Source organism: Dipteris shenzhenensis, chromosome 13 (genome assembly GCF_047967505.1).
Source record: "Dipteris shenzhenensis isolate YYH24624 ecotype China chromosome 13, Dip_SZ_1.0, whole genome shotgun sequence".
Lineage (NCBI taxonomy): Eukaryota > Viridiplantae > Streptophyta > Polypodiopsida > Gleicheniales > Dipteridaceae > Dipteris > Dipteris shenzhenensis.
In genome coordinates this window covers 42,618,078-42,690,166 of record NC_141608.1, presented here as the reverse complement: position 1 = coordinate 42,690,166, position 72,089 = coordinate 42,618,078, and the positions used below count along the sequence as shown (strand labels likewise).

At 41.8% G+C, this 72,089-nt stretch overlaps 1 protein-coding gene across 1 annotated transcript; it reads right to left on the bottom strand.

Annotated features, from left to right (window-relative positions):
- Positions 1-34,639: 34,639 nt before the first annotated feature.
- LOC147895430 (U3 small nucleolar RNA-associated protein 14-like) lies at positions 34,640-49,604 on the bottom strand. The gene is made up of 8 exons (XM_087383634.1): positions 49,220-49,604; positions 48,667-48,955; positions 48,079-48,563; positions 46,711-46,941; positions 37,207-37,557; positions 36,273-37,118; positions 35,552-35,683; positions 34,640-35,456 (listed from the first exon to the last, which is right to left on the bottom strand). The coding sequence occupies exons 1-8, from the start codon at positions 49,499-49,501 to the stop codon at positions 35,268-35,270; spliced, it is 2,805 nt and encodes a 934-aa protein (XP_087239760.1). The 5' UTR covers positions 49,502-49,604; the 3' UTR covers positions 34,640-35,267.
- Between the last annotated feature and the right edge of the window lie 22,485 nt (positions 49,605-72,089).

Sequence of the window (72,089 nt, the reverse complement as noted above, 5' to 3'; positions counted from 1 at the left end):
GGAGTGCATGGCTGGGAGGCAGCGCCATCTATTGTATCAGTTCTACAGTAATCAAATCTTTGATTCTCCATACTAGTTGTTTTCTCTCTTGCGTACGAGATGCTGTTATCTGTTGAGCATAGACGTTGTTATTGTTTTCTTACATGGTATCAGAGCCTGGACTCTAGCAAGAAGATTTGGTAGTGTGTTTCTATTTGCGAGCAGATTGTGAGAGATGGCCTAGCCCACAAGACTATGAATCCCACCATTCGGCAAAAGCGGAAAGTTGGATGGCACTAACTATCCACTCTGGAAGTTCAAGATGAAGACCATCCTAAGTGCATATGAGCTTTGGGATACTGCTACTGGGGTGGACTGAAGCTGGTTATGAGACCGGATCCAGCCAATGCAAGACAACAAATAGTACCAACTGCGGATGAGATTCTCACGTGGACAAGAAGAAATGTAAATGCGTTGTGTTCTATTGTTTGTAGTGTAAGTGATTCCATCATGGCGTTAATTCAACATGTCACCACAGCGGAGGAGGCATGGACAGTCTTGAAAAATTAGTATGAGACCATGAATCAGACACGGATTCAGAATCTAGAGACTCAACTCATGAATGAGAAACTGTCTGAGTCTGATGCGGCAAAGAAGTTCATCACAAGGGTGAAGAATCTGCGCGATCAGATGACTGCGATTGGCATCACCATCACCAGTGAGAATCTAGCACGAAGGTGCATATGGATTCTCCCACCAAAGTACGACGGTCTTGTTACGGCACTGAATACATAGAACTAAAATCCGCCCCTCAACTTTGAGGATTTCAGTGCAATGCTTCTAGAGGAGGAGATGCATCAAAAGACGAGGACTGTAGAAGATTCGGCTTTCTATGCTGGATCAAAGAAAGGTAAGGGTAAGGACTCTAGTAACCCATCTTCTTTTGATGATAGAAAGAGAAAGAAGAAGATCAAGTGCTTCTATTGCAACAAAGCAGGGCACAAGCAGAATGAGTGCCGGAAGAAGATTGCAGATGAGAAGAACGGAGTAAAGAAAGAGTCCAGCAATAGGCAGTACCAGTAGAGCTGTTCATAGCAATTGAGGAGATTTGCACGGAGGCAGTTCATGTACCTACAGATGAACCTTGGATTATTGACACTGGTGCATCGTGCCACATGACCAGTCGGAAGGATTGGTATACCTCTCTACAGCCGGTAGGGAATTACATCCTAGTAGCAGTCGGCAATGATGCAAAATGTCCAGCAAAAGAAAAAGGTACGATTGCTCTCAAGTCAAATGGAGTTGTAAAACAGTTGTTCGATGTTCTTTATGTGCCAGATATCAAGAGGAACTTGTTGTCCGTTTCTGCGATCATGGATCGGGACCTCAAAGTTCAATTCAATAAGAATGGTGCACAAATTTTGGATCTTCAAGGGAAGGTCATTGGTAAAGGTACACGGTGCAACAACATCTATGAACTCTCAGCTTTTAGTGCTCGAGCGGATGTGAAGAACACTAAGCTGTGGCATGAGAGGTTTGGTCATCTAAACCTTAGTTCTTTAAAGGAGATGCATAAAAGTGGAATGATTGTAGACCTACCAAAAATTACAAATCTGCCCGATGTATGTGAAGCTTGCATGATGGGCAAGCAGCATCGGCAGCCCTTTCCTAAAGAGGTGAGTAGGGCAAAGGCTCCTCTAGAGCTTGTTCATATGGACCTCTACGGAAAGATGGAGACGGAAGCTTTGGGTGGTTCCTACTACTTCATGATGCTGATCGATGACTACAGTAGAAGGATATGGATATACTTCCTGAAGACTAAAGATGAGGCTTTTAGTAAGTTCAAAGAATGGCATGTAATGGTCGAGAAAGAATTGGGGACGAAGGTGAAGAAGTTAAGATTAGACAGAGGTGGAGAGTTCACATCAAGTGAATTTGCAAGTTACTGCAAAAGTCATGGGATCAAGAGGCAGAAACCCCCGCCACCTACATTACAGCAAAATGGAGTAGCAGAATGCAAGATGCACATCATTTACGAAATGGGGCAGGAAAATGATGAAAGGGAAAGATTTGCCAAAGACTTTCTGGGCTGAAGCATGTAACACGACAGTTTACATTCTGAATCGTAGCTACACGAAGGCTGTGAATGGGTACTCCACTGTAGGCCTTTTCTGGTAAGAAACCTTCAGTTGCACATTTCAAAGTTTTTGGATGTGACTATTTTGTGCATGTCCCTGATGCTAACAGGACCAAATGGAAACCGAAGAGCCGAAAGTGTATTTTCTTGGGCTATAGTGAAGAGGCAAAGGGTTACCGTCTCTATAACCCTATTACCAAGAAGGTAATAGTAAGTCATGATGTGGTCTTCTCAGAATAACGGCATCAATTGGAGGAGGATGCTTCCTTCTCAGACAACCAGGACCAGGATACCCATCCAGTACAACCACCAACAGCAGACCGAACTCCCCCAACGGTGCTTGGGAGGATTCAAGATAAAGAAGATGAAGAAGAGCCTATAGAACCACAATGGCAATGGCCATTCCCGAAGTGGGTAAAGCATCTTTTGGACGGCAGAGAACCTCCAGCCATTGAGGAGGAACCATCTGAACACCGCCGGTGGTCCAAGAGATTAGAGGAGCAAAGAAGGGTGCAAGAATACTTGGTCAACTATGCTTTGATGACAGAGGTGATTTGTGCTGACGAACCCAAGTGTCTTGAAGAGGCATAGGGTGATGATAGGTGGATGGAGGCTATGCAGTCAGAGTATGGCTCCATAATGAAGAACAACACTTGGGACCTTGTGGATCGACCACCAAAACACAAGGTAATCGGCACCAAGTGGGTGTACAAGACCAAGTACAAGTCCGACGGCACGTTGGATAAGTACAAGGCTCGGCTCGTGGCAAAAGGATTCGCATAGGTACATGGTTTTGATTATCAGGATACTTTTGCTCCCATAACTTGAGTAACCACAATTCGCAGTGTTTTGGCTTTAGCTGCCCAGGGAAGTTGGCTCGTGTTTCAGATGGATGTAAAATCCGCCTCTCTGAATGGAGATCTCAAGGAGGAGATATACGTGGAACAACCACCAGGTTTTGAGATCCTTGGTTCAGAAGGTAAAGTCTGTAAACTGAAGAAGGCACTTTACGAGCTGAAATAGGCCCCACGAGTGTGGTATAAGCGGATTGATGCCTACTTTCTACAAAACGGGTTCAGGAGGAGCCCATCTGATGCAAATTTGTATATCTTCAGAGAAGGAGGCAGGTGTATGATCGTGGTCTTTATGTGGACGACCTTGTCATAACAGGGAACCATGAAGAGAAGATCTCACAGACAAAGCATTTGCTAGGAAGAGAGTTTGAAATGACAGACCTCGGATTGATGCATTTCTATTTGAGGTTTGAAGTTTGGCAAGAGCCAAAACAGATCTTCATCTCACAGCTGAAGTATGCTGGAGAGATACTAAAGGCATCTGGCATGGCTGAGTGCAAGACAGTTGGCACCCCTATGGAGGTTAACGTGAAGCTCTCAAACGAGGATTCGTCACCACTGGTGGATGAAGCGAAGTACAAAAGGCTTGTGGGCAGCTTGATTCACTTGTGCAACACGCGGCCGGACATCAACTTTGCGACTGGTGTTCTAAGCAAGTTTTCCAATAAGCCTCGGGAGAACCATTGGAGGGCAGGGATGCGGGTGCTGAAATACATCAAAGGCACACTTGATTATGGCATCACCTATACCAAGGGCAACATCTTGACCAAATTCTGTGACTCGAATTGGGCAGGAGACGTGGACAGCAGGAGATCAGTGACAGGTTACTGTTTCTCACTTGGATCTGGAGCTGTGTAGCAAGAAGCAACCCACAATTGCTCTTTCTTCTACCGAGGTTGAGTACAAATTAGCATGCTTTTCTTCTTGTGAGGCAGTATGGTTGAGGAGGATTTTAGGGGACATGGGTGCAGTGCAAAACAAGCCTACGCAGTTATCATGTGACAATCAGAGTTGCATGGTGATTGCAAAGAACCGTGTGTTCCACGCTCGCACAAAACACATTGAGATTCAATATCACTTTGTACACGAGCTCATCATGGATGGAGAGGTTGACTTGGTGTACTGTCCGACTACAAAGAATGCTGCGGACATCATCACGAAGGCTCTTGGAAGAAACTTGCTGGAGAGGCATCTTCATCGAATTGGCATGGGCCCAAAAAAGTAAGTTCACTTGCGGGTGGACATTGAGGGGGGGTGTTAGATATCAATGCTCCACTCTCGTGTAACTACGCGGGAACCAACTAACTCTACTTGTAAGCCCCCCATATGAGGAGAAGGCATTTGAGTAGCTCGGTTATCCGAGCTCGGTTATCCGATAGGTCCTGGTTTGGACACCAGATGGGGGCCATGTGTGGCTTGATGGCTGGATGGAGTTGGCACATTGCCAACTAGGCTACATGCAAGTGCGGGAAGGCATCCCATGATTGACTGCACTGAGGGTAGATGGAGCATTTCTTGGGGCAGCCCACTCTCAGGTTGGGGGGCCCATTTGGAGCCCCAAATGATCCCGGATGGGCCAAACAGAGTCCGTAGGTTAGTTGCTCTCGTAGGTTAGTTGCTCTATTTTGCACACCGGTTCTATCGTGTGGTCGGTGGCCTATTTCGGGACCGAACCCCACTTGGCCATTTTGGGTGGACTGGGTCGGTCACCCAATTGGGTCTAACCAACTATGACTGGTGGCTATATAAGAGCAAGCCCGTGAAGCCCATTTCATCACTGGCTACAGCAACCCTGATTCCTTAGCATCCAGCCTCCGTCCTCTACTGTTTCTAGCATGCCATCAAAGCTTCTCTCATAGGAGCGCATGGCTGGGAGGCAGCGCCATCTATTGTATCAGTTCTATAGTAATCAAATCTTTGATTCTCCATACTATCTATTTTCTCTCTTGCGTACAAGATCCTGTTATCTGTTGAGCACAGACGTTGTATTGTTTTCTTACAACTACGTCATCACCGATAGCCACATCAACACTGCCATGTCACCTATGCCACATCATCTAGCCATGTCATCTGCCACCTCAACTGCCACATCAATTGCCACATCATCTACCATGTCACCTTTACTGACATCATCATCTACCACTTCACCAATGCCACATGGCACACTGACCCCTGCAGGCACAGCCCCCTTCCAGGCACACTATGCACACACTGCATGTGACCACTCTTGCCACATCATCACAAGGCTCCACAGGCACACCTCTTGCTAGGCACAGTGCCACATCATCACTGCATGTGACCCATAGTGACACATCATGACTGAGCACATTTGCACTCCTTTTGCCCCTCCACGTAGATCAAGGTGTATCTCTTGATCCAGGAAGAATTTTAGGGCACTCCGAAAAGAAAAGTCGCTCAATTTTTTGTGCTCTACGTGCTCATCACATCATGTGCACAATTTGGTGCAAGTATCACTCACTTTTGAGCTTTGCTGCACCATGAGACAAATCCACTTCCTACACACACATTTGCCTCTACATCGATGCATCTGACCCAGCACTTAAAAAGAACAAAAGAAAAGGAATTATTTGCTGTTCTTTCATCGATTGATGGTTGGTATAGATCTAGATCAGAGTAGACTAGATCACCATAGAGGGGACGCTTTGAATCTCCCCAAGTTGCTAATCTAAGCCATGCTCGAAATTCCCGACTAGTACCTACTCGGTCCATATGCTCACATACGGTTTCACATCATCACATTACCTGAAACCTGACGTTCATCAATTTAGTGAGCAGAATTCAAAGAGTTCAGAGGCATTACCGATTGTTCAGTGGGCAAATAGCACAAGATTTGATTTCACACACACATGGCACCATTGTAAATCCTATTCGGCTATTTCACGGCATTGTGCACATCATTTTAGCCTTGTAAAGCCTCTTGGCTGTTCTCGACATCATTTGCCACAAGCCTTGTAATAGATTGGATTATATATATTGCAGTTCTATCTTCACCACCCGACAATTCAGATTACACTTAGCATAGTCAGTGTTTTTTACAGGTGGATTCATACAAAGATTTTCACGACACTTTGAGTACATTTCTTGCAACATGTCTATGACTAGTACCCTCAATTTGGAGGCATCTGCTAAGCTAGACAACTCCAATTATAGTACATGGAAATACCGAATGAAGACCATTATTGTACTTTAGGATAAATGGGAGTATGTTGATGGATCTACACCTAGACCATTGGATGATCTAGCCACCAGTAGCTCTACTCCACCTATTGTCACAATACCAGAAGTGGGATATACAATGGGATCTACAGCTACACAAACAGTTTCTGCACCTGTAGTAGATCCTGCCATTGCCCAAGCTTAGGCAAAATGGGATAAGAAAGACAAGTATGCCTATCATTTGATCAAGCAGAATGTGCAAGATGTCATGCTAGGACAACTCAACATAGTCAAGACATCGAAAGAAGCATAGGATATGTTTGCAGCTCTCTATGAGTCAAAGAACACTTTCAGGATTCTCACACTGAGAAACCAAATCAACCAGAGTTTTCGCAATAGCAGCAGCGAAACTGATCATGCTTATGTACTCCGGATTAAAGACTACAACAATCAACTCACAGTAGCAGGAGAGACTATGGACCCTGTAGAAATGGTTCAAGTCATCCTGAATGGGCTAGGAGAGGGATACAAGAATCTAGTCTAGAGTATTGCCATCCAATGGCAAATTCTAACATTGGAAGAGTCCTACTTGGTGAAGGACTCAGGATGCAAGCCATTCAAGCACAAAAAGCTCATTCTAATGATCAGGCATTCACAGCTTCAGACATAAGCAACGCAAAGGCAGAGGTAGATCATTCCAACGAAGTGGTAATCATCAGCAACAACAAGGTCATCATTAGCAGAATCAGCATCAGCAACATCAGAATCAGCAAAGAGGAAATCGTTCCAATCGCGGAAGATTTCAAGGATGAGGGAATGCATCCACCAACGTGTCAAACATCCAGTGCAACTACTGTCACAAGTTTGAACACTATGAAAGAGATTGCCACAAGAAGCAATACGACCAAGGTGGTCATTCCAATAGTAATCGAGGGAATTTCTATGGTAGAGGAAATCATCGTGGTGGACATTCTAGTCACAGTCATTCTGCAAATGAACACGGGAATATGTTTCTTGCAAGTGAGGAAATACAACAAACTAATACACTGTACCTAGACACTGATTTCAATCCAAAAGAGGATTTCAGCTATCAAGTCAACCAAGCAAAACTGGATCCTTGGTACATCGATAGCGGGGCATCATCTCACATGACAAAATCATCATGAATGGTTCATAGAGATGAAACCATTAGAAGGTCAGAAAAATTTCATCTACACAACAGATAATACATCGAATCCAGTTCAAGGGACATGTGTTATCCCTATGAACAATTTCACTGGTATGAAAAGATTGACGAAAGATGTACTCTATGTTTCGAAGCTCAGCAAGAACCTTTTGTCAGTAGGTCAAATGACGGAACACAGCTATCGAGTCATCTTCAATGGAGATGAATGCCCTATCAGAGACAAATCCAAAAGATGTTAGCTAGTAGTAAACGGTGTCAAGGAAGGGTGCTTATATAGAATGCTAGCTACAGTACCAGATAAGCATGCCATGTTAGCTCAACCACAACAGATGCCACTATTTGCAAAATGGCACAAGAGATATGGTCATATCAATTTGAAGTACTTGTGTTAGATCTAAGGAATCATAATATGGCAATTGGGATTCCAAAGCTATAGTTTCTTGGAAAAGATTGTGAAGTATGCTGCTTTGGCAAACAAAAGCAAACCAACTTTGTCAAAAGTACCTCTCGTGCATGAGGTATTCTTGATTTGATACATATAGATGTATGGGATTATGCATAGACCCGCAGCATCAATGGTTCATTTTATTATTTGACTTTCATCGATGACTACAACAGATATTGTTGGGTATACTTTCTAAAAGAGAAATCTGAAGTGTTTTCCAGATTTCAAAAATTCAAAGCCATGGTAGAAAACCAAGCAGGCAAAAAGATCAAGGCCATGAGATCAGATAGAGGAGGCGAATACATGTCTTCAGCATTCATGAACTTTTGTAGAAGTCATGGCATTCGAAGACAATTCACATGTAGATACTCCTCAACAGAATGCAAGAGCTGAAAGGAAGAATGGAACTTTAGCAGACAGTGCTAGAGCAATGCTTAGTGAGAAGCATCTTCCTAATCAGCATTGGGCAGAAGCAATGGCCACTGCAAACTACTTGCTTAATCGGCTTATGACCAAACCAATACAGGGCATGACTCCTTATGAAGCATTCACTGGACACAAGCCACACATTGGGCATCTCTGCATATTTGGTTGCATAGCATATGTCCACATACATGATGATCATCACATGAAATTAGATGCGAAGTCACGCAAATGCATCATGGTTGGCCACACTGAAGAAAGCAAAGCATACAAGTTGTATGATCCCACCAACCGAAAGCTCATTATCTCCAGAGATGTAATATTTGATGAGAAATCAAAATGGAAAACCTCAAGCACATAGGAGATGGAAGCATCGACTTCACAGTCATCTACATAACAGGTTGATGAAGAAGAGCAAGAATTGCCACTAGAAACACCCCAAGAAGAGCCATGGCAGCTCAGATGGTCTACCAGGGAAAGTAGACCACTAGCCAGATTGACATATGCTCAGAAAGGCAAAGCAATTTAGGTTGAAACCACCAACTATGCTCTTATGACTACCATAATGGCTACAGAAGGGCCAATGTACTTCGAAGATGCAGTATACAAGCCAGAATGGCAAACTGCTATGAATGAAGAAATGGATGTTTTGTATAAGAATAATACTTGGGATTATGCGACCTTCCACCAGGAAAGAAGGCCATAGCAAACAAATGGGTATACAAAGTGAAGTATAATCCAGATGGAAGTATTCAAAGATACAAAGCTAGACTAGTTGCAAAAGGATTTGCACAGCAATATGGTCAAGATTATGATGAGACTTATGCTCCAGTAGCAAAGATGGATTCCAAACGGTTCTTGATATCAGTAGCGACACTCAACAGATGGAATGTGTATCAACTTGATGTCAAGAATTCATTTCTCAATGATTATCTAGACAAGGAAGTCTACATGCAATAACCAGCAGGTTATGTTGAACTAGGAAAGGAGAATAAGGTTTGCCATCTCAAGAAAAGTCTCTACGGCTTAAAGCAAGCACCCAAAAGTTGGTACAACAAAATCGACAAGTATTTTGCTAATCTAGGATACATGAAATCCAATGCAGATCATACTCTCTACTACAAAGTTCAAGGGGAAGACATTACTATTACATTTTTGTGCGTACATGATCTGATTGTGACAGGAAGCAAGGATAGCTTCATCGAAAAACTAAAACAAGACTTATCTACAGAGTTCGACATGAAAGATCTTGGACTTATGCACTATTGTCTTGGAATTGAGTTCTAGAGAGATTCAGATAGCACATTCATGAGTCAGCTCAAGTATGTTGATAGTCTGTTGAAGAAGTTTCATATGGCAGATTGCAAGATTGCAGCCACTCCCATGAAACAGAGTTTGAAACTTACTAAAGATTCAGAAAAGCCTACAGTCAATGACAGATACTATAGGCAGCTCATCGGATCTCATATATATCTAACTATCACTCAGCCAGATATTTGTTATGCAGTAAGCTCACTAGAACAATTTATGGTAAATCCAAAACAGTATCACTGGGATGCATCTAGAAGAGTCTTGAGATACATCAGAGGTACAAGATAGTTTGGAATAGAATACAAAGGAAGTCATCCATGGCTACATGGATACTGTGATAGTGACTATGCCGAAGATCATGAGACCAAGAGATCGACACAGGGATATGCTTTTTTCCTTGGTCAAGGTGCTATATCATGGTTGTCAAACAAATAACCAACTGTTTCTTTGTCTTCCATTGAAGTAGAATATAGAGCACTCACTACAGATGCATGTGAGGCTATATGGCTCAAAAGACTATTGCTAGAAACATATTACTTTGATGAGTCAAAGCCAACAACAATATACTGTGATAATCAATTAGCTCAAGCATTGGCCAAGAATCCAATATATCACTTTAGGACAAAGCACATTGATGTCAGAGAGCACTTCATAAAAGAAAGAGTGTTACTTGGTGACATCACATTGAGCATTGTGATAGCAAAGACAATGTTGCAGACATGTTTACCAAACCACTCGGTAAAGAGCTTTTCGAGAAACAGCGACATGCTCTTGGTTTGACACAGAGGAAGGAAATTCCCATTAAAGGGGTGTGATGGAATGTAATGCTCAGTCTTTCTTTGATTCCTAGAATCATCATCTTGAGGGAAGGTGTTAAGAGTTCATGCTCAACATAATGGGATCACGTGTGCATAGCACCATCATGTGATCATATGTGCATAGCACTAACCAAATAGAGTGCTATAAAGGAAAGGGTTAGATGCCCTATCTCTAACCCTAAATGGGTTTGTATATATTCTACATTTTCAACTAAATCTAGTGTACAGTTAGTCATTTGTGGTGTGCTCTCTAGCTGTGCCCTCTCTCCTCATCTCCAGTCTTCTCCTCTTCCCTCTTCATATTTTGTCACTCCTTTTGAATGCACATGGTACACTAAAATTTTATGAGGCGAACCCCCTGCAAAAAGATTGTGTGCTAACACCATCTTTTGTTTAGATACTCCATCTTTTATCGGCTACTATATTGGTCCCACCTTGAGATCAATCACCTGCTTGATCCCATGCATATCTTCAAGAATGTGGCATCTACCATTTGGGATCATTTTATTGGGACACACAATTCATTGAGCATAGGGGAGGATCTACGCACCACAGGGAGAATGTGTGAAGATTGGCCACAAGAGAGACCAAATTGGCATGTCTTTTTTCCTCGTGTACCATGGGATGTTATCAAAGAAAGACATGGTGGTGGTGAAGCGTGATATCACTAAAATTTGTACTCCCACTGGATGCATGAGGTATTTGAAGGGGGCCTTCAAAAAGAGCAAGAAAAGAGGTGTTGTGCAATTATACGGCTTGAAATCTCATGATAGGCACAAGATGCTTCAAGTAAGTATGACTTGGCATAATCTCTTTTTCCTTCCAAATTTGTGAGTCTAGAAGCAACTAATCAACCATCGCTCATGTGTTCAGTTCATACTACCTAGTAGCATTTCTCATTGTCCATCGAAGGACGTGAAGGATTGTATTTACAAGATGGGAAAACTTGTGAGATACTTCACACTATACAAAATGTGAAGCGTATCAATACTTGATGCAAGGTTTTCATATTGCTAATATGGTGCACTTTTTTCTTTCTAGGTATGTGAGCTCAAAGGAAATAGATCCCACCACACTTGAGGATGCTTGAGTTATGTCAGTGGAGGTAGTTTTTTTAGTGGAGGAGACCTTTCCATGTTCTATTCTCACAAGCCAACTACATCTCATAGTGCATTTGGTGGATGAGATTGCTATATGTGACACTGTACATGCATGATGGTTATTCTTCCTCGAGCACTTTATGAAGACCTTCAAGGGTTTTGTGAGGCAAAATGCAAGGCCCGAAGGTAGCATGGCCGAGGGTCGGTTGGTACAAGAGTTACTTGTATATATTTCTAAGTTCCTTGTCTATGTGGATAGCTCTCTCCAACGACCATGGAGAAATGAAGAAGACCTAAGGATGACCTCTATTGTGCCTCAAGGGAGAGGACAAAGAAAAGTAATGGACAAGGAGTTGCTTTATAATCTAAACCTCTATTGCATGCTTAATAGTGATGTGATGAAAAGATGGGTGACAAGATATGAGGATGCAAAGGCAAGAAGATAAGGAGAAAGGGCCCTATTTCATACACACCATGTCTTGTGTTCCATACCTTGAGCATCTAAGAACACTTCCAAAGGATATTCATGCCTATTGGCTACTTGAAGAAATGGAGAGTGCTGAGAGAGACGAGGGGATGCATATCATAATGGAAGAATGGGAGTATGCTGGAGGATGCATGCAAAAGGTCAGCATATAGTATGTTTTGCATAAGTTAGGAGCTTTCAACAATTTAGATTGCTTATTCAATTGATTTTGTCTTGGTGTAGTTTACTATGTTTAATGCTATATGGTGTGAGGACAAGCATTTTCAGACTCAATAGATTGATGATAAGAGAAACACACAAGATTGCGGCATCATTGCTAGCTTTGAGGGAGTCAATGGAGACATGGATGATTATTTAGGCATAATCCAAGCTAATATTAAGCTTGTCTTTCGGCACTTCTTTATGAATGTTTGGATGTCAAGTGGTTTAAGGAAGTGGTGGAAAGAGACCTTGATGCAACAATCAAATGCCATGCAAGTGGCTTTGTAACTATTGACTACACAAAGTTTTGGCAAAGTAAGAAGAACACACTACCACAACAATGTGAACAGGTACTCTACACATATATAAAAATGCTCAGTTATATAAATTTGATACCTTCAATGCAAGGAAATCAACATGTTTGTATTTGTGTTTGAATAGGTTGTTTATCAACCAATGGTGGATAATACTAGGTGGAGGCATGTCATACCTATTACACCATGTTTAAAATTTATGTATAGTATATTTACTAATATGGAGCATATGGAGGATGATCATGGCCATGGAGGTGATGATGATCATGATACAGAGAGGAAAATGATCATGAGATAGGAGATATAGATATTCAAGCCATTACCCATGAGGACGAGCCTGCCATTGGTGATGCTTATTTCAATGAGCACATTAGCGTAAGTAGTAGTGGGCTGAATGTATTTGTAGATCTCCACATTAGTTTGGATATTGAATTAGATAGTTTGGCAAGGGTTGATCTCATTGAGGATGAGATTGAACCATAGCCCATCATTGTATCATTCAAATTTCTTACATATTGGCAAACCTATTTTATATATTGTCTCATCTTCCTCACCTCACTTAATTTTTGTATATGTGCGTTTGGCAAAAATCATATTATGGAGTGTGACATGTGCATGGCATTGATATTTTTATTAAATTAGGTGCTTTGGTAATCATGGGTAATGTTTGGCTAGCCATGATGCACAGCTACCAGCCTGCAATAAAATTTTAAACTCAACTATGCATCTATAAATGCGTGTCTATTATACAATAAAGACGTGCTATTAAGCGCATGTATAACCATAATTTTATATGCTTGTGTAATCGTTCTAATAGATGTGCCTGTAATTTAATTAACTCTATCAATGCTTATAGATGCACCCGCTATTTTTCCCTTTTATCGAGTGCGTCTATGGATGCATTGTGTTGTTGTGTGTGTATGATTGATTCTCTCCTTTTGGCAATACTTATCAATAAACAAAAGACCGTAAAAGATGTTTGTCAGTGGTTTCCATCTATAAATTTTGACGACATGCGAGTTGTCTTTATGGCATATCGCCATAAGTAAGTAACATCGCATACTCATTTTTTATGATGTGTTGACAATGCTACCAAATACCAATTATTCTTCATTGATGGTGCAGCTCGCATTGGAGTTTGTTATGTGTGGACTTGGAAGCCAATGAATGTTCCTTTGTTAATTCAATGGTAGGATATCATGGCACAGTGAAATGGTAAGTATACAATGAATGTTAAGTACCCTATGCATTTCCCTTGCTAGCTATGATATACAATATCCAGGTTATGTTGTCTTGTATATTATCATGATTGGTAGGTCTACAAAAAATCTAATATATGCTCTTGAAGTAGTCAGGCAGCGGCAGAGAGATGACTTAGTGGACACAATGGATTACTTGCAATGCCTAGTAGTATGGCAAAAAGATGCCACAGTTGTGGATGGAGAGTGTGCTATAACTGCTTGTTGCTCCTAAACCATCTTTTTGATCTAAACTCATACCCACCATTGTGACCAGCATATACAAAGATAGATCTACAAAAATTTATGATAGTGAGTGTTCAAGACTTGATTGCTACACACCCAGCCATTCGAGAGGATGATATTCTGAATGTACTTTTGAAAATAAGGAGGATGATATTATGACTATACCTAGAATTCAAGTAGTGACCAAGTTTATACCTGTAGTTAAAGTAGCAGAGACCATTAGAGTACCTCTAATGCAAGCAGAGGCGATTTGGTCATGACTTGCACTTGAAGAAGAAAAAAATGATTATACCCCAAGAGAATCACAAGTTAACCCCAGTTATGTACAATACTCAAACACATATATATTTGGATGACATAGAAGATCATGTGAGAGAGACAGCTTTGACATATTGCAATGGATGTACATGTTGTGCTATGAATATTTAGATGAGATTTTGTTGATACATATGCTCATGGAAAATTTTATGCTTTAGGTATTTTAGCACTTATTAGCATTGGGATTGCTATTATTTTGCCATTGCAGTTGGAATTTTCTTTTGGGGCAGATTTTCTCATATAGATGCATAGTATATGCACATGTCAAGTCACATAAATTTTGATGCTTTGAGCATTGAGTTTTTGGTGATATTACCCTCCATTGTGGTAGATATATTTGGGTGCACCTAGTCTTTAGTGTGATTCTTTCTTACATGCACTAGCATTTGGGATTTTGCATTATTTGCATCATGGCATCCTCTTCCATGTATGAAAAGGACTTTTTTAGCATTAAAAGTTTGATGGGATAAATTTTCTCTGTGGAAAGAATAAATAATGGATGTGCTTATTCAAAAGATGCAGAGAAAACCCTTGGCAGGGCTAAGCCTACAAATATGTCTAAGGAGGATTGGAATGAGTTGGATGCATTTGCAAAGTCTACTATTAGACTTCATCTTATAGAGTCAGCTTATTTCACAGTAGTAAATGAGCAGACTGGAAGAAATTATGTGCCACTTATGAGAAGGAAATGCCTCTAATAAAGTTTACCTCTTGAAGAGGTTGTTTGAGCTGTGAATGAAGGAAGGGGTCTCCATTGCTTCTCACTTCAATGAATTCAATATTATTTTCAGCCACAGCCTCAGGCTCAGAAGATGAATTTTGATGCAGAGACTAAGGCCATATTCTTCTTATGTTCATTTCCATTCTCATGGGATACCTTTCGTACAGCTGTTAGTAACAATGCACCTAATGGAGTACTAAAGTTTGATGATGTTGTGGGTAGCTTGTTGACCGAGGAGATTAGACGAAAGTGTATGGATAGCAACAAGCAGGATGTAGCCTTAAATGTGCAAAGGGGCAGATCACAGTTCAGGGGGAAGTACCAAGAAAGAGGGAAGTCTCATAGCAAATCCAGGGCATAGAACATTGAGTGTTACCATTGTGCCAAGAAGGGCCACATGAAAAAGGATTGCTAAAAACTAAAAAGAGAGAAAAAGGATTAGAAAAAGGATTCAAATTGGGGTGCAAATAAGAAGGAAGAGAGTACAAGGGACAACAAAGGAAAAATGAAGATCAAGGATATCAATGCGTCACTGATAATAGTGATCGTGCTTCATTCCATGTTACTCCCCATAGGGAATGGTTCTCCACTTGTGACAGTGGAAAGACAAGTTGTGTGCATCTTGGAAATAACTATGCATGTGACATAGTGGGAGCAACTGACATAAAGTTTTATTTTGAAAATGGGTCTGCATTTGTTTTGAAAAACGTGAGACATGTGCCTAAGTTGACCAAGAGTATTTTTTCAGCGGGTCAGCTAGATGATGCTGGTTTTTAGACCACCGAGTTGGAAAATTCAGAAGGGCTCTATGGTTTTGGCAAGAGGTGCCAAGTGTGGGACATTATATCCCTTAAATGTATCAGGGGTGTCTGATCATGTTGTTGCAATAACTGAGCAACCAAGTACTTTTTTGTGGCATTTCCGGTTTGGGCACATGAGTCAAAATGGAATGAAACTCTTATTCTGTTTGGGTTATGTACTGCATTTGAGTTTTTCTGACTTTGAATTTTGTGAGCATTGTCTCTATCGGAAGCAGACTAAATCAGCCCATAAAAGAAGGAGGAAGAAAGAACTTGAAAAGCTTGATTTTGTGCATTTAGACGTATGTGGTCCCATGCCCACATGGTCATTAGGTTACTATGTGTCATTCATTGATGATGCAACTAGGAAAGTGTGGGCTTGTGTGTTCTAGGTATTTCAAAAATGGATAGCTTTAGCTGAAAATCAATAAGGTAGAACGCTTAAATACCTATGGATTGATAATGGTGGAGAATATATCTCTCATGACTTTCAGCATTTCTCTAATACATGTGGGATCAAGAGGGAGCTCATGCCTCCTCATACTCCAGAGCAGAATCCAATTGTAGAACAGATGAACTGCACCATTCAGGAAACGTTGCAATGTATGCTTTCCAATGCAAGTCTTTGTTGTGGTTTTTGGGCTGAGGCAATGAAGACTGCAGTGCATGTGATCAATAGATCACCTAGTAAGAGTTTGGATGGTGGTATTCCAGAAGAGGCATGGAGTGGCAAGAAGCCCTCTTACTCTCATTTGCATGTATTTGGGTGTGAGGCATATGCACACATGCCAAAAGAGCTTCAAAAGATGCTAGATCCTAAGTCTAGAAAATGCATCTTTTCTAGGTTATGGTGAAAGTGGAGAAATGGGCTATCGTCTCTGGGATCCAAAAGCAAAGAAGATCATACGAAGCCATGATGTGGTCTTCAATGAGAAGAAGATGCATAAGACACCCATGAGGGATGTGGAAATGAGGAGAATCACTTACCAAGATGTGAATCCACCCGCATGTGTTGATAGACAGCAAGATGTCCATGAACCAAATGTGCAAGAAATGGTGCCACAAGGTACTCCCACAGGTACACAATCAAGGGCAGATGATGGATCATCTATTGGTGGAAATGATTATCCAAATGTGGCTGATATGTAGATGGGACAGAAAGCTGAAATGCCCATGAGAAGATCAACTAGATTGTCTAGACCGCCTGAGAGATTTGTTCTAGGGGCAAACTGTGAGATGCTTATTGATTGTGGGAGCCTCCTTGCTATAGAGAGGCTATGATGCACAAGGATCAGCACAAGTGGGAGTACACTATGCAATTAGAGATGAATTCACTCATGAAGAATAAGACTTGGGACTTGAATTCTTTGCCACATGGAAAGAAAGAATTGCCACATGTAAATGGGTCTACAAGATGAAGATGACCACACTTAAATGCCTACTTGCACTTGTGGCAGCAAAAAATATGGAGCTTATGGAGATGGATGTCAAGACAACTTTCTTACATAGGGATCTAAATGAGGAAATTTACATGGTACAGCTAGAAGGTTTTGAAGAAAAGGGCAAATTTGGTTTGCAAGATGAAAAAGAGTCTCTATGGCCTTAAGAAAGCACCTAGAAAATGGTATCAAATTTTTGATGCTTTCATTTGTTCCCAAGGTTTCAAAAGAAGTGAGATTGATCACTGCCTCTACACTAAAAGGGCTAAGGATAATAGCCTGATACTCTTGGCACTTTATGTGGATGATATGCAATTGGCTAGCAAGAACACTTATGAGCTGGATGTATTCAAGGCCACGTTGCATGAGGCCTTTGAGATGAAGGATTTGGGACCTCCAGGTCATATACTTGGTATGCACATCATGCGTGACTGGAGTAGAAAACTCCTTTGGCTTTCACAGAAGGAGTATGTTACAAAAGTGTTGCAAAGTTTCAAATGATGGAGGGGGGAAAGGTAGTAAGTACTCTATTGCCTCCATAAGTGAAATTGAGTCAGGCAAATAGTCCCAAATCAGATGAGGAGAGGGCCATGATGGCCAAGGTTCCTTATGCAATAGCAGTTGGGAGTCCTTTGTATGCTATGATAGCTACTAGATTGGACATTGCATTTGTAGTTGGAGTTGTTAGCCTATATATGGCTAATCTAGGAAAGAGGCATTGGGAGGCAGTTAAGTGCATCATGAGGTACATGAAGGGTACAAAGGAGATGTGTGTATATGCTTTGGCAGAGGAGAGAGCGTGTACTTGGGTACATAGATTCAGACTATGCAGGGCATGTGGATAGCAGGAGATCCACTTCTGGTTATGTGTTCACCATTGCAGGTGGTGCAGTGTTGTGGATGTCTCGCACATAGAAGTGAATTGGTTTTTCTACCATAGAGGCCGATTATGTTGCAGCCACAGAGGGTTGCAAGGAGGCTATATGGCTTGATTGGCTAGTGGGAGATTTGGGGATTCAAACAGGTGTTCTGACATTGTTCCATGAGTGCTATTCAGCTAGCACGAAATCCAGTCTTTCATGCAAAGACCAAACACATTTAGGTCAAGTACCATTTCATTAGGGAGGTACTTGAGGACAAGCGCATAGAGCTTGTCAAGGTTCATATCGATGATAACCGTACCGATATGCTGACGAAGAGCCTCCCTAGTCAATGGTTTGAATATTGTTGTGTATTGATGGGCATTGGATGGTATGCTCATTGGTTGTTCTCCCTTAAAGGCACATTGGCCTTTAAGTGGGAGGTTGTGGGGGTTAAAGGCCACTATACCTTGACCCTGATTATATATAATACACAAATGTGTGTGTGTTGTAGAAGCACACCTAGTGCTATGAGGTGTCTAGTGTGTGACCTAAGTGATGATGTAAGCACAAAGGCCCCCACATGGGGGTTCCTTTGATTTAGGCACGTCCCATTGATGTAGGGGCTGATTACCACTGATGTAGGGAAGGTGCCTATGATCTAGGCCACCCTCTTCCCATTTCTATAAGAGAGAGTCACCTCTCTCACAATCAATAGAACACTCATTTCTATATCTCATGTGTTCTCACTCCTTGCCATGATGCACCTCTTTTATCCCACTCACCTCTTCATTCAGTATCAGAGCAAGGTTGATCCTACCTAGCTCCTAGAGTCACCTAGAGCCCAAGATTTCATCTTCTTCATCACCTTCATTTTGCTTGAGCTCTCTTATGGCCTAACCACTAGAGGTGCCATATCTCAACATCTGACCGTTAACTTTTAGAACGCTTCATGCTCTAGCTTTATCTAGTTAAGGGCATGTCTTCACCATTGGGATCTGTGTAATTAGGCTTATGTTGCCTGTGCCGACACTCAGACTACTTGATGAAATTTTGCACAATTCAGCCTGCTGGAGCTGTATATCGTCAATTCCTCTAAGGGTGTGCTGGGCGACACTCTTGGGAAGGTGTTGATGAATTTTGGTGGACAATGGTCCAAAAAATGCTGAGAATAAGCAAAAAACCAGTCGGAATAGGTGCATCTTTCCACGATGACACAATGTGCAATTTCACCATTCCTCTCTCCTAGAAGTAGTACTCAGTAAGAGCTTCCATTTGCCTTTTAAATCCCTCTCAAAGCTTTTCTATTCAGCTTCAATTGGACCCTCCAATTTCAGACTGCTCAATTTGAGGGTAACAGTGATATCTGCTTCTATGATGAACCATTGAATATGATTAAGTGCTAGAAAGTTTCATTATTATGTTAGTTATCTTTGGTCTTTTGGATGTTTGACCATTGGAAGTGATCTAAGGCATTTTTCAGTCTTATCTTTGGAGCACTGTCCTACAGTTTGACAATTTTGGTAATTGCTCATAATGCATTTATGTTTTGAATATGCTTGACTGCTACTTTTTGAAGCAATAGACATTGTATTTTCTTTATGCTAAGAGTTTGGGGTACCTAACTATCTCTCCAACCAATTATACTTGTGGAGAAGGAGACTTATGTAAGGGGCTAGACACTACCATATTAGTGGTAAGACCTTCCCAATATGCCTTCATCATATTGTTCCTCTAACATTGATTATGTATCTCATAGGAAAGCATTCCAAAAGAAGCCTAGAATGAGAGTAAAGCCCTGTAATGGTGAATATTTTATCAAGGTGAACATCAAGAAAAAGATATGTGCCTTCTGTGGAGTACCCAATCATACTATGGAGTATTGCCATCTAAAAAGGTTTTCTCTACAGCTGCTTTCCAAAAGACAATCCCAAGAAGAGGAGAGGAATGACTCCCAAGAGTGAAGCATTTCATGTGAAGAAGAGCTGCATCAACAACAAAGAAAATCTTGGTGAAGAAAAGACTCCACAAATGAAGAATCAAACTTTGTAGTAGATTTTATTATTGGACTACCTAGGACACAGAGGGAGCATGACTGTGGGGGTTCACCAAGATGGCTCACTTTATTCCAACCAATGAAAGGTAAAAACTCCAAAACTAGCTAGGCTATTTGTGGAACATATTTATAAATTGTATGGGCTACCAACAGGTATTGTTAGTGACTCGCATAGCAAATTTAACAACCATTTTTGGAGGACTGTGTTTATGAGGTTGGAAACTTCTTTGAATATAAGCAACGCGGATCATCCACAGAGTGATGGTCAAACTGAAAGGGTCAATCAGATCGTTGAGGATATGCTTCAAGCATATGTAAGTAAACGGCAAACTAATTGGGAACAATATTTGGCCATATTAGAATTTGCATATAACAGTGCAAACATTCAGCTATAGGTTTAACCAAGGAATTAGGAGAGTCTCTTTCTTTGAGACGATGATGGTGCCAGAGATGAAAATGTGTATCTTCAAATCCAAGAAGCAACTTCAATCGTCCTCACATTATTAACACTCTTCAAAACATCAACCTTATCTGCTTACACCCTTCATCACATGGGATTGACTCTGCAGCCCCGCCTAGCCATTTGGCAGCCAACCACTAGTCCAAGCCCATCTGACCTGTTTCCAGACCCTTTACCTGGTCAAACTACTCAGTATCTAGGCTTATTTCTACTTATCATTTAAATTGTTCACTTAGATTTACCCTACAACAGCCAATGCCTCTTCCTTTATCTACCAGTAACAAATACTCGTCTCGAATCTGAATGTACAAGCCTTATTTACAAGATGGGTAGCCTTGTGAGGTACTTCACACTATACAAAATGTGAAGTGTATCAATGCGTGATGCAAGGTTTTCATATTGCTAATATGGTGCACTTTTTTCTATCTAGGTATGTGAGCTCAAAGGAATAGGTCCCACCACACTTGAGGATGGTCGAGTTATATCTGTGGAGGTGGTTTGTTTAGTGGAGGAGACCTTTCCACATTCTATTCTCACAAGCCAACTACATCTCATAGTGCATTTGGTGGAAGAGATTGCTATATGCAGCACTCTACATGCATGATGGTTGTTCCTCCTAGAGCGCTTCATGAAGACCTTGAAGGGTTTCTTGAGGCAAAATGCAAGGTGGCTCGGCCGAGGGTTGGTTGGTACAAGAGTCACTGGTATACATTTATGAGTTTCTTGTTGATATGGATAGCTCTCTCCCATGACTATGGAGAGATGAAGAAGACCTAAGGATGACCTCTATTGTGCCTCAAGGGAAATGACGGAGCACAATAATGGATAGAGAGTTCTTAATAGTATAAACCTCTATTGCATGCTTAATAATGATGTGATGAAAAGATGGACAAGATACAAGGATGCAAAGGTAAGAAGATAAGGAGAAAGGGCCCTCATTAGGGGAGAATTGGGGTCTCAAAAGGGCCTCCAATTAGTGTTTCCTAATTATAAGGGATTAGAGAGTGATTTGAGGTGTACTAATGAGAGTGCTAGAAGGTGTGGTTGAGCACTTTGTCTTTTGATTTTTTGTTTATCATCACTTGGTCAAATTTTGAGGTTCTCTGCCTAGAGTAGTACTCCAAAAAGAATGTCATATGTTTTGTCTTTTGTAAGTCACCTCTGGTCACCATATGATGTAGGCCATGTGATATGTGTTTGGTCTATCCCACTTTTGTAAACCTTGACCCTTGGGTGCCTTTTTAAGCATGAGATCCTTGACCACCATGAGATGGCCATGTGTGACCACCATGAGATGGCATGAGAAACTATGAGTCTAGATGCATCCTTGACATTGCAAGAGGCAAACCCTTGATCGACCCTTGAGGGGGGGTATGTTGGGATAAGTGTGATCAAGGGCTTGCTCTATGGTGCATGTGTGCATCTAGGGGAGTCACATGTGTGTGTGTGTGTGTGTGTGTGTGTGTGTGTGTGTGTGTGTGTGTGTGTGTGTGTGTGTGTGTGTGTGTGTGCGCGCGCTATAGAAGCACACCTAGTGCTATGAGTTGTCTAGTGTGTGACCTAAGTGATGATGTAAGCACAAAGGCCCCCACATGGGAGGTTCCTTTGATTTAGGCCAAGTCCCACTGATGTAGGGGCTGATTGCCACTGATGTAGGGAAGGTGCCTATGATCTAGGCCACCCTCTTCCCATTTCTATAAGAGAGAGTCACCTCTCTCACAATCAATAGAACACTCATTTCTATATCTCATGTGTTCTCACTCCTTGCCATGATGCACCTCTTTTATCCCACTCACCTCTTCAGGATCATGAGTCTTTGTTCTGTCGGAATCAAACTATTAGAGGTCTAGTTTTTTGCTAAGTGTTTTGTACATCCGTTAGCTATGTTTTTGCTTGTGCATTCTTTTAAATTTATGTCATTGTAGTAGGTTCACCTACATACTTTCCTCCACCTCACTTTGCACATCTTGACAAACCTCGTGAGATTGGAAGTGGCTCTTCTAAATATGTGAATGTGAGGTTCTCGAGTGTTTATTTGCTAATATTAGAGTTTTCAAATATCCTTTTCATTTTATATTGCAATTTTGTTTTCCCACTTCTTTTGGAGAATGGAACTAGTGTCATTCTTTTGCAGAAGAGAGAGTGGGACTCATGCCATTCTTACTCTACTCTCTTAGAAGAATGGCACTAGTACCATTCTCCATAGAGTGTAGAGTAAGTATAACACTTATTTCATTAATTTTGGACTCATATGTCTACATTTGGACTATTCCTAAAACTCCTTCCCAAATGAAAAGTTTACTTTATGAAAATGTTGTTTGAGAATCAAAAGTTTACTTTTTGGCATTGTCATTTCCACATAATAAATTTTAGAATAGCGCTCTTAATGTTGCACTTAATAGAAAGAGGATAAACAAAGCTACAAAGAAATTTGTAAGTTTTGTTAGTCCTTCAAGTTAAAAAAAGTATTTAGTGCTAGTGGTGGGCTCACTTTTGCCGGTCAGAATGCACTCGCACTTAGATACTAATTAGAAAATTAGCATTTACATTATACATACTATTAGGTGAAGAGTAAGTTAGTTGCATGTGACATTGTACTTAGCTTTGAAAAGATAGATTATTTTGATTTTATGCATGAAGTATATAAGTTGTTACTTGTCTAGATTGTAAACTCTTTGGAATGACTTGTCACATAGGACTAGGTAGTTGCATGGCTTGTAATTTTAGTTTAGTTTCATAACTTATGATTTCATTCTAGATGCATGAAATATAGTAGATAGATATTAGAAAAATTCAGGAAAATGGTAGACTAGACATTAGTGCATGAAATGATTTACTTTTGGGATAGTTTATGTTTGTGTGTATGATTTTCTTACTTTTAGCATATGTATTTATTTATAAGCATGTAACTATAGCTTGTAACTATACCTAAAGAAAAAGTCAATGGGCCAGTTGGAGGTTCGCTTAAGCCGACCTGTAATGACTCGTTCGTTGATGAATAATATTATACTACATGCCAGATGGAGGTTCGCTTAGGCCCACTTGGAACATCTTGTATGTGGTTAAAATTCATACTTTATATTACTGAAACTCTACAAAGTAGTATTTAAGAGTGATGAGGAAATATTTGACTTTGAGCCGGGCGGGCTCGCTTATGCTGGCCGTTTGCATTTTCGCTCGAAGTCTAGTCAGTTGTGGAGCCCGCAATTGCTGGCTCATAGCAACTCGCAAAATTATGTTGCGTATGTGTGGAAAGATAGTGGTATACATAGGTTCACTATCCTTCTATTTTATAGATTTTTAGGTGAAACAAATTAGATATGAATATATTACATACGTTTTAATTTGTAGCTTTTATTAGAACTCAAACACCATAGTACATATATACATAGAAAAAAACAATATTGAGGATTGAGGATATTAGGTTATAACAATTTCTCCTAGCTTAGAAAGTAGTAGTAAAACAATTTCTCATAGCTTAGAAAGTAGTAGTAAAATTATTTATAAGTACTTGTGTAAGTGATGCTAAGTCTACTTCACCAGTGTTTGTAAAATACCGACATCTGTCAATAGAGCATGATGTTGCGGATGATCATGGTATAGATAGATGCTTACTTGAGAGAGAGAGGAATGTGGGAAAAGGCAATTTGCCTTCCCATGCGTATTTCAAGAGGTAGATTACCACGTTCACAATCATCCAATTACGTCAGGAGGGGACAAGACAGTTGGATGATTTCTCTCTCTCGAGGTCTAGCAAGCTTGCATGGAGTATTCTAAGTCAGTGTTCCAAATAGCCGCATTGATTTTGGAAGTAGAACTGTAAATGATTCAAGATAATGTGATGTGTCCTAGATCCTAAACGATATGGTAGTATCCAGAACATGATTACCATTAGTGAAGAATTGGGGTCTCAAAAGGGCCTCATAAGGAATGGATTAAGAAATGGATTAGTCCTAATGAAAGGACCAAGGTAGGTCCCAAAAAGTCCTAACCCCCCCTCACCTAGGTGCGTTAAGCCCAAAAGTGACCCCACCTCTTACACCTCTTACACAACTCTTACTCCTAGGTGGGAACCAAAAAATTCAAAATTCGAAGGTCTGCCCCCCTTTCCTCCTCTTCAACTACTGGTCCTCCCTTCCCCATCCCTCCTCCTCCTTGCCCTCCCTCTTCCTGCATGCTGCTCCTCCAAGCCTGCATCTCCACAGCTTCTCCTTCTCTACACTCCTTTACTCATGGCACCATTTGAGGATGTCTCCAACAAGTACTAGGTTCACTTAGAGTTGGAGGATGAATATACAAGCACACGTAGTCTGGGATTGAGGGGAGCTTCCAAAATCCACAGTCTTCATTTGCAAGGAAAGTATCATCTCAACCTTTGGGTAGAAGGATCCTTGTATCCTTTAGATCCTGCCAACCAAAAGAGCCCTCCTTTCCATACAATGCATGAGCTAGTTCAGTTTGTTGGAAATGGACCTGCGAGGGTTGCTTGGTTATTGCAATCGGTTAAACAATGCTCAGACAATGGCTATGCAAGCAAGCAACATGTACAGAGCCATATGCTCTAGCTAGTTTATTGAAGTCAAGCAATGCCATTGGTATACTAAGAGACCCAAGACACAAGCGCCTACGTGTGCAAGTTGTTGAAGAGGTGATGAAGGACTTCAAGGATATTGTGGATGCATAGGAGATGCTTGCAACTTGTGATACTTTGGTAGGAGAAATGTGAGTCCCACTTCCCGAATATTTGTTTGATGGATTTGGGATTGACTTGGAATTCAATGCGTCCCCTTTTGCTTAGTAGATGGTCTTTATTTTTTATCCTTCTTTTCCTTAAGCCACCAAGTCTAGAACTCCTTAACTCGATCTTTGATTTGTTTCTCCAACTTTGGAGAGGCTAAGGAGCTAGGAAGGTTATAGACTTTGCATTTTGGAAAGGGGTCTTGAAAAGTTTAGAAGATGAAATTTTTAGGAGAAAGTGTGGTATAAAGAGGGCTATTGACGTGGCTTTGCTTTCGCTTCTTCCTATGTTTTCACAAACAATTTGGGGTTCTGTGAACAGATCATTGACGGGCTCCAAGTGCGATGCTGATGGCTCCTAATTTTGTCCTCTTCCCTGAAGATGATCAATTGAGCATCACAACTCAGGATGAATAGCTACCCCCAGATTGAAAACTGGGCAATTAATTAATTTGTGTAGCAAAGAGCGGGGGAGTGTAAAAGATTAACGTAAGCCTTATTTCGATTAACGTAAGCGCTAGGGAGTAAAAAATTAACGCCTTATGAAGATTCGAGAGAAGGGTATGAGCTTCCAGAAAGTTCTGCTAGCTCTATAAAGAGCATCTCAGGCTGAAGAGAGGAGAAGGGGGGTTGTGAAAGCCTTCCAAAAGAAGAATAGGAGGGGGGGCAGAGGGAGGGGAGGGATACTAGGGAGGCTAGAGTTAAGAGAGGGTGTGGAGGGAGGAAGAAGATGAGAGGATGCGAGGGAGGGAGAGGTGTAGGAGTGGGGGAGATGCACAGGAGTGGAAGAATAAGTTGAGAGGCACAGGAATAAAGGGAGAGGCACATACATAGGGGTGGGAGAGGCATAGATGAGGACATTAATTTAAGGATTAGGATAGATTAATTGATGGTAGGAGGGAGGCGATAGTAACTGACTAATAGAAAGAGAGGGAGAGTGAATAGGACGACTATTCTATTGAGGGTGAGGATGTGGCATGCATTTACTCTGTTGGAACTCACTTCCAATCTCCATCCCTTAGACTAATTCACAAAAATATGTCAAGGCATCACGGTGCTATTTTACTACCTCCTTGTTATCTGGCCTCGCTTACACACTTGTAAATTAACATGGGAGGATGATGTGTGGCTCCTTCTTCTTCTGTGTGCAGATCTCTTCATCTCAAGGAGATCTCTCTCTAGGTGACACAAATGCTCTTCACAGCTATAAATCTCTTTTTTTTTGTCCCTCACAGGCTTCCTTCATGTTTGCTAATGTCATTGTCCTCTCTTAAACACATGAACGTCACAAAATATATTTTCATTGAGAGTGTGTAAAGCTCAGTGGAGACAAGTATGGAATGTAATATTGTATAAGGTGATGCTACTCTATGGGAATTGCCACAACTACAAGTAACATCAGTGCTCTATTCTTCAATTATGTGTGGCAATAGTAGTAGATACGTAATTGTTCCAAGGAATAAGTCTCTTGGTGTTTTGTCAAACCAACGTTACTCAATGGTCGCTCCTAGTTCGCCAACAAAACGACTCATAAATAAGAGATTTTAGTCACGCAAAGCAAAGGAACATGATAGTTATTCAGTAAAGCTACTCTTCCATGGCACACAACTAAAAGCTCCAAACCTTCTTTAAAATCCTCACCTACTATGATACCGGTATTACATCAAACCGTCAATAAGATCTCTTGCTTCATACCACCCAGCCACAGTTGTCTAGAGGACCCTCTTTGTCTGCCTCTTAATCCTTTCATGAAATCTCTTCCTCTTAAAACCTCCCCCTTAGCCCAAAACTTTCTAAATGGCTTCCTCTCTTGGTGCCAAGTGTCCCATAAAGGACCCCTTGCATCAAAGCCCTCTCCTAGGCTTCCCTATACACTTCTCAATAATGTCTAAGCCTAGATGTAACTAGACTTCCACAATTTTGGTTGACATAACATGTAGCATGATAACCAGGCATCAAACCAGCAATTTCTTCTTCTTGAAATAAATCACGGGGTGTCATCAACAGTAGCCCATGTAATGCCAATTCCTGGGTTTGATGCTTGATGACTAGGCATCAAACCAACAATTTGTTCTTCTAGAAATAAAGCACGGTGTGTCATCATAGTAGCCCATGTAATGCCAATTCCAGAGTTTTTTGCAAGAGTATGACCGTTCGAAGATGATGCATTCCATGTCCTAGGAGGTAGAGGTCTCCTAGATGAGACCATTTATCCCATAGTCTACAAAGATTCAACAGACAGTATTTTTATCCTTAAGCTTGAGCTGAGGTGCAGAAGTTCAACTTGTGCATTTGCCTTGTCCTTGTCGTAGAAGGTAGTTTAATATCTTATTTTTAGCCACCACTGAAGGGCCAAGGGAATCCTTATTTTGCACCAAAGCAGGCATGGCATTCGAGGACATCTTATGCAAAACCAAAGGACACTACAAAGCCATATGCCCAAAATTTTTGCACTCAAAGCATGCTCCTACAAAAACATGACGTTGCAGCCTATAAAAGGCACTTCCCATAGCCCCATTATTAACAATGGATTGAGTAATATTCGGGAGTGGGCATATCTGTGTTCTAGAGAATGTGGAACCTGTTAGAATTACCATTTGATCGAGGTGGACATACTACCTTTCCCAATGATGCTGCAATTTTTGGCAAGAATGAAGCCAAGCATTGAGGAAAATCCACCACTTCTACGCAAACTAGGCAACGATGCCTGATCAATGCTTGGTAATCTCGAGTAACCAACCAAGGCAAGACATGCACCATTTTCTGCCAATAAAAGAGAGGAGAATGATCTAAAAGAGTTTTTTTGTGCTTCTCATCTACCATGATAACTACACAAAATCCCCTTAGCTACATAATGCACCTTGCGAAACAAAACAACCTCCCAAATTTCTTGTTAACCAATTCTGCGTATTAGCTACAATAGGTATATGAACCGGGAAGAAGATAATGATAGCATGCTTGCATATTCCTGTACTAGGTCTACTATTTCATCAACCTCCACCATGATTCCCACAATGGGAGGAGCATCTTTCCAATCTTTTCTTGTGTCTTCAAAACCTTCATGCATAACATCAAAAACCAAATGTGCACCTTGAGAGTTGTAGACAGGGATCCTAACCCAAAGCCTACTTTTGTTTTTTATTTTGAGCCAATCTTTCTTTGCTGAAAAGTCTTTTCAAATTCCTAAGCTGCATAGCATCTGAAGAAAGAAGAACATCTAAGTCTTGAAATCAACTAGAGGAAAATAGCAAAGGGATGAATGTCGATGCAGATGACTTGGAAGCAGGATATACTCAAAAAAGTTAGCATTATAGCACATAGAAAGTGAAGGAAGCCCTTATGCTTAAAGCACAAAAAAAGAGAAGGCTGTGTCAAACTTTTAATAGAGAAATTAAACTTCAACAATAGCACATAGAAATAGCGAATTGCATCTCACAAACCCACACACACAAGCCCACATAGCAGGTAGCAAAAAAGGATCAAAACAAGATGAAGAAGAGTGTGGAACATGGAAAGCTAGCATTAGATAGAGCCCAGCACTCGCACACACCAACCCACGCCCCACACGCACACACAGGGTTGAGACATAAAAAATAGGTAGAAAGAGGTGTGAGCAAAAAAGCATCGTAGAAAGAGGACTGTATGAAGAAGCTGTACGGCGTAGAGGATTGTCTTGGACGACGACATGTACAAAGACTAAACAACAACCTATACGGAAGGAATGTATCTCTCTCTCTCTCTCTCTCTCTCTCTCTCTCTCTCTCTCTCTCTCTCTCTCTCTCTCTCTCTCTCTCTCTCTCTCTCTCTCTCTCTCTCACACACACACACACACTCACTCACTCACTCACTCTTTTGCAAAGAGATTTTGGGCATGGAGTGATGACGACAATGGCCAGAATTTGCAAGTCAACCATAGGTCAATTTGAATACTAATATAATGTGGGTGATGATCACAATTCCTAGAGGTTACAAATTGAACACACACACACACTGCGTGTGCATATATACAGGCACATGCACACATGTTAAGACATTGCAAGTCAACCTTGGTCGATATGGAAACAATGGCAAATCCTCTATTTCTTCTACCTAGAATTCATCAACATAATTATTATAGATTGGAGATTGATATGTTGCATATTCTCCTACACTCATTTGTTAGGTTTTTTACCATGTGTTGAAAGTCGCTTAACAAATAAATTGACTTGTCTCATAGATGTAAGTTATCTTCTTTGGCATGCTTTTGTATAAAGTGTGCTATGCTTGGTACTTTTCCATGTTTTTTCTCTTGTCTACCTTTGCAAGAATGATCTTCAAACATGAGATTTTTCGGTATTGTCCATCTTTGGCTAAAGCTTCCAAATTGATATTGCTTGATGATGTCATGATTATGGTGTATGTAGTACCTTCTAGAAATGACTTGACGATCTTAAAATGCTTGCAAAAATGTTTATATTTACATCTGTAATGTTTGGTTAGGGCTGCACTAAATAGATTCCTCAATGACTTCAGATGGCTCCTAAATGCTTTGTAAAGTGCTAACAGTTGGCCATATTCAGTCTTTGTAATGATAGCCAAAAAAAGTCACTTGTCTTCAAACGAATACGAGTAATTTTCTCCTTTAATTGTTGAAACTTGCTTTCTATTTGGGTCCAATTTGATTTCTAAGTGAAAGCTAAATTTAGTGCAATTTAAGGTCTTTCAAGGGGTTTGTGGACTTCACAATAGTTTTGGCATAAGTCGATCACATTTGTGGCTTTTCACGAAGTATAGACAGTTTCATGTCAACAAAAATTGTCATTCGTGTCTAAATCTAATCATACAAAGGTTCATATGTCTATAGAGGAAGGCATCTAAAAATATATATAAATTTGAAAATACCATTTTTGGTAGTCTATGAAGTATTAACAATATCATAAGGTGTTTAGACATAACTCACAATGTTAGTTTTTTAAAGTTTCTTATAAGAAGTTTTTTTTTAAGTTGCACTTGCAAAACCATGTATATTTTCTTAAGGTAGAAAAAAAAATCCTTTTAAGTTCCACTTATTCGTGATATAGTATTGGCATTGATTACTTGTCTCATGCACTTTAAAAAATTTGTGTGAAAAGGGCCCTCTCCATTAGTTTAAATACTTGTAAGTGTACAGATGAGTAATTTTCGCATGTCATTTGTTTCTTTATATTTTACCAAAACTGGACAATTTACAATGGTCATATTCTACCTTCCTACGTACTCTATCATACAACCGTTCTTCCCATCACATCTTCCATGAAGTTCCTAAAGAAGAACACAAGAAAATTTTAGTCACAAATAGTGTAGCACAAAAGAGTGTAATTTCATTGGAACATTTGATAACCAACCTTGTAGCCGACTCTCCTCTTTCCCAGTGGGTGCCAATGCATCCATGTTATGTAAGTACCTTCTTTTCCTCTCCTTCAATCCCAAATGTGTTTCTTTCATCTTTTACACCTGGTCTTTTGCCTTCTCTCGTTCCTTCTATATGGCTCATCGAACTTGATTGTATATACATCTTTCCAAGCCTTTTTTGGACTCTGCTAGCTTACAGAGTGACTCTTCTAATTTATGTTGCTCCAAGTCCAATGCTTTGGCTTTATCATGAAGATCCTGGTTCTTCCTTTAAAGATCCTGCATAGAGTTACGCATTGCAACAATGGTGCTATTTCCTAAATGTGCTAGTATTTCTACTTTTCAATCTCTAATGTGGCTCATCAAGCTATAATCCATTAAAAATAATTATTAAAAAAAGTAAGAAACTTTAGCAATTTTCTTAGTATCAATTAGGAGAATAAGACATTTTCAAATTATGTAAATTTTTTTGGTAAGTGCTCAATCCAAAAAAAATTAGTTCTTTACACTCGTTTTCCAAAACATTACTTTATGTAGAGCAACTCCTCAAAATTAAGTATGTATCACAATGACAGAAATCATCACAATTGCACTTCATCACCAACCAAGTCTTGCGTTATAACTATAATTCAATTAATAAAGTAAAGCCTTAGGACTCGATTGAACCCTAGTTCCTTTAGTATAGCTAAACATTAGGTGCCATGTAGGTCAAAGCTAACGTAACATGGATTGCAATAACCTAACCTAAGTTATAATAACCAACATATAATTTAATCAAGGTTCTAAGGAGAAACTAATGTGGCATTCTTAACCTGTTAGTGGCTGTGTACTTTTCAACGTGTCTTTAAGATTGATGATGTATGACTGATTGCAACATGTCAGTCCTTTGGTAAGTCTATCTCTACATTGACCAACACAGAATTTAGGCGACGAATTCTTGAGAATTGTAAATGATGTACCTTGAGATTTGTGAATGACATTTTGGACACTTTCATGCGTCCTTATTGAACTTCACAAATGTCTTTGTAAGTTTTTCACAAGTGTCCTCGTGAATGTCTCGATCAATCACTTATCACTCGCTATTGTACTCAATTGCATCAATTTCATCACAATACACATGCCCTTAAGTGACTCTCCTTCCCCCTCAATTGCTAAGCATTTGGCTATTCATGCAATGCATGAGACTCTATGCCTCCTATATGCCTTTGAGCCAATGACCTTCCATGATAACTTTTGAGGTTCACCCCTTGACTACCACTCGAATCCTTTCCAAAGTATAATTGCATCCACATTTGTGAGTCACAGCTCCCTAGATTCCTGTATACACCAATGTGGATATGAGTATTTCATGCCTACTTTTGGTGCAAGTCCCTCCAAAAGTCCTCTCTCACATTTCAATCATGTCTCATAGGTATATTGAACAGCCACTCTCTCTACTGATTTGAGGCTTTACAAGCTTCCATAACTGTGCAAGAGAACTTTCAAATGAGGATATTAGGACCTCCAAATGAAGTAGAGGTCCTTTGACAAGGCATGTTCTACAAGAGTGGTAATTACTAGGCACAAACATGCAAATGTGGCTTATAATTGAAGCAAGATAGCGTTTAGCTAAGCGAGGGCTGGAGAGGATGATACTTTCCAATGCTTTTGATACAAAAAGTCAAACTAGGAGTGGACAGAGAGAAATCCCCCCACCAAAAAGTCAAACTAGGAGTGGACAGAGAGAAATCCCCCCACCACACACACACACATTTACAAGATATAGTAGGAACACAGAGCACATAGACTATCGTTACATCAATTCAAAATAGTGTATTTTACAAACCCCACTAGGTTTACATTGAAGGCTTCTAAACCTTTTTTGTCACTTTTAGCACTCTATGATATGTTGGTATAATACTACATGCACTAGAGTGATGTCGAACTGTACTCTCATTACACATAAATGGATCCTAAAGAAACAAATTTTGTTTGCCTCAATTTGAAATAATTTGTATTGTGTACAACTAGTAAATTTATTGAAAGGCTTTCCCTTAACTGTCTCAAAGTGAGGACACCTATAATTAGTAAATTTATTGAAAGATATTCCCTTAACCTTCTCCAAAAGAGGAATTAAGTAACATTGAGAATAACACACCGCCTCTTCTGCATCCGAGCTAAAGTATTTGTTTTTCAATTGATCTACGCCATTCGAGATTTACATACGAAATTAACTTCTTTTTAGTATTTTTGAACTAATACATCTCTTTCTATTTGAGCTTCTATAGCTGCTTCATCTCCATTACAAGTTCACACTCATGTAGAAGTTGCTTTTGCTAGTACCATCTATATATGAAATAAAAGGTACCACCAATTTAATAATCTTAGACCATACACGACCTAAGATTCCAATTTGTACTATGGACATGCAAGTTGGAGTCTATTAGATCATGGACAATGGTACAAGAGACATGCTATATCAACATGGGAAACTTAAAAACTATACAAGGCCTTCTAGTTCAATTACAAAACATTCAAGGAATAGACAAATTTTCAACTAATCAAGTAATAGAGCATGTAATTGCATCCTTCACATTTTAAGATGGATAAACTCTTGAGCCTACCATGGTGTCCAACTCGCAATTTGTTCATTGCATACAAGCAAAAACATAGTATGAGAGACCACACCAACATGAAAAATCTAAACACTCAAGGAGAGGTATCTCGTGCCATGCTCAACGAAAGACCTGCCAGATTATTATTGGACTGAAGCAGTTGCTACAGTAGTCTACATAATGAACAGCACTCCCACTAGAACAATACATGACATGATGCTAGAGGAGAGGTATACTAGTAAGAAACCAGATATTTCTCATTTAAAAGTTTTTGGTTGCATTGCCTATGTTCATATGCCAGATAAGTTGAGATCCAAGTTGGATCCAAAAGCTAAGAAGTGCATCTTTATTGGTTATTCTCTACAACAGGAAGGGTATAGATGCTATAAGCTTTCTACTTGTAAGTTTATAGTGAGCAGAGATGTCGTTTTTAATTGAATTGGGATCTCAAAAGAGTCTCGTAAGGAATAAATTAGTGAAAGATTAGTTTTCATAGTCCAATCCCATGTGGAGGGACCAATACTAGAGACTAAGGTGGTTTTGGTAGAATAGACATGGTCTTGGAAACAATATCATAGTTAGGCATTAGTTTATATGGAACATGGTAGGAAGGAGTAGAACTATTAGCTCAATGGTCTAGTGGTTAACATGAGAGCTCACTATGCAAGAGATCAAGGGTTCAAATTTTACCAAGGCCCAAAAAGCGCATTAAAGTTTTGATAAGCACACTCCTTTCCCACATGGCACCTAAACACGTAGCAAGCCCGCACGCGACACCACTTGCTTGGCCCTTTGCTTATTTATAACCCGTGGGCAACACAACCGACTTTTTTAAAATTTTAGGTGGTGCCTTAAGTGCCACCCCTCCTCTCCCGTTCAAATTTGGGACAAATGGCAACACATGGTACTCCCACTAGTGGTTTCTCTCCCAAAATCCATGGTATTCTCCCCCCCCTGTTACAAATTGAAACCATCTTTTTCACCTATGAAGCTAAGCGTAGTACATGCAACATGCCTGTCCAACACTTTAAGCTCTCTCATTGGTACACCTCAAATTCCTCTCTAATCCCTTGAAATTAAGAAACACTAGTTCAAGGCCCTTCTGAGACCCCATTTCTCCCCTAACCATATGAGGCGTAAAAACTTCCAACCAGCCAAGGGATACAACACACAAAAAGAGCATCCTTGTCTTTATTTGATAAGCTCAATTCACTTATGGAGGGATAATGATTCCTTGGTGTAAAATATATTAATATAACAGGTTCAATAACCATATCACCTTCTCATATAATCATATAAGTCAAAAATTGTGATCACTAAATATTATGTTTCCCTTCATGCACAGACACTAGCTATTATTATGTCATTGAAATATCTTTGCAGCACATGCATGCACAAGGGGAAAGGATAATCATACTACAAAAAGGACTCGCCTCGTCACTCAAAAAAAGAAAAAAAGATCAGGAAAATAATGCTCAGCTTTTTGGCGAAGTGTTTCCATTTTACACACTTTGCTGCTACCTTTCTAAATCCACAGTCAACTTATTCTCTACACCAAAACAAAGAGGTGCTCCTTCCTTACCTTCAAAATTTTAGCTGAGAACGTTGAATTTCTCAACTGTCTACATAGCCGCACCCCTTTTCGTCTTGCAGAACCTCCACACTATAAAGAGCTAATAATGTAACTACAGGCTGCTCCAAGTCTTGCTTTGGATGTACATGAACCATTCTATCACCTCATAGAACTCTTTGCCTGGAGGTTGGGACAAAGTGACATTGCAAGGAAGCTCATACATAGCCTTGATATCAGAGAAATCAACTGTACTCAGTGCCAAAACAGTTAGTACCAGAGCCTCGCTCTTTGGAGTGTAGAGGCACCTCTCCTTTGGCTCATTCGGTTGCTTATCTGCGAGTCATGACCATTTGTTATAAGTCTTACCAACTACAAAAGCTTTCCTTGGTAACACTGAACTGCCATCCAGTATGTTGACTTCGATTAAACAGCAGCTTTCAGAATTTTTGATAATTTCGGTACACCAGTTTTACTCTGTTTGTCAACATCATTAGAGCCTTTTTTTCCACCCTTCTTCCTTTTATCTGGCAAAAACCCTGAGCCTCGATGATTTTTTCTCTCTGACATTGTGTACTTTATGGGGTCAATGATCACGCCAGCATCTTTGACAACCTTTTACAAAAAATATACAGTTGTCAAGCCTGGGGAAAGTGTTCCCTTAAATACCAGCTATCTTAGGACACATAGATGCAGTGTAGTGCACTCACCGATGGACGGATCATGTCACGAAAAGCTTGATCAGTATTGAATTCGCGCCCTATGGGCATTCGAATACTTCTTTCAAAAGTCTCCCTCGACTCATAGGGGAAGGGCAAGGAAGGAGAAAGAAACTTCTCTGCCTGTCACCACAGAACAACATCCAAGGTCGAATGAGCCCAAAATCTTAGCAAAATGTTTATGTGAGAGGAGCATAAGGTACAACAAGAAATATCTATCCAAAATCAACGAAAGATGCTTCCTAATCTCTAAGCTTCATATAAGACCAACGAACACTAATTTGTCCTTTTAAAATACTTTGTTTTACTCAGAAATACCATCTAATGAAGCAATGAAGTACACTAGATATTTCAAATACATCCCATGCTGAAAACATAAAGCAAATAGGAAAAAACACCAAAAAAGAAAATTCTGAGTTGGGACTCAAACCAAAAGGCAGGCACATCACCACCCTGCCTACCAACTGGACTAAATACAAAGCAAATGTAGGTGGGTGGGTGTGGGTAGTGCATCCATGTAGGAGGGTGGGTGGAGGGTGTGTGGGTCGGTGTCTATAGAGAGAGGGAGAGAGGGAAGAAGAAGAAGAAGAATATATTATCGTCCTCTGAAGACCAAAACCGGCCTATGGGACCTGAGCAATACAATATCACAAGTACATGAAAGCTCCTCCCGAAGATGGGGGAGAGAGAGAGAGAGAGAGAGATGCATTACCTTCTTATCCATCTTCTCACTTATAATTACATGTTTTAGATGAGAATCTTTTCGCTTGCTAAGTGCATGATTTCTTTTGGCCTTCAGCTCTTCTTGCTGTTTCTGCATCCATAAGGGTTGCCCTTTCTTCTTTTGTACATCTGTCCATTGGCCCCAGCCAGGCAAATTCACAGCTGTTTCACCCATTGGAACCTCTTCATCTAGAGCTCGAGCCTTCAACTGTTCAAAATCAGCTTCTACATTGTCTGCTGCAAATGCACGCTGGATAAGTTCTGCCTGAGATTCATTCCCAGTAAAGACCCCAAAGCCCTGTTCTGCCATCTCATCATTTTCACTTTCACTGCCAATCATTGAACCATGTATCTTTGTCTGTTCAGCAGGGGCCTCATCCAAAGACGTAGCAACATGTATCTTTGTCTGTTCAGCAGGGGCCTTATCTAAAGATGTAGCAACATCCAAAGTCTTAGATTTTTCATTGTTGTTACCCATCACGATAGATCTAACACCATTTTCATCATCTGTCGTCCTCTTCCTGTCTGCAGCCATACTTCTGAAATCAGGAAACGTGTCCTTGGCCCCAAACTCATCTTCATCGCTGCTGCCCTCTTCAACATGCATGTCACGATTGTCCTTAGCATTTGCTTTGTCATTGACTGATGCTAATTTGGCCATCGAACCAAAAGCAAGCCTCCCAGGATGGGAACCCATATATTGAGCTTCATCAATACTCTCGTGGGAAGGAAAACCCTCAACCGTATCATCAATATTTTCTAATTGTTCTAGCTGCTCTAAGACTGCAATTGCCTCATTATGAGCCTGCTTCCGTTTCTTCTCTATAGCTCGTGCCTGTTCATGACAAAGAATTAGTTGCAATCGATTCTAAAACACCTTACTGGAAAATTTACCAAGGTATTATATCATTGTGGAGGCTTACCATAAAGGGTAAAGAAAATAACCCAGTGGCTGGAATCTCAGCTTCTGCATCACCTTCTAATACTTTTAGAGTCTCCACTTTGGCCTTTGCCAAAAGCCTTGCCCTTGGTTTTGTAACCAAATTAGGGTCCTTACCAGTCTCTTCTATATCTGAATCAGTACCTGCTCCATCTGAGCTCTCATCACTTGAGTTAGCCTCATTAACAGAATGTATCTTTCGTGTCAACGATGTGTGCGTGCGAAGTTGTTCAGCAATTGCATCTCGATTCCCTTCATCTTTTTCTTTCAAGCCTCTTTTGATGATGCGCTTTGCCCATCTAGACGTATTTTTGTGCTTCAGAGTCATACGTTCCTGGGGCAACAAGAAAAAAGTGAGCTAATATGATAAAAGAACTTGGAAGAATGGAAGGCAAAGGCAGTGCATTTGAAACAAAATAAATATATGCAAGAATGCATAGATTATTCCATTCACACTTAAATTAAACATGCGATTTTTAGGCAAGACGAGTCCATTGACTTCTTATAGAAGAACAAAGATCCAATTGGATAGTAAATGATGTAGTACTTGAAACCAAATAAAAAGATCCATTGAAGTACAAGGTTCTGAGACTGAGTTTCCACGCATGCAGTGCTGCAAACATTCAGCAAAAGGCAGCCGGGGAAGCAGGGCCATTAAAGGCTACAAAAGACAAAATGCACCTATAGAGCCGCAAAGGAAAAAAAAACAGGGCCGGTACAAAAAGCAAGCTCAGATGGAGCTCATTCGCATCAAGCTACAGTAAATGAAACACTCGAAGAGCAAACACATCAATATGGAAAATGTGTTGTGTTGTCATTTCTCAATACATCAATTTGAACTGTAAGTAACAAGTATTACTATTTTGAATAAGATAGATAATACTTGAAGTCAAAAGTCCATTGATAATTTGTTGCAATGAGAAAATTTCTTTTTCAAACTTTGAGCCTTGTTCACTGTAGCTTGATACGTACAGATAAAATAAAAAACGGCCGTACGGATTTCCTGCAGCCTGCGCCAGCCATCGCAGCCCATCCGTACAGCCCTGCGAGCAGTTCGTACAGCCTGTTCCATCCGTACAAGCCCTGCGCAGCAGTCCGTACAGGCCGTACAGCCTGACGTACAGGCCGTACAGCCTGCCGTACAGGCCGTACAATCCTGGCCCGTACACACAGTATGGATAGTACAGTCCATTCCTACGCTGCCCAGTCCTGCTTCGACATTTTGCGCTGCCAGTCCCTGTTCCTGCCAGCCCTTGCCTCGCCTTTTTCGCTGACAGACTACTCCTTATTTGCAGTCCTGCATACCCGATTTCCTGACAGGCTGCTGCCTCTCCTTGTTTCGCCATTTTTACCCTGCCAATTCAGCACCAGTTGCCATTTCTCGCAATGAAGAAAGCCCGTTGACAGCCCGGACCAGACCAGCCTCGAGCACAGCACTCCTCGCAAAACACTGCAACATGGACCTCCGGACAACGATTTGCAGCCTTCTTCTACGCAATCATTTGGCAAATTAAAGTATTGCCAGGTGGAGTCTTTCCAATCTGCTTTTTCAGGATTCTTTTTAACAAATTACAGCAAATGAAAGAATCCTCATTAAAGCATGGAAACCCCTGGTAATTCACCCGGCCATTCAAGGACACCTCAGGCACCTGCTACTACACAATATCGTGTTCAAATTGCACAGCCAGCCCATTTTGGAGCCTTTGCATCTTGGGTCTTCTGTGTCACGTGCCCTCCGAGTGACTTGGATCACATCCTCTACCTTCTGCGTGAGGCACCTCAATTACATTATTTCCTCAGCACAGTACAGGTTGTGTTCCACGAGACACGAAGATATCCGGAACACGATATTCCTCAGGAGTTTGCTGTTCATTTTTGGAGAGAGTTCTACCCTTCACCTTCGGCATCCCCAGGGTACTCTCCACCTCCTTCAGCTCCCCGATATCCTCCTCTACAGGGTGTACCTTCTCCCAGTCAGTATTTACATCCTGAAGGCACTCCCTCCCCTGGATATCCTCCTCTTCCGACAGCAGCTCCTTACCCTTTTTCAGATCCGTGGACTCTGCTACCTACCCCTGTCTTATCACGAGCAGTAACACCTTTTTCAGAATCTCCAGTGTTACCTCCGACAGGACCTCCCTTACCAGATTTCCACGGGTGGTTCCATCCTGCCTCGCCTGCCCCCTCCAATATGAGCAACCTCAGGGAGCAGCCCGAATCCTCTTTCAGGGATGGTTCAAACTAGAGCGCAAGTTCGCGCCTCTCTCACAAGGATTTCCGACATGTCGCACCGCTCGCGTGAAGCCTCTCCCGAGATTAAAGAATCAAGTCCCAAAAAGATCCCTGAAGGCAACACCCAAAGTGAATCTCTATTGCAACTTCAAATATCTCAGCTTCAGGACAGCATCTCCGACCTGGTTCAAAAAGTTCAACAACTCCAAGCTTCTCGAAGTCCAGCACATACAGAGGACGACGTGACGCAACCCGACGACGATGCGGACTCTTTCCCCCCCGAGGTAGAAAATACTGAACTGCATACTCTCTACCGATTACTTCAAGCTTCCAAAACAAAGCGACTTGACGTCAAACTTCCGGAAGCCTACACTGGTCAACATAATCGCCGAACTGTTGACCAATGGCTCGCTAAAATGCGCATGTATTTTGACACTGTTGACCTCACGGAAGACAAAAAGATCGCCTTGGCAGCCTCCCTCCTGAAGGATACAGCATTTCTATGGTGGCAACGACGCTTAAAGGACGGAAAAAGTGTGTTAACTTGGGAACGTTTTGAACACGTGCTCCGTAAGCAGTTTGTACCTGCCAATGCGGACTTCCAAGCACGATCAAAACTTCGACAGTTGGAGCAAACGGGTTCCCTGTCTTCTTATATCTCTCAGTTCACCACATTGGTGCTAGAGATTGATGGTTTAACTGAGGATAATCGCCTTCATGCTTTCATCTCAGGCCTACAACCCTCGTTACGCATTGATGTTCTTAAAGCCAATATCACCACCACAGATGGCGCTATTGCTTACGCAGAGCGCATTACAGATTTCCTAAACACAGGGAAGCAGAGTGCTAATCGCACACAGAACTCTCCTATGGCCAAAGGTGCTCGCCCTCAAGATAATACCAGGTTTCGAAAAAACTTCGGTAATCAAGGTCAGCGACAGTCTCAAGATCCCCAGAAGCCTCAGAAATCATTTGCTGGATTCCAACAGAAGCAGTCCCCCAAGGATCGTGTTTCTTCTTCTTCACAAAGTCATTACCGACAGCCCCAACATAAAGGTGCGGCCACTGACAAGAAGAACAACTCCAGCTCAAAAGGACTTTGTACCATCTGTACAGGCGACCATAGATGGTTCGATTGTCCCAAGCGACCAAAGCAAAATTCTAATATGGAACCTAGCACTTCCCCAAAAGAAGATGCTACCTCAGCACAAGACAAGAAAGGCAAAGCTGTTCGAATGGCGAATACCATCCACCTGAGCCTTGCCAGCAACCCCGAACCTTCCCTGGCCACTCAAGTACTTTGTGTTCAAGGATCGATTCGTGGAACAACGGTCACCATCCTCATCGACAGTGGCTGTTCTCATAATTTCCTAGCTAGTTCTGTGGTCGATAAACTTCGGTTGACCACCAGTCCTAGTCTCATGGACTATCAGATTGAACTCGCAAATGGAACGACTTTCTTGTGCAACACCAGGATTAAAAACTTGTCTTTTCGCATCCAACATTATACGGACAAGTTAAACTTCGACATTATGCCTCTTTCTCGGTACGATGTCATACTCGGACAACAATGGCTCTACGACTATGATCCATCAATCAGTTTTCGCAGCCATACTATCCAGTTTGTCCACCAGGGAAAACTTATTGAGCTAACTGGTTCTAGGGACTCTCCTTCAACCCCAGTTGCCTCTGCCCTACAAGTAAAGAAGTGGGTTCGTAAACGCCAAGCAAAGACTTCACTTCTGTTGGTTACGGCAGTCGAGGAGACACCAACAAAGGATCCTCCTGAATACCTCAACCAACCTTTTTTCCAGCCTTACCTGGATCTTTTTCCACAGGAATTGCCAAAGCAGTTACCACCTCGACGACCAATGGATCACCCAATCGAACTTATTCCCGACAGTAATCCACCGTCGAAACCTCCTTATCGGGTTTCTCACACTCAAAATGAAGAAATCCAAAGACGGGTCACCGAACTACTCGACAAAGGTCACATTCGGCCCAGTCGCAGCCCTTTCGGATCTCCTGTATTACTTGTGGAAAAAAAGAACAAGTCTATGCGCCTCTGCATCGACTACCGAGCCCTCAACAAGCTCACTATCAAAAACAAGTATCCATTGCCTCGCATTGATGACCTTTTCGATCAACTTCTACATGCAACACACTTCTCCAAGATTGATCTTCGTTCAGGTTATCATCAAATTCGTATACGAGAAGGCGATGAATACAAGACAGCTTTTCGAACAAAGTATGGACACTATGAATGTTTGGTCGTGCCTTTTGGGTTAAACAATGCCCCGGCCACATTCATGACATTAATGAACGACATCTTCAGGCCTTTCCTCGATAAGTTCGTCATCGTTTACCTCGATGACATCCTCGTTTTCAGCAGATCCCTACTTGAGCACAAACAACATCTTCACCAAGTTTTTGAAGTTCTCCGCGCAAATTCTCTCTACATCAACATTGAGAAGAGTGAGTTCTTCAAGACCCAACTTGAATATTTGGGACATGTTATTTCCGCTCAAGGTATCTCTGTGGATCCCAAGAAGGTCGAGGTAATCCGAAACTGGCCTACTCCTAAGAATGTTCATGAGGTCCGCTCTTTTCTCGGATTGGCAAACTTTTACCATACAAAGGTCTATCAGTTTTCCAAAATCGCAGCTCCTATGTCCGAATTATTGAAAAGCACATCCATTTTTCAATGGCTTCCCGAAACAGAGTATAGTTTCCAAAAACTCAAGCAAGCACTCACTACCACACCAGTTATGGCTATTGCTGACCCAAACCTTCCATTTGAGGTCATGACCGACGCTTCCGACATCGCTACAGGAGCAGTCTTGATGCAAGAAGGCAGAGTTATTGCTTTTGACAGCCATAAACATTCTGATATCCAAACTCGATATCCGGTATATGATAAGGAGTTTCTTGCCGTTGTACATGCTTATCGCTCTTGGAAACATTATCTCATGGGTGCCGACTCTGTGGTCAAGACAGACCATCACTCTTTAAAGTATATTTTTACTCAGCCAGTCATGAACGCTCGACAAGCACGCTGGGTTGAGTTTCTGGCCAACTTTCACATGACCATTGAGTACATACCAGGACTACGCAATGTAGTTGCAGATGCTCTCAGCAGGTTACCTCTAGCATCAGCCATGGTAATCTCTACATTATCTGTGGATGTTCCGAATTCATTCAAAGGAAAGTATTTCAATGATAAAGACTTCGGCACCGCAGTACAGGTTCTTTCCAAAGATCAACCTTCGACTTCCGAACATAAGATTTTCTCATCCTATTCTTATACGGACGACCTTCTGTATTATCAAGATCGCGTCTGTGTACCACATGACAAGGATGTTCGACGTCTTTTGTTAAAAGAGCATCATGTAGTTCCTTATGCTGCCCATCCAGGCATCAATAAGACTTACCGGTTACTCAGTGCAACATACTACTGGCCTCAGATGAAAAGAGATGTCATCAACATGGTTACATCTTGTCTATCATGTCAACAAATGAAAGCAAGTCGACGACTTCCGATAGGACTTCTTCAGCCTCTTCCAGTTCCAACTGAAAGGTGGGAAAGTATTTCCATGGATTTCATTACAACACTACCACGATCCTCTAGAGGTAACACTCAGATTATGGTAATTGTTGATCGATTGTCCAAAATGGCACACTTTGTTGCTTGCAAAAGCAGTGCACAGGCCCCGGACATAGCCAAACTTTTCATACAACACATCTTCCGTCACCATGGATTACCCAAGAATATCATCTCCGACAGAGATCCTGAGTTTACCAGTCACTTTTGGATTTCACTCTTCGAATCTTTGGGTACAACTCTACTGTTCAGTTCAGCTTACCACCCAGAATCAGATGAACAGACTGAAAGAGTCAACCAAGTTTTGGAAGAAATGCTTCGACATTATGTTCAGTCACGCCTCGCAGCCTGGGAAGAGTATCTACCACTCCTCGAGTTTGCTTATAATAACTCTTTCCATAGTGCCATCAGCATGACTCCATTCCAAGCAGCTTATGGACACACTCCGATTGTACCAACAAATTTTGTACTTCAACATCGAGTGGCCCTAGCTGATCAATTGGTTCAAGAAATGCAAGACATTCTACTGCAAGTCAGGGATCATATGCGAAAAGCGCAAGAGCGGTATCAACGGTCTGCCAACAAACATAGACGTCACCTGGAATTTAACACTGGTGACATGGTGCTATTGTTTGTAGCCCCACATCGCTATAAGACGGTTAAGTCTGTGTTTCCTAAGTTGCGACCCAGATACTATGGACCTTTCCGGATCGTCAAGAAAAATTCCCCTTTAAGTTATAAATTGGAATTACCACCATCATGGGGTAAAATCCATCCAACATTTCATATTTCTTGGCTAAAGACGTACATTCCAGGCGATGAAGCAGTTCCTCCTGCAAGTGATTATGTCCCAGAAATCGAAGACGATTACGTTCTCCTTATTCCTGAGCGTATTCTGGACCATCGACAGCGAGAGACTCGACATCGACTTATCACGGAATTCCTTGTTCTTTGGCGAGATCTGGACGACTCCGACGCTACTTGGCAGTCTGATGAAGACTTACAGCAGTACCCTGATCTTTTACAGCAGTATTTTCAGAATCTACCATGATATTTTCTACATCGGTTCATTATCTCCACCAGGGTCTTCTTTTGAGTGGGAGGGGATGTCACGATCTGTGACGTATTCCTTTCTCTTTCTAGACTTATGGATGGTTTAATGAATGAACACTTGTGGAAGGGTATGACCTTTCGATGGGACACTTGCCCTTTCGACGGGACACTTCCTAATGAGGCATAACCCTTCACAAGAGACATTCTAATGAAGAGACATTCCTATTGTAATGTACCCTCTCATCAAGGGTCACACCCTTCACAAGGGGTACACACCTCTTCATGCACATACCCTTTGGAGTACACACCTTTTCATGTGTGACTCTTCACTCTCTATATAAGAGAGGCCAAATTGTATGGATGACAATCAATCACATCCACCCTACAGATATTCAAGCAATACAGTTATTCCTTGTTCTCTGCTATCTCAGTCTCTTTTCTGTTCCTTAGCACAGTTCTAAATATAGTAAATCTAGGATTTCTTACATATCTGCTTAGGACTTGAGAAGCAGCTCAAGCAAATCGCGCACTAGCCGCTGGACCCCAGTCGATGCGGATTATTGACCATCCATGTCTCCCTCAAAATCACAGAAGTTCACGGGCATTACACAGGCTTCCACACATAGGAAGCCCTTGCCTCCCCCTCCCCATGAGTTGGACCGTGGTGAATTGGAATGTGTACGGCCTTCATGATCGTTCAATCAACAACTGTCGTAACTAATTCTTCGTCAGAGCTACAAAGGGATATGGTGGGATGACCAGAAGATATCCTTTGATTCATGAGAACATGGTCTCAACCACGGACATCAGACAAAGGCAACTTCTACTCAAGAGAAGAGGCCGGCAGTGTGTCCCCAACAGTCAATAGGAGTAGGGGTGCCTAGCCCAGACCTGGCCCCGAATGTGTTTGAACAGGGAGAGCTTATAGGATGGTGGGTGAAATGGACGTCCCTTATTTGTCCTTATTTGTCGGCTGCACGTCCCTCTTTTTGGAGGCGTCTTACAAAGAGCCTCCCAAATGTTGACTCTTGGACGCAAGGTGGAGCCTCCTTCTCAACGGTGCAATCTACTAAGTATGGCACTTGGAAAAATTTCATCTTCAAGATCAATGGTCATGACCCCTTGAAAAAGCATAGTTCTCCAAACTTCTAGGTAGTTTTTGCTGCTCCTTTGATTAGCAACTGCACAATGGTCTGCTAGAAAAACTTGACAGATTCTATGTGGGGGATTGGGTGACGCAAGCAAAGGAAGCCGCAAGTATTTTGGCAGGATTGGCGATGTCAATTCACTCCTCGATTGTGACACACCTAGAGCAGCACCATCATGGACTCTCGTAAAAGGGGGTCTGCATCCCCAATGTCTTGTTACAAGAGCAGGAGGTGCAGCAAGCCATAGCAGCAATCTAGCAGCAACCAGAGGAACCCACTCTAGGATGGCTGGGCCAGTTGGGTAGTGCAAATAGGATCCAGACCAGTAGTGAGGAGCTTCAAGCACAAGCACTACAACAATGACACTCTCTCCAAGAGCGTAAGAGAGCATTAAAACTGATTTGGCTTCCATAGTGTCTCAAGGAGCAGGACCCACCGTGGCCTCTCAGTGGCTTGCAGATTGATATGAGAGACACGGCTTGACCTCCAAGCCACTAGGACCCACAAGGCTACCACTCCTTCAAGGCATGCTCGGTCCAGTAGGGAGACAAGATGACCAGACAATTCTTCCACACAGTTGCTCTTACTCAGCAACGACGCAATTACAACGCTTGTGAAATGAGAGCTGCATATGCACTCGACCCTTGAGATTCTAGAGATGACCATTGCTTTCTATCGACAATTGTTTCAATCTGAGGAAGAGTCCCCACAGGGACTTGCAACCCAAGAGTCAACCTAGACATACATTCCACCACTAGTCTCTCTATGCATGAGGAAGCAGGTGGAGACCCCATTACTAATGAGGAGCTCTCACAGGTCCTCAAGGCCCTCCCTCCACAGAAGTGGCCTGGCGAGGACAGATTGATACTGTTTTTCTTTAGGCACTTCAAGGAATAAATACATACGCTCTCGACACCCACAGTTCGACAGGGACCCCGATAGCAAATGATCACGGATTTCTTCTCCATAAATGATAGGAGAGGAGAGGAGAGAAATCGTAGGTCCCAAAATGTCAAGCCCACAGCGGGCGAGCTCTTGCCCAATTGATGGTACCCTCATGGCAGCATCCCTGCTCAGACTATTTTGCAACACCCACAGAGTGGAGCATCGGGCAACAGCAGCACAAATCCAACACGTTTCAGAGACACCAAGTTTCATGCGACCTAACCAGGGCCACACAGAGCTCAAATCAATTATTTTGGACATGGCAAGATCCCCTCAAGGGTCATACATATGTGTAGTTCTGTTTTCGGCTTTCAGTTTCAGTTATATTGGAGCTGTAAGGGATTACCAAACCCCTCTAGTTCCCCTACCAAGGGTGTTTTAAATTACCTATCTAGGAATTTTTGGCCTTCCGTAGAAATTAAAAATCTTTTTTATCTCCAAAATACAAAGAAAATCAAAAGTATAATCTAGGCAAAACAAGGAACCTGACAGCAAACATTGCACTTACCTGAGCTCTCCTGAACTCTTGCTTTAACGCTGCTGCTTTTAGGGCTTCAGGATCTAGCTCATTATTTGCGCCGTTCAACCCTGCTTTAGTCTTACGATCCTTTTGTAACAACCGATGGAAGGTCTTTGACTTAATTCTCTTCATCCGTTTTGACTTTGCTTCATGATAAAAAAGTAAACTGCGCATCTTAGCAAGCCTTTCTTGACGCTCCTTGACTTCACCCACTGTAAGCTACACCAAAAAGATATCCACAAGTTAGATAGGAGAAGACCATCATTGCAACTGATCTCATACTGCTTTGTCTTTGTATCAGGACAAAAAACTGTAATGCACCCCCGCAATAAAAAATTTAATAAATAGCACATAAATAAAGCCATATGCCATCCCTGGACAACGCATTCAAACCTTAAAAAGTAAACTTTTATGAGAGCAACCATAGACCCATCCAGAAGGAAACATGACGAGAAAAAGAGGAAATTTCAGCAGAACAAAGACAAAAACAAAGGAACCTTGTAAACAAAGCAAAGCTCTTTACCACATCCAGTTCAAGCAAAAGTTCCAAAGAAGGATTGAAGAGATGAGAGAATCCGTGTGTAAAAACTGCAATCAAAGTCAGGTGGATATAAAAGCTTGTATAAGGATAAAAAGATAGAGAAAGCAAACAAGCACGGGTGAATACACATGCAAAAATCACAAGCCTTCCTGGTTCTTATTATGTAGCTTTAAACATCTTCCAGTTAGAAAAATAGCAACTTTGCTCATTACTAATTTAAATCACTGAGAGCAGATGCAGTAAAACTTAACCTAGTATTGCACATCAGTGCTTAATGATGAGGAGAAGATTAACAATATCTAACCTAACAGAAAAATGGGACAAAATGTCACTTAAGTTGCGATACCCAATGTAATTAGCTGCCAGCAATGCAGCAGAGCTCTGAATAACTCTGCAAGCATCCAAAGCATTATACATTTGACTAGCAAACTCACAATATGAAAAGTACAAATGAACCTTAAAAAGGAGCTTGCTCCACCTCCAAGCTAGAGAGCAGTCAAAATTAAGTAAGAGCCGTGTCTTTGATTGAACGAAGACTCACTAATGATTAATTCGTATAATTAAAGTTCTGTATCTTGCAAGTAGAGTAACTTTGATAAACTCCAAACTAAACAGAGACAATTAAAGGGCATGTTCCACATAAAGTAAACAAGAACGATGAGGAACACATTACAATACACAGTGACAGTAGAACAGCAAGGTGCAAAACTTAAAGGTTATACCCATGTAAAGAATAAAAGTGATACTATTATATCAGTGACAAACTCCAACTACTTTTTCAATAAGTTGAGGCATGCATTTGAGAATGTGGGTACCTTTTTAAATTCAAGTGTATTGCCAGCCTCCTTGTTCCCATCAACCAATCCACTCTCCTGCAGAAGAGAAGCAACTTCCTTTTCCAATTCAGTCCTTGGCTCAAACTTTGAAGTCAATTCAGCAGTGGACACAGCCGCAAGTTCGGGCCTTTTTGTGAACAGAAGGGTGGGGGCCTCTCTATTCTTTTTTATTATTTCCTGCCACTTTGAGATTTCCTCACTTGCCTTCTCATAGCCTGCCTGTCTGTTCAGCCTCTCCTGCACAACCTTTGGCAGCGGTGCATCCACTGGAACTCCCCTCTTCTGTAACTGCTGCATCCGTTTTCGGAGGGAGCCAAATCCTGTTGTACCCTGTAAGCTGGTCATTAAGTCTTCAACCGTGATCTGTTGCCGATTGTCAGTATCATCCATAGGAGGGGGATTGACATTGAACTCTGACTCTGGGTAAGCCTCAGAATATGGGCTGATAACTTTGCGTCTCTTCTCTGCAGGGATGAGACAAGTGTGAAAAGTTTTGCCCTTATCAACCCGCAGAACTTAACAATTCTGTATGACAGCCAACGCATCATTATTCAAATTATGACCTACCACGATGTTCCTTTGAATGATTTCTAGTGACTTCCTTGATCATTCTTCTATGTCTTTCGTCGTCAGCATCATCATCTGTTTCATGTTCACTTTCCTCAACATACTGCTGTGATAACTCCTCCTCCTCCTCTTCACCATCATCTTCCGTGTCTTGGTCATTCTGCAAATCTGCAACATCTCTCCTGCTGCCTGCAGCAGAATGCTTCCTGACTTTTTGTCCAGGCTGCCTGCTCTGGAGCTCATCTTCAAACTCTTCTCCAGATGCGGCATCTTCATCAATTTCTTCATCCTTCATCCATTAGATACACAGCACAGAGATGATGAAGTATAGCATTACGTATTAAGACCACTACAAAAGGGAGATGCAACCCAACACGCCTAAGATCGTATGAAGAATGAAATGAGTGTAGCAATGACTCAGCCTTACTCAAACCCAGACATCAGTTCTTATCCTTGGTGGAGCTTTTTTTTAATCCCCAACAGTGCAATCTGTTCTAAGTACGTACAAATAACATTCCCCTCTACTAAGTATGTGGTCTAGACGAGAAGAGACCTCAAAATCCGGAGGAAGCTGGTACTCGAGCCGATCAATGTCATCGTATCGTCTGTTTCTCGTCGACTCTTCGGGAGCGATATGTTCTTCATATTCGTAAATGTCCGATGGCAAACCGGGAGGTTGATCATCATTATCGGAATGGTGAGCTTGGCGGGGTGGTAAGCCAAGTTCTCTGCGGAGGCTGGAGGGGAGGCGAGGGCCACGGTTTGGGATGGCTTGAAGCTGAAGAGGCTTTCTGCTGCTAGGCTTTCGCCGGGCACCTTGTTGGGGACGACCCATGGTGGCAAGTGAAACCTGGCACTTGTTGTGAAACACTCAAAAGACATTTATAGGGGAAATGGGCTACTCAAGGGGAACTTATCTCGGAACTCTCTCTCGGACGCCTTTCCACGAAGGAAAGTGTCCCCGGCCACTCGCGAGCCCATGGCCGAGAGATGTATAGGGGAATGGTCCACGGAAGGGGAAAATATAGGGGAATCCGCCCGGCTAGGCCTTTCCAAGAAGAAAAGTCGTTGGTTGTCGCATGCCATTAGTCAGGCGGCACTTTCCAACCCGAAAATGGTCGACCACGAGCCATTCCCTCACATGGAGAGTCCCACGAAGCCAGTTGGACTTTCAAAAATTGCGTTCTGAGAAGTACTTGCCATGGGCCAAGTTGGCCGCCGCAAACCATTGACCGGGCACTTTCCAACTCGAAAATGGTCGAGGCCATTCCCTCTCGTGGAGGGTCCTAGGGAGGCGGTTGGAATTTAAAAAAATTGTGTTCTAAGAAATACTTGCCACAGGCCAGGTCATGAAATATACTCACTTCAAAGGGCCAGCCATATTCCTATTCTGAAAATGGCTTGATCCAACAACTGAGATTTGATTTCAGCCGACTTGGGACCTTTACGTCCTTGGAATAGAGAGAGTAGTCCTTAGAAAACGGCAAGTGGCCAAAGACTCCCTGGAAAGTCTGACCATGGTTCAATTCCTCACATGAAAGGCCTTCAGGAGGGTAACCCAAGGTAAAATTATTCTCTACTTGAACTACGAGGCTAATTGTGGGCTGGTTAAATTAATGGTGGGCTGGTTATTCATCCTCCAAATGACATCAAGGAGCTTTCTATGGAAGAAATCCTGGCAACTCTTCATTGGTGCATAAGAGTGTCAGAGATGTGTAAGGGAAGGGGCCTAGCGAGGACTTTTCCCGCAAGGAGAGCGCTTGGTATACGGGTCTCTCTCTCTCCCCTGCAGTCTTCCTACACACCATCTCCAATGTTTTCTTTTTTGCTTTTTGGCCTACCCTGGGGGGTAGGCTATAGTGACGACGCTTTCTTTAGAATAGAAAAATACGTTTTTGGCTTTAAAAGAATCAAAATTTGTGATTGGTTGATCTCCACCATTTTCTCCTTGTTTTTCTCTTCTTTCTATTGGGGGCATGTGATCTTCACCATTTCCTCCCTGGTTTTCTCTTCTTTCTATTTTGGACCTGGGCACGCCTCATGAATGATTTTGATCATTCACCTTGTTTGATCTTGGGCAGGCCTTATGAATGATATCATTCACCTTGTTTAATAGTGGGTGGGCATCTCGTTACACACACCGCCCATGACCAAACCTTCCATTCCTATATAGACTCCAAGTCTTGCCCTCTCCAAGCTTGGTTGCCCAACAATGGGCACCCTTCAAATCTACCAATCACGTGGTGTTTCGGATCCCACAAATTACAAAACCGTCATTGGGTGGCCATTGGATGGTGTGTAAAGGCGGTGCCCATGCATGGGCACTATTTTTTAAAACCCATGATGGGGGCAACTAGTGTTTAATGGGGTGTGTCCATTCAATACTGCCCAAGACTCTTTTTGGATGCCCACACATTGGGCTATACTTGGGCACCCTTTGGCGATGTGTAAACAACTAGAGATGTGTAGGGGATATAGGCTAGGGTAGGACTTTCCTAGAAGCAAGCTGCTCAAAATTTAGCGAGCGATCAAAGGCGTATTGCAAGGACTTTAGAACCCAAAAAGCCCGACGCCCAATTCCTCCATGTGGAGGGCCAAAGGGAGGGGTTAAGTGGTTAACCTTAGGTCAAAAACTTGATTGTGGGGTTGTTAGTTGGATAATTGTGGGTAGGTTGAATTAATTGTTGCAGGTTACTTTTGTTAGGTGTTTTGGAATTAGTTAGGGTAGATTGAGGAGCCACATTCCCTATATGAAAGTGTTAGGATCGGATGATGGAGATTCAATCTTTGCAGATCCAAGACCTTTACGATGAGAGAATGGGGTCTCGAGCAAGTCATGTTCCCACCATTTGATTCTTGGAACAGTCCTAAGGGCTTGTTCACACAAGAGGGGTGGTGTGGAATTAGGTGGGTGCCAAAAAACCAAGATGGGTTCAATTGCATGGGGCTTTTTATAGAAAACCCGATTGCTCCTTGGGCCCTTACTTTAGAGTAGGGACCAATAGATAAATCTATTTTGGCTCAAGCTTAACATAGAAACGCTAGTTTGTAGACCACCTCTCTCACATGAGCTAACTATAAGATGTCGTCGTAATTCTCAAATCTGAATTGCCAATTGTGAGCCTTTTTCTTGGGCATCGAGGGTCCGCGAGAGGCTACTTTTAAATCCATTGATATTTAAGTATGTCATCATTCCAGACATCTTCCAACTTTGACACCAACCTTTAGGACATCTTCTAGCTTCAAAAGCAACCTAAAGGCTAAGGTTGAGGTGTAGGTTTTTGGATTCAAAGTTCTGGAAAATAAGATTGCAAAATCATACGATTGAGATTTATTTCCATCTGACAGTAGACCTTGACGATGAGGGAAAAGCCACGAGCAAGTCATTTTCCCACCATTTTGTGCCTGGAATGATTGTCCCCATATGTCACTGAAGTTATTGAAAGGACACATATCAATTGTTCTAGTGTTCAACAATCAATGAGGCAGCTAGTGAGTGCAGTTTCTTATTGCTTGTGCAAGTGGGGGTAGTGCTCACAAAGATTGGTTTGTAGTGTGTACTTTTCTTGTCGAAATTGAGAAATTTAGATTAGTATTCGAGGTTGTCTTTAAATTCTAGGGACATAAGATACATGTTATATTTAAAATCCCGATATTTACGTGATTTTTGGGATATTATAAGCCGCTTAAGCTTTGGGACTATCCTTAATTTAAGCGCTTTAAACAACATTTTTCGAGCATTGAGTGAGAGTGTGTGCCATTAGGTTGTACAAGTGCATCTTTTATGTGTGGGATATATGTTTATGTGTATGGAAGACAAGACAATTGCATAGTGAAATGACAAAAGAGTGAAGACAATGGAATAGAAAGAGAAACTTATGGAATTAAAGGAAAAGTTAAAACAAGTAGGTGAACCCCTACTAATATTTATAAAAAGTTACAAGAGGTAGGTAATATTCAGGTTTTTTACATCAACAAAACAACTCCTTCCCTACACGAGGGGAGACCGTACTGAGATCTAAGAGTCTGTCAACTAATCTAGGAGGTATTTCAATTAGCTTCATCCTTTGGAATCACATGGGATACCACCTTGATGGCAACTGTGCCTGGAATGTGAAGGGTTGGGACATGGGCGTTGTCATTTCTGGGCCTTCCTTGGTGCTTCTCTAGTTGGTCTCTGAAGGGTCTACATGAATTGCACCCTCGACGTGATTTTGTTGCATACTTTAGCCGATACACTCGCCAGGTCCGCATGAGACACTAGTCTTTTGTATGAAGGTAGGCTTGGCAGAGCTTTCTACAATTCAATGGGGGTAGCGCTTTTTTGTGCTTGGGCATGCATGGCACTTTGTGTCGCTGCTCTCTTCAGGCACACTGGTTAGTACAGAAGTAGGGTCGGGAGAGATAGGAGGAGGAGTAATGTCCTGCAGATGGGCCGAGCTTTCATTCTCTTGGTGTTGCGGCTGTTCTCTTTCATTTGCTTCTTTCTCTGCAAGTAGTTGTATTCGCTCCAACAAGCTATTTTCTTCATGGGCAAGATCATCTTCTTTCTGAGCAAATGCCTATATCTGTGTTTGAGCTATGAGGATCTTCTGAAGAATGTCATTGCACTCCTAGTTGCACACATAAAAACATTAGTAGCATCAAGTCGTTAAAAACTTTCATACAACTTGAGAACCAAATTGACCATAGTGCCACAACTCAGATGGTGTTCCAGTTTGGTAGAGCTCTGTTAGGGGTGTCTCCCAGGAGGAGATAAGTGTAGTTTAGTAGTAGTCTAGCATGATGGATTTAAGATGAAAAGGATAAGGTTCTGGACATAGTCTAAAATTGAGGAATAGGTGTAGTATATCCTCCTGGGCACTTCTACAACGGTTGCAAATGCCGTCACCATGTCCGATCCTGTGAGATCTTCTAGCAGTCCAGACTCCTTTGTGTAGGATTAGCCAAAGCAAGCAGGATTGCTTCTTAGAGACATTTTTGTCCCATACCTCTTTGAATCTTGTCACCGAAGTTCCCCAAGAGTATCTCCTGTGCCATTTCAGCTTCAGTGTCTTTAGTATTTCTTCCTGGCCTTCCACCCAAATTGGATTAGAATTAACTCGTTTTGTCTAGCCCATTTGAATTCCCTCAGAGATGGTCTGAGGCAGCCTCCCATCAATGATAGGCTTTCTCTTGACCAGAGCCCCTTTGCCTCTCATGAATTAGCCTCAGATCGAATCTGTTGAGATGAAATTTTGCTATCAAGTTTTCGTCTTCCAACCATTTGTGGGGGTTAAAGGTCACTGTGCCTTTACCCCGGTTATGTACAATACTCAAACACATATATAAATGAATGAAAAAGAAGATTAGGGTGTTCTGCACCCACCAAAACTTGTGTGGCTCTCTGTTTCTCTCTCTCCCTCTTCTGTTCTTGCTTTCGTTGAGAGCACTCTCAACTGGTATCAGAGCCCGGGTGATCTAGCTGAGCGTGCATGAATGCCTAGAAGCTCAGCAGCTCTGTGGGAGGAAGGAGAAGCTCTGTGGGAAGCTTTGTGGGTGACTTTACTTGCATCCGAGTGTGCAAAGACCTTGGAGGAACCTTTGGAAAAGTCACTTTGGTTTTGCGAAGTGGTTTTGAGAGCCTGTTAAGTGTTTTCAAAGAAAAAGTCGTTTTTTGAGCTTTTCCTTGTTCCGTTCGATGATAGAGACTCCGTATTGACTTGTAGAGGCAACTATTGCTTGCTTTTGGTATCCACTTCACTTCAGGAGCTTGGAAACACCTTCATTCTTGAATCTGGGATCATTTCATTGGATTTCTGACTCACGTGTCACTTTCTGCGTTTTTCTGCCCGGGTGTTGCAGATCTGTCAGTTTTGGTGGACTCAGGAGGTCCTAAAACTTCTATGTTACTCATCATTTGCACTCCAGTGGAGTTTACAAACAGCTCTGTTTCCAAAAACGTTTTTTAGTCCGTGTGTTGGACCCAGTGATTGAGACCACGGTTTCCAATACCATCTGTCCCATTGCTTTCTGGACACCCAAAAACCCCTACCTGTCAGTTCTTACACGATTTGGTGGAGGATTTTCAGAGTTATAGATCTCTGTGTATTCGATTTCGTCTCTTTGTTATGCATTTTTCATTCTAAGGTTTTGAAACCTTAGATTTATGCCACATGGCAGTGGATAAGTGTTGACTCCCATTTCTCACTCATCGGTTGGGATTTTGGAGTTCCGACAGAAGAGAGATATTTGCAGATTTTCTTGCTGAGTCCGATTATGCAATGGCACCCATGTTTTGAGGCATCTCAAGTTCTATTTTCAGTAGTGGTCATTACCGTGGGACTATGATTTCTTGAGCATACCTTATGCAGATCACTCTGGTTGCAGTTTGAACTGTGTGCGCTCATTCGTGGTGTGCATTGGGTTGTAGTGGATGATTTATAGGCCATTTGGATGCATTACGGTCCTTATTGGATGCGCTGATAGGCCCAAATTGCCTTGTGGAATGCTATTTTTATGGACACTTTGCACATGGATGCTATTTTATGCTGAGGGACAGCTTTGACACATTGCAGGTGATGCACTGATAGTGCTATGCTCTCTTGGATGAGATATTATTAATGCATATGCCAATGGACGGTGTTTATGCTTGAGTCATTTGGCACTTATTGGCATTTTGGATTGCGATTGCAGTTGGCATTTTCTTTTGGGCCAGATTTGCTCATATGGATGCATAGTATATGCACATGAGTCAGATGCTTTGAGACATGAGTTTTGGTGATATTTCACTCTATTGTGGCATACACATTTGGGTGCACCTGGTATTTGGTGTGATTCTCTCTTGCAGGCACTAGCACTTGGGATTTTGTTTCATTTGCATCATGGCATCCTCTTCCATGTCTGAAAAGGAGTTTTTTAGCATTAAAAAGTTTGATGGGACAAACTTTTCTTTGTGGAAAGAAAAAATAAGAGATGTGCTTATTCAAAAGAAGCAGATTAAACCCTTGGCAGGTATTGAAGCTAAGCCTACAGATATGTTTGAGGATGATTGGAATGAGTTGGATGCATTAGCAAACTCCACTATTGGACTTCATCTTGCAGAGTCAGTTTATTTCATAGTAGTAAATGAGCAGACTACGGAAGATTTGTGGAAGAAACTGTGTGCCACTTATGAAAAGGAAACTGCCTCTAATAAAGTTTACCTCATGAAGAGGTTGTTTGAGCTGCAGATGAAGGAAAGGGTCTCCATTGCTTCTCACTTGAATGAATTCAATATTATTTTCAGCCAGCTTCAGGCTCAGAAGATGTATTTTGATGCGGAGACTAAGGCAATATTTCTCTTATGTTCATTGCCATCCTCATGGGATACCTTCCGTACAGCTATCACTAACTCTGCACCTGGTGGAGTACTGAAATTTGATGATGTTGTGGGTAGCTTGTTGGGTGAGGAGATTAGACGAAAGTCTATGGATGGCAACAAGTAGGATGTAGCCTTAAATGTGCAAAGGGGCAGATCACAATTCAGGGGGAAGTCCCAAGAAAGAGGGAAGTCTCGTAGCAAATCCAAGGCACGGAACATTGAGTGTTACCACTGTGGCAAGAAGGGCCATATGAAAAAGGATTGCTACAAGCTGAAAAGAGAGCAAAAGGATAAGAAAAAGAATGCAAATTGGGGTGCAAATCAAAAGGAAGAGAGTCCAAGGGAGGACAAAGGAAAAGTGAAGATCGAGGAGATCAATGCAGTCACACATGATAGTGACAATGACGCTCTCTGCATGTCTAGTTTATCTGCAGAGTTGCTTACCACTTCAGATGATGCATATTCCCAGGATTGGATTTTGGATTCTGGTGCTTCAATCCATGTTACTCCCCATAGGGAATGGTTCTCCACTTGTGACAGTGGAAAGACAGGTTGTGTGCATCTTGGAAATGACTATGCATGTGACATAGTGGGAGTGGGTGACATAAAGTTTTCTTTTGCAAATGGGTCTGCATTTATTTTGAAACATGTGAGACATGTGCCTAAGTTGACCAAGAGTCTTATTTCAGTGGGTCAGCTAGATGATGCTGGTTTTCACACCACTTTTGGCTTTCAGAGTTGGAAAATTCAGAAGGGCTCTATGCTTTTGGCCAGGGGTGCCAAGTGTGGGACTTTGTATCCCTTACATGTATCAGGGGTATCTGATCATTTTGTTGCAATAACCGAGTAGCCAAGCACTTCTTTGTGGCATTGCAGGTTGGGGCACATGAGCCAGAATGGAATGAAACTCTTATGCCGTTTGGGTTATGTACCGCATTTGAGTTTCTCTGATTTTGAATTTTGTGAGCACTGTCTCTATGGGAAGCAGATTAAATCAGCCCATAAAAGAAGGGGAAAGAAAGAGTTTGAAAAGCTTGATTTGGTGCATTCAGATGTATGTGGTCCCATGCCTACACAGTCATTAGGCGAGGCTGAATACTATGTGACATTCATTGATGATGCAACTAGGAAAGTGTGGGCTTATGCTATAGCTTGGAAGAGTGATGTGTTCCAGGTATTTCAGAAATGGCTGGCCTTGGTTGAGAATCAGTCAGGTAGAACGCTTAAATGCCTATGGACTAACAATGGTGGAGAGTATCTCTCTCATGACTTTCAGCATTTCTGTGATACACGTGGGATTAAGAGGGAGCTCACATCCCCTCGTACTCTAGAGCAAAATCCAGTTGCAGAAAGATGAACCGTACCATTCAAGAAAGGTTGCAATGCATGCTTTCCAATGCAAGTCTTTCTGGTGGTTTTTGTGCTGAGGCAATGAAGACTGCAGTGCATGTGATCAATAGATCACCTAGTAAGAGTTTGGATGGTGGTATTATTGAAGAGGCACGGAGTGGCAAGAAGCCCTCTTACTCTCATTTGCGTATATTTGGGTGTGAGGCATATGCACATGTGCCAAAAGAGCTTCGAAAGAAGCTAGATCCTAAGTCTAGGAAATGCATCTTTCTGGGTTATGGTGAAAGTGGAGAGATGGGCTATCGTCTCTGGGATCCAGAAGCAAAGAAGATCATATGTAGCTATGATGTAGTCTTCAATGAGAAGAAGATGCATAAGGCACCCATGAGGGATGTGGAAATGAGGAGAATCACTTTCCAGGATGTGAATCCACCTGCATATGTTGATAGACAACAAGAAATGGTGCCACCAAGTACTCCCACAGGTATACAATCAAGGGTAGATGATGGATCATCTATTGGTGGAAATGATGAGCCAAATGTGGCTGATATGCAGGTGGGACAGCAAGCTGAAATGCCCTTGAGAAGATCATCTAGAGTGTCTAGACTACCTGATAGGTTTGTTCCAGGGGTAGACTATGTGATGCTTACTGATTGCGGGGAGCCTTCTTGCTACAGAGAGGCTATGATGCGCGAGGATCAACGCAAGTGGGAGTATGCTATGCAATCAGAGATGAGTTCACTTATGAAGAATAAGACTTGGGACTTGGTTTCTTTGCCACATGGAAAGAAAGCATTGCAATGTAAATGGGTCTACAAGATGAAGGTCACAGGTGATGATGTGCCTAGGTACAAGGCCCGTTTGTTTGCTAAAGGGTTCAAGCAAGAGAAGGGTGTGGACTTTGATGAGATATTCTCTCCGGTTGTGAAGATGACCACACTTAGATGCATGCTTGGACTAGTGGCATCAGCAGAGGATATGGTCAAGACAACTTTCTTGCATGAGGATTTGCATGAGGAAATTTACATGGTTTAGTCGGAAGGTTTTGAAGAAAAGGGCAAAGAGCATTTAGTTTGTAAGCTGAAGAAGAGTCTCTACGGTCTTAAGCAAGCACCTAGAGAATGGTATCAGAAGTTTGATGCTTTCATTCGGTCCCAAGGTCTTAGAAGGAGTGAAATTGATCACTGCCTCTACACTAAAAGGGCTAAAAATAATAGCATGATAATCTTGGCACTATATGTGGATGATATGCTATTGGCTAGCAAGAATACTTATGAGCTAGATGCATTAAAGGCCAAGTTTTTATGAGGCCTTTGATATGAAGGATTTGGGACTTGCAGGTCATATTCTTGGTATGTGCATCACGCGTGATCGGAGTAGGAAACTCCTTTGGCTTTCACAAAAAGAGTATGTTACAAAAGTATTGCAGCATTTCAATATGGAGGGGGGGAAGTCAGTGAGTACTCCATTGCCTCCATATGTGAAACTGATTCATACAGATAGTCCCAAATCAGATGAGGAAAGGGCCATGATGGCCAAGGTTCCTTATGCATCAGCAATTGAGAGTCTTATGTATGCTATGATAGCTACTAGACCAGACATTGCATTTGTAGTGGGAGTTGTTAGCCGGTATATGGCTAATCCAGGAAAGAGGCATTGGGAGGCAATTAAGTGCATCATGAGGTACATGAAGGGTACCAAGGAGATGTGCATCTGCTTTGGTAGAGGAGACATGCATGTACTTGTGTACACAAATTCAAACTATGCAGGGCATGTGGATAGTAGGAGATCCACTTCTGGTTATGGTTCAACTTTGCAAGTGGTGCAGTGTCGTGGATGTCTCGCGCACAGAAGCGCATTGCTTTGTCTACCACAGAGGCTGAGTATGTTGCAACCACAGAGGGTTGTAAGGAGGCTATATGGCTTGATCAGATAGTGGGAGATTTGGGGATTCATACAGGTGTACCGACATTGCATAGTAATTCCATGAGTGTTATTCAGCTAGCACGGAATCCGGTCTTTCATGCAAAGACCAAACACATTGAGGTCAGGTACCATTTCATCAGGGAGGTACTTGAGGACAAGTGCATAGAGCTTGTCAAGGTTCATACATATGATAACCCTGCAGATATGCTGACGAAGAGTCTACCTAGTCAGCGGTTTGAGTATTGTCATGTATTGATGGGCATTGGATAGTATGCTCACTGGTTGTTCTCCCTTAAAGGCACATTGTCCTTTAAGTGGGAGGTTGTGGGGGTTAAAGGTCACTGTGCCTTTACCCCGGTTATGTACAATACTCAAACACATATATAAATGAATGAAAAAGAAGATTAGGGTGTTCTGCACCCACCAAAACTTGTGTGGCTCTCTGTTTCTCTCTCTCCCTCTTCCGTTCTTGCTTCCATTGAGAGCGCTCTCACCATTTACCCTGCGCTTGGTTCCATAAGTCTCCTCAGGTTCATATCCCCTTCTTGTTGAGCTTGAGCGATCCTTTCCATGTCGCTTATTTGCACATTCAGCAAAATTATCGGGAACCAAACTGAATCTTGACTGCAAAAGGTGCTCTTTTTTCTTGAAAAGCCCTTCCACTTGATATAATGACGCGTTGACTCCTAGGCTTGCCACATTCCCTTCTTTAGTTCTGATCCCTTGGCTATACACGTTTCACTTCCTAGTAGTGCCACCTCAAAAGGAATCTACTTCCACTGTCTGCATCTCTTGAGCCTGAGTTTTTTTAAATTGTGTAAAATTAGCGTTGCCTAGATTGGCTAGTACTGCCATGATTATCCACTCATTCATAAATCTTGCCATTGATCTCTCAATGTTCACTATTCTCAGCCCTCCTACATCCTTAGGCATCGTGCACACTTGCCATTTGACCTTGGCCATCTTGTGGTGGTCAGTGCCCCCCCCAATAGGAAGGAGCTGAAGAGAGTGTTGATTTTTCCCAGACTCTTCTTAGTTGGGCTCCAATAGGAGATGAAGTATAGGATAGAGGGATAGATGTAATGGTTAAGCACAAACTTCCTTCTGGCCAAAGTTGGCTGAAGTCCTTGCCACTTGTTGAGTTTATCCTTGACTTTATCTATTACCGAGTCCCACCGTTCATTTATCAAGCATCTGAAGCCCATTGGGATACCAAGCAGTATGAAGATCTCTCCATCCTTTATGACTTTGCAACCTTTTTCTAGGAGAAGTTGTGACGGAGGGTTCCTGGTGCCATGTGTTCCTATTTTTTCGTGGTTAATTCTGGAACTTGAGGCTAGGCAGAAAACATTAAGGCATTCCAAGGCTTTGTTAACTGAAAGGTCATCGTTGTGTAGAGTCAAGTTGGTATCATCTACCGCGAATTGTTGATCTTACCTCTAGCTTGGGAGAGAAGGAGTTTGACGTAGGAAATGTACCCGGGCCCTTCTCCCATGTCCTGGAGTGAGGAGAGGATAAAGCCCCATTCCATCTTGTCATAGGCTTTGTCAAAATCTACCTTGGGGAAGCAGATATCTTGTTGGGTTTCCTCGTCAAGTTTTAGTCCTTCCCATAGCATTAGGATAGCCTCTAGAATGTGTCGTCCTTGGATGAAACCTTTTTGTTCTTCCTTTATCCACCACTGCATCTTGAGTTTTAGCCTATTAGCTAGAGCTTTGGCAAAAATCTTGTAGAGCTGGTGTTCAACATGGTTAGTGGCTGCCAGTTTTTTATCTCTTCTTTGGAGCCTCATTTCAGTCTTAGTTTAATCATACATGTATTGATTCTTGGATTAGTGAATCTTTTTATTTTGAATCTTTCCAAAGCTCTAGAAGGCGCGAACCCACAATGTCCTAGAAAACTTGGTAGAACTCCACCGGGAATCCATCCTCTCCAGGAGTCTTCCCTTTAGCCATGACGTTAGTTGCTTCTTTCAGCTCCTCAAGAGTGAAGTCTCTATTTAGGCATTGGTGGTCAAAAGGAGAGACCTATGTGATTCTCGTTTGTTTATAGCGGTCTCTCACTCTGAGTTTTTTGGTTGAAAGTATCTCAGTCTCCCACTTAATAGCTTGGAAGTGGGAGATGGAAAGTTCCATAATTACATTAGGATCCTACACGAGTCTCCCAACTTTCTGTAGAGCATCCAAGGATTCCTTAGCGTGTTTCTTTTGGAGACTTTTGTACATTGCTTCATTGGCCCTTTTGCTTTTTCCCACTCACCAATCTCGTGTATATCCTTACTTGTCTCTCTTCGATTTTTGCCTCAGTCTTCAGTTTGTTCCTTGCCCTTCTTAGTTGATCGTGTCCTTGTTTGATCGCTTTCAAGAAGCAACCTTTGCATTCAGTGGCTCTCACCCATTTATCTATGGTGCTTGCTATTCCTCGGAATGTCATTTGCCAGATTCTTGCAATCTTGGTCTGCACATAAGGTAGTTGAAAGAAACAAGGGTTGGCTTCGAACTAGGAGTGGAATCTCCTCCCTTCTCCCTTTTCCAATGATAAAAGTACTGACTTGTGGTCAGAGAAAGGGAGGGACATGAGAGCACTAGCCTTGTGTGGCAAAGAGAATCATCCAGAAGTCTTCTAGAAAGGTAGGCTCTGTCTAGATGGGCTTTTCTATGGTTCTGCCCTATCTGATTATTGGTCTAGGTGAAGGTTGTGTCCTCTGAAGCATCGATCAAGAGGGCTTGATCTTTGAGAGCATTCCAAGCTACCAACTCATTCCCTCTTAGAACGTGGCCTAGCCCATTCCATCTATCTCTTCTACTTTCTACCATATTGAAGTTCCCCTGTAGGATAGTGTTATCTTTCAAGGATTTACCTTCCCACATAAGAACCCTCTCTCTAGCAAAGTTGGGTTTGTAAATCGAGAATAGTTGACACTCTAGATTAGGATACGAGAAGGCAACCCCTATTCTGTTTTGGCCGAACGTAGTTAGGATCCCTCCTACTACCTGGGAAAGGTGCTTGGTAGCTCCCAGCACTACCCCCCTTCTGTCTTCTTTATGATCAATGCAGTACCACTCCCTTTTGTTGTCAAGTTGTCTGAGTTGCCATCTTAACTTTGAACCCCCAACCTTTACTTCCTGAAGTGCTATAAAGTTGGGGGTGATACCTCTGCTTGTGATCCAACTTTTGAGAATTGTTGTTGTAAGATCATTTGATAATCCTTGGACATTGATACTAAGGAAAATGAACAAGTCTTGTTTTTTCATCATTGGATATTGCTTTTGTTTCTTTTCTTCTTAAAATTCACCTATGGCACAAGGTTGAAGCCTCTTGAAAGCCTTCTCTTCTCTCTCTCTCTCTCTCTCTCTCTCTCTCTCTGTGGCCCTAGCTCCTTGGGCTTCTCATTCAGAGGGGCTAAGTGAAGACTTCTCCTTTTAGCCTGAAGAGTTTTGCTACCTTCGGGATCATCTTTGTCCAAGGATTCATGTTCTGCTCATTCAAGTTGGGCTTCGAAGTCCTGCATGTTTTCTACAAATTCTTCATCCTCTGAGCTATCTGTATATTTTTCATCATTCATCTCACTGGAGTCTACCTGTTCTACTTGTTGTTCTTTCCTGACTTCCCTCCAGTGACGTTTATCTTTTCCCTTGTTCTTAGTTTTTGGGTTGACTGTGGGGGCTTCTTCTTCTCCCTGCTCATCCTGTAGGCGAGGCGTGGGTGTCTCTGGGATTTCTTTCCTATGGTTGTTTCTAGCCGGGAAGTCCTTAATGAATTGCCCTCCCTTGCCATAGAGGAAACTGGAGTTAGGGATGTTTTTGTAGAAGACTTTCTGGATCAGTTCTGCTCCACCATCCCCATCTAGAACTTGGATGGCATTCGGCAGGTCTATAGCTAGGTCCATCAGGATGCAAGCTTGGGGGTTTCCTCTCGGGCTGATGAACCTTTTGGTTTCCAGGGCTGGGAACTCTGACCTAGGGGCGTGCATAGTACCTCAACTTGTGGGAAAAGGGAAAGCGGGAGGCCAGGGAATTCTACTCAAATTGGTGCTTTGGAGGGCGGAGGTGAGTCCGGGTTGAAGGTAGGTTCCCACATTTGGACAGACAAAGACTGACTCCTAATGGTCCACGGGTCCTTCTACACTCGGGATTTTCAAAAAGGAAAACATTGTATTCATTCCTTAGAAAGTGAATGCTAGTGACATTCAAACCTTTTCAAGACCAAAAATTCCAGACTGTGGATATATCCTACTACCGCACATGAGCAGAGCCATTTCCATACTTTCATTCAGCATTCCATTGTGGACTTTCACGGTTGGAAGCTTACCTTTGATAGAGCTAGGATCTGGTCGAGTTTTTTTAGTATCTCCTTTTGTGGAGGTGGCGGTGGAGGGGTCGCAGAAGATCCTCCTTGCTCTTGGTGAGAGCTGCTCCCATGCCAAGTACTTCGTGGTCATAGGGGCTTTAAACAGGCTTCAGTCGCCTCCTTGGACAACTCCCACATAGATTCCTTTTGACACCTCTGGCAAGGCTCACCCTTTCTCGATCTGCTGATGTAGCATATGCTGGGGGGGGCTCCCTGAGTAGGACGCTTCTAAGCTTGAGATGTAAAAGAGATAGCTTTCACATTTTGTGGTCTGTTAGTGGTGTTTTGGAAAAGTGAGAAGTTGCCTGGTGCGTACCTGAAGGAAACCCTATCTCCTCTACCATCACTAGGAGAGGTCATCACAACAAGTATGCATGACATAAATATAAAACCACATTCTACCAAAAAAATTAAAGAAAGAGAGGTAGGTAATATTGTTAGAATGATTTTGCAAAAAGCTGATCGTGAATAAGTCCTGGAAAGTGCCACTTTTATTGAAGAGGAGAGTTTGCATACCTGCCACCATCCAACAAGAAAAACATGGTGAGAACCCGCTTTTAGTTGAGAGAATAGGTGTCATAAACACTCCTTCCTTGTTATCGGGGTCACAATAAAAAATATCACTTAACCACAAACCTATCAAGCTAGTTTTAAACTTATGAAAGTCAAGTAGATTGGAGTACCCATGAGTGAATTCTGCCCTTTTAATATGAACTATAAAAGAAGGCAGCTAATAAGTAAGAAATTGCAAAGGTTAGGAAAGGTGATAAGAATATTGACAAGATTGTGATGGAAGGGTAAGGTCTAGAAAAAGAAGTAAAGGAGAACAAAAAAAGAGAGTAGTAAATCCTAGTAGAAAGAGTAATAAGAACGTAATGAGGAAAGGTGTAGTAGTGGAAAAGGAGGTAGGAGATTTTAAGGAAGATGGAGAAAAAAGAAAAGGAAATAGAAGAAAGTAGTTTTGGAAATAAAAAATCAACTAATATAAAAGAGTGAAAAGGATGAGGATAGGGGGTGAGGTTAAGAGGGACAAAAAAGGAAAGAAGTAAGGAGTAATAAAGGGAGAAGGGGAATAACCAGTAATAAAGGGAGAAGTGGGGGGGGGGCGGGCGGCGCAAATTGTAATAAAGGGAGGGGGGTTGAAAGGGAGCATAAAAAATATAAATGAACTTAGCTTAGAAGGAGAAATTTTAGAAGAGGGGAAAATTTCAATGTCTTAGATCTAATGAAGGAAATTTAAAAAGAACTAATAAAAAGGAAGAAATGAAAAAGATAGGGGTGGGGGGTGAGTTTTTAGAAGAATTAATGAGAGAATTAAAAAAGTTCGAGAAGTTGAAAATAAAAAATAAAGAAGTTTGAATAAGTGAGAGCTTTAGTGAAGTATGAGAGGGGAAATTGTGTAAGATGAGGGGGGTTGAAATAAAAGAGGGTTTAAGGAAAAAAGGGGGAAGGGAGAGGCAGGGGGGAAAGGGGGGCGGCCGGGGGGGGGTAACAAAAAATAAAGTGAAAGAAAGGCAACATTTGTGAGTCCATAGTTAATGAAGTTGAGCGAGTGGAGAAAGTGTCGCAGAGATCAATGAAGGAGTCTTGACAGTGAACTGAGTAGGGGCATGGAGGAGTGGCAAGGGCGCACACTATTCTTATGAGCTAAAGGTTGTAGAGATGTCGACACAGTCGAGGGAGGGAGCATAGATGACGCAAGGATCAAGACATGGATAAGATGTGGTGAAGTATAGAGCAGGAGGTAGAGTTTGGCAAGATGGTGGGGACAGCCCGCACAGTGGAACAAGATGGGAGGTAGAGCAACCAAACAGGATGAGCAATGGAATGAGATGGGAAGGAAGAGTAACCACACTAAGGAGGCAACTGAGGTGGAGGGAGTGCAACCGAAAGAAGGAGTATCTTGAGGCGGATTGTTTGGAGGTGGGAGGGAATGGTTGGAGGTGAGGCTTATAAGTAATGGAATCAAGTAGTCTCATGGGGGGCGTAGTTAGGTTTAGAAAAGGTGTAGTTAGGGAGACATGCGAAAAAAGGTTTTTAGAGAGACAGAGAGAGAAAGAGTGAAAAAGGGAAGGGTTGGAAGACTGGAGAGATTATAGATTTCTCTTGAGATTCACTAGATCTTGGAGATGGAGGAGGGTGATGGCAATGGAGGTGACACTGATGGGAATGCCTATCTACATCGTACTCTCTCTCTCATGTTGATCCTAAAATACAAACAAAACTAGTACGGGATCTGGGACTGGAAGGAAAGCTCTTAGGTTGGAATAACTTACTCTTTGATGACTCTGAGTTCCCTTCCTTGATGCCTAAGAAAGACAAACAAAGCCTTTTCATAAGTGCATTCCAGACTTCGCATGCAGGTCTTCATTTAAAAAATGACAAAGAACATGTCCCCACCAGCCTAGGCTGCTTTCTAGTCAGCAAAAGAGGAGGAAGCTACTCCCATGCAAGAGGACGTGGAGGTGGTTATGGTGATCGACTTGAAAGAGATGGTCAAGAAGGGGGTAACTTTACAGAGACTGGCAAGCCAGTAGAGGCAGTAGGGGTACAAAGACTTCATACGTGGCAACAGCTCCAGACAATAAGAAGAGGCTTCTTCTCCCTTCTTGCCATATTGAGATTTGCTCCTCGGCCTTACTTTGTAGAAGAGTCCCAACATTCTCCCTCCAAAGAAAAGATGATGAAGATGAGCAGGCAGCGCACACGCAAGGGGATAAAAAAATCATAGGAGAGTCCAGCAACAGTTACACAAACAGAGGAGCTAAAGAAGCTAGCTACGAAAGAAGCCTTGGGAGTGGGAGAAGAGCTTCAAAGAAAGGATGAAATAAAGACTACCAAGGCAGTTGAAGTCTTGCAAAAAATGCAAGACGACTAGGCCCCCCCAAACTCTCCCTGCAGGCTCTAGAACGGGAAGAAGCTATCTGGAAAGCGAATGCTCACTTCCAAAAGAGAATGCTCACTCTAGTTGAACAATGTCGTCTTTTGATTCATGTGCGCATGTCACTCCTAAACTTGACGATGAACTGCTTTCTCAGTCTACTGAGTCATACATGCATTGGTTGGGTATCTGCCAAGTGTTAGACCCCCTCAAGCACTTATTGAAATGTGGATATGTGCAAACTAGATGAGGAAAGTATTGGTGGTAACAAACATCTAATTCCTTAGGAAGGGATATTTTCTCTTCTTGTGTGAATGGGATGACATGACAGCAAGAGCAGTACAACATGGCCCTTGGACCATCTGTAAAATCAGCCTCTATATCTCTCTTGGTGGTCGTATGATTTCTCCCTAGACAAACAAAGATCCACCAAAATACCCATCTGGGTTGGATTAATCACTTGATCTACCCTTGTCCCTTTGCAATCAACTTATAGCTCTCTGTAGAGGTTTGGGTAAGGTGCTAGGTGTAGAAGCTGAAAACTTTACAAATCCAAGGGGAAACCCCCAAACTTGCATTTATATGGACATCGTTGAGAGACTACCTAGCTAGTGATTCTAAATAGGAATGGGAGCGTATTTAGAGAACAGTAGTTGCTATACAAAAACCTCCCTAACTCCTACTCTCTGTGGACTGTCAAGTCATTCAGTGAAAAATTTTCCTCAAAAGAAGGGTAAAACCAAACAGCAGACCCCTAGCCCCACTCCCAAGCCTCCTATGCCACCAACTGAGAAACGGGTACCTAAGGCTCCTATTTTAAGTGTTGAGAAGACTCCTCTAGGTGAGGGATCTCCCTCCAGTCCCAAAGCTACTTAGAACAAAGTATTGAGTAAGCCTCCTCAAGATCCTCTCACTAAGAACTTTTTTGAAGCTCTAGCTGATGATGAGACCAAAGAGTGGATCAAAGAAAACTAGGACAAGATGCAGGACAATGACTTTGACCCTAGTTGGGCAAAGGATTTTGAAGAGGATATTTCCAGAAGTGATAACATGGCTACTGGCAATATGGAGGGCACTGACTCATAAGAGGAGCTCCCCAAGGCTACCCAAGAGGTCAAGGAAACTCCTCCCCAGAACATTGCTTTTATGGCTATATAGAACAAAAGAAGACAAACCAAAATAGCAAGTCCTCAATGTGATAGTTCAAATCCCAGGGCTGAAAAGGGATCTAAGAAGAATGGTAATAAAGTAGTCTCTCTCCTCCCCTATAATGTCAGGGGTCGGAGTGACCCTAGTAGAAGTGAGGAGCTTGCTTTTTGGGTGAGAGCCAATTCCCTTTCTCCCATGTTCTTAGCCCTTTGAGAGGTAAAAGTGTCTCGCCTCACTCTTCAAGATAGACTAAAAAAGTTAACAAAAGAAGAACTTGATTTATCACTAACCATGAGGATGAAAAAGGGGGGACTGTGATAGTTCTCTCCCACTATGTGGGTTGTATGCTTCGTGAGTAGGAGGATACTTAGGACAAATGGGTCTCTTTAACTGCTCTTTTTAAAGGTCAATGCTTTTCTGTCACTTCCATTTATGCCCCCAATAGTTATCAAGAAAGAAAGAGCACTTGGGACTCTCTAGATGTTGTAGGGGAAAGAGGTTTTCTCCTTGGAAATTTCAACATGGGTTGTATGCTTAATGAGCAAAAGGATACTTAGGACAAATGGGTCTTTTCAATTGTTCTTTTTAAAGGTCAATGCTTTTCTGTCACTTCCATCTATGTCCCCAATAGTTATCAAGAAAGAAAGAGCACTTGGGACTCTCTAGATCTGTAGGGGAATGAGGTTTTCTCCATGGAAATTTCAACATGGTGGAAACAACCAAGGATAGGTGGATGGAAAAAGGGTCAGTTGTTAAAGGATCAAAAAGAGATGCTTGGGAAAATTTGAAAGAGCAATTTCATTTTTTTGACACGGGCAAAGAAGACATTTTCACATTGTGCAGTAGCCAAACATGCCTCAATAGAAGAGAAGGAAGACTAGACATAATTTATTTATCACAAGATCTTTTGAGTGAGGTGTCCTCTATTACTGAACGGACTCATTATAGTCTTTTCCTATCAGCAAACCATAAGCCTATCTCCCTAGAATGCAACTTTGGGATGGGGAGACCTTCCTCTTCATTGTTTAAAGTTGATCCTAAACTTTTCAGCCTTAGAAGTGTTCAGAAAGGATTACACCTAGCTAGAGGCAATTAAAAAAACCTAGAAATTCCTAATACAGGCTAGGCATGATAGGGCTAAAATCAGAGCTCGCAGAATGGACAAAATTAGAGCGACCCTCAGTGATTTAGAGAGGATGCTAGGGCAGGGGACATAAGAGCACAAGAGGAACTATTCATAGCCACAAGAGCTCCAAGACTCCAAGAGCAACTAAAGCTAAATGATTCAAAAGCTTATTTAAGAGAATGGTGGCAGGCAAAATAGATAGAACTACCAAGGAAACTTTCAGATTGATTAGGAGAAAAAGAGATCAAGAAGAAGTTCCTCTGCTAAAAAAGGGTGATAACCTAGTAGTAGCAGATTCAACAGAGAACATTCACTTCATCATCCAACACTTTTAGAAATTGCTATCTAATGTTATTCCACCAAATGAGTCTATTTTGCAAAGATGCTAGAAGAAAGACTGCCAAGAATTTTGAAAGTATTTACCTAGAAAAACCCCTCAGGTTAGATGAACTCAAACAGGCAGTAGATGTAATGGCTGAGGGTAAGATGCCAGGTGAAGACAGCCTGCCTGCTGCTGAATTCTATAAGGCCTTTTGGGATGCTCTAAGGCCTGGGCTTCTCCACATTTGGAATGAAATCCTTGTTTCCTCCTCCCTATCTGGTCACATAAACGAGGGAGTTATCAAACTTATCCCCCAGGAGGGTTCCAGGGAGGAACTTAAAAATTGGAGACCTCTCACCATGTTGAGCTATAGTTACAAGATATTTGCTAAGACCCTCTCCCTTTGAAGTCAAAATAGAATGGACTCTTGGAACCTCAAGGAACAGAAGGGTTTCATTAAAGGTAGACACATTCGTGAAGAAATCATCAATCTTTGGGAAGGGTGTGAGTATGCTAAAGATTCAAAGCAGGACATTTGCTTTCTCAAAGTTGATTTTGACAACGCCTATGACCGCTTGGATTGGGATTGTAGAGATAATCGAGTTGTTATACTGAAAACCATTTCTAGCAATCTAGATGAGCTAGACACCCTATGCCCTTATCAAGTGCCACACGTCCTTCCTGGTCTTAGTAGGCTCCCCTATAATAATAGCCTTCCAATTTAATGGCTCCCCCGTAGCCATATGCACAAGTTTCTAGACTTTCCTTGCTTGAGGACAGGCCACAAAAATATGAAAAACATCCTCTTGAACTCCTAGGCATTGTTTGTAGCACCCATCACCCTTTCCAATTCTTAGGCCTCTACTATTGTCTAGACAGCCATGTGGAGAATCATCCAAAGTAGAGCTAAGATTTTCTCTGGTGTGTTTTTGTCCCAGATAGCCTCAAATATGTTCTTCCAAGTGGCAACACTGTCAGCAAACCTCCACCTTTTATTTAGATCCTTATAAACTTCATCTATACAGGAAGTTGGTGTAGGTATGGGGAAAAAGTGGGAATTGCCTACTCAACTAAATTCCTTCCTATAAACCAGCTGAGAGCCACCTTTCCATTGAGTTTCACCCTACCAGAGTGTGATTCTATTCATGACTAAGGTTTGCTGATTGTTAGTGAGAGAGAACTCTCTCTATACTTCCTCCTAGCACTTCCATTTGAGATGTCCTCGATCCCACAATTGCCCCCAGCATTGAAGGCCCTTTTTGAATAACATGCTAGGTCTCACTAAATCTCCTCATCGATCATTGTCTTGTCCTTGAAGATCATCAAGACCCAAATTGAATCAAGAGCCGTAAAAGCACCCTTTCTTGAAAAGACAATGAAACTCTTTATTTTCTCAAAAGCAGACCACAGAGAGCTCCATTTAACGGGCTCCCTTTTGTGGTATAGGGTTATGAGGAGCAGACGGCAGAAAGAAGAGGAAAGTTTTTCTACTTACAAGCTTTGAGAGGCCATACGTGAATAAAAGAGGTTGATCTATGCAAAGAAGATGCCTATCAAGGACGTCAACATCTTATCTCAAAGTACTTCAACACCCATTTTTTCCTAAACTCTATTGACCACTCCAAATGTGGCCTCACCAAACAAGCCTTCTTTTGCTTAAAATGTGCTAATCGTAATGATGCTAGCTCTTCAAACAAAGATGGCAATTATTATGTCAAGAATTGTTGGAATGTCTTCAAGCCCCACATAAAGTGTACTTGCCTCATAAAAAAGACAAACATGTCCTTAGGGTCAGAGGTGCAGATGTGATGTTGGTCATCAAATCGTTTGAGAAAAGGTTTACATCTCTTTAGTGAGGTACAATGGCAAGTGGAGTTAAAAGGATTGGCTAAGAATGTAAGTTTGGGCTTATAGAGTAAGGATCAAAGAGGTGGAGTGTACTTCCAACTAAAGGAGAAGAGTTAAAAGTGTAAATAATGTCAGAATCAATGCTAAAGTGTAGAAGTGTATTTCTAAAAATAGATTTAGGAGGAATTTTGGTTAAAATTTTGTTTAAATAGAGAACATGAAAGTACTTCAAACTTTTATCCTTTAGAACTGATTGAAAATGAAAACCCATTATTGAGTAATATGGTGGTACGTACCTGGGGTGTGTCTGAGGGAGTAATCTACAAAACCAAGAAGTCAGAGGATATCAATGTTTGTCCCAATTGATGGAGAAGTGTGAGGTATCATCATTCTCTAGTGCTTTTCTTTGGGTGCAGAGGTGGCGGAAGAGTTTATTGGGAATCTTTTACATGAGAGGTAAGAGAGGGGTTACTATATATGTGTGTGTGTGTGTGTGTGTGCATGCATGCACATGCACACATATGTATGTACACACACACACACATTTTCACGTGATCATCTCTTCATACACACACACACACACACACTTTTTCCTTGTGCACACTCATGATGCCCACGAAAATTTCCCCTCTTGAGCTCCCACTCTCTCTCTCTCTCTCTCTCTCTCTCTCTCTCTCACACACACACACACACACACACACACACACACACACACACACACACACACACACATATCCAATGTACAAGAGCCTTACAACCCTATGACACACACATAAACATGCTTCCACTTTGTAGAAGTCTAGTATGAACACAGTGATAGAAACACGTTGGATTTTCTTTTTGTAACTTTAATTTATGTTGAGATTGTAATTTACAAGGCCTTTCATTTGTGTATAAGTCCTTTTTTCCTTCTTTCATTAGTCCCCCTCCTCCTCTTGGCCTTTTTTCATTAATAATTTGTAAAACCCAATTGTCCCCCTAGATATGTGACTACCATTGAGTTCTTTAAAACAATTTGTTTAATTTTTGAAGAATGATTTTTTTACTTTTGTAACCTCCTTAATGTTTGGTTGCGCTTTTTAATACTAAAATTTTCTCTTAATTGGTTGGCTTTTTCTTTTAATGGTGG

What these genes read in the sequence shown, in the direction of transcription:
- LOC147895430 (XM_087383634.1), bottom strand. Translation starts at nt 49,501, where the DNA reads ATGGGTCGTCCCCAACAAGGTGCCCGGCGAAAGCCTAGCAGCAGAAAG. An exon ending in AGCTTCCTCCGGATTTTGAG is followed by an intron (nt 48,956 to 49,219) that starts GTCTCTTCTCGT and finishes TAATGGATGAAG; the next exon opens with GATGAAGAAATTGATGAAGA. An exon ending in ATACACTTGAATTTAAAAAG is followed by an intron (nt 46,942 to 48,078) that starts GTACCCACATTC and finishes TTTTTGGTGTAG; the next exon opens with CTTACAGTGGGTGAAGTCAA.